The 72,089-nt window shown below is 41.1% G+C and overlaps 1 protein-coding gene across 1 annotated transcript; it reads right to left on the bottom strand.

Annotated features, from left to right (window-relative positions):
• Positions 1 to 51,408: 51,408 nt before the first annotated feature.
• LOC114296950 (eukaryotic initiation factor 4A-9) lies at positions 51,409 to 56,802 on the bottom strand. Its single transcript, XM_028241277.2, has 5 exons — positions 56,546 to 56,802; positions 54,627 to 54,696; positions 54,383 to 54,489; positions 53,583 to 54,013; positions 51,409 to 52,523 (listed from the first exon to the last, which is right to left on the bottom strand). Exons 2-5 carry the CDS (start codon positions 54,692 to 54,694, stop codon positions 51,888 to 51,890), a joined length of 1,242 nt encoding a protein of 413 aa, XP_028097078.1. The 5' UTR covers positions 54,695 to 54,696; positions 56,546 to 56,802; the 3' UTR covers positions 51,409 to 51,887.
• Between the last annotated feature and the right edge of the window lie 15,287 nt (positions 56,803 to 72,089).

Below are 72,089 nucleotides of genomic sequence, written 5' to 3'. Positions count from 1 at the left end.
ACCAACTTTTAGGGTCCTCCCATGTGTGTACATCACAAGTATGTGGTTCAAAGTTCAAGAAAGTGGGCCTAAGGTGTTCAACATTAGCCCGGAAGGAGAGGTTCAAAAGGGTCAAGCAACATTAGTGGCCGGCCACCAACTTTTAGGGTCCTCCCATGTGTGTACATCACAAGTATGTGGTTCAAAGTTCAAGAAAGTGGGCCTAAGGTGTTCAACATTAGCCCGGAAGAAGAGGTTCAAAAGGGTCAAGCAACATTAGTGGCCGGCCACCAACTTTTAGGGTCCTCCCATGTGTGTACATCACAAGTATGTGGTTCAAAGTTCAAGAAAGTGGGCCCAAGGTGTTCAACATTAGCCCGGAAGTGTGAAAAACGGGCATCGGAGGGCGTCGGGGGATATATAACTGGTTGCTGCAACAATTAATGGCCTCCCACCCTTCAGTGACCTTCCCAGTGATAAAATAGAGGTACTTGCCAAAAATGAATGAAAACCGTTGCAAAACGAATGTTCGGGGGCCAAAACGCGCAGTTCGAGGTCCCGAAAATGGGCTGTTAATCACCGAAAATGGCATTCGGCCACGAAGTGGGTTTCTCAGACCCCAATGTCCCTCAAAGGGGAGTTGAAAGGAAGTATGCCAAAAAATCAGAACAAACGGAGATGGTTAGGCGGTCCCGAACCGAGGCACACGACCTGCGATCCCGAAAACCGGGAACCGGACTCCGGAATGGGCAAAATGGCCAGCGGCCACAAAATGTAGCCCACGGCCACTGAGAGATGGTCTACTGGACCTCTCCCTCCCCTCAGAAAAAGAAACAGAGAAAACCGAGTCTGGTTCGCAAACCGAGGCAAGGCACAGAAGAGGGTTCGGAAGTCCGGAGGCAGGGCTCACGGCCGCGACTCTGAAACTTCTGAACGAGCACGATATGCAAAATCACCGAGTGCTCAACTGGTGACGTCTGAGTCTTAAGGTAGGTCAAAAATGGGGTGTCTACAGTTGCCCCTCTTTGACAGAACTCGGAAGTCACAAGTGACGGGAGTGAATGTCAAAGCCCAGAGACGACCCATTTTTGACAAGGCCGAAGACTTAGACAAACGTACAAAGTAAACAGAGATGTGCCCGCAGGTAGGCCCGCAGGCAGGGGGAAAAATGCAAAGCGATATGCAAGAAGCCCAACATAACTCAATGATCATGCAAATGCAGCAAGCTGTAATGAAGCAAGTATTCGCAAATAGATGCAACAGTTTTAAGCAAGAATGCAAAGCAACAACTACATTTCATGCAGTTAAGAATGCGGAGGATTATTCAATCCCCGCCACGTCTCACACGGAGAAGATACGATACCTGCGCGATTCGTCTGGTCGCACCAGCCTCAATTGAACCGTACATACAATATCGTGCCTGCAAAAGAGAGAAATTCAACAAGCACAATATGCTAATAACATATATTTAATGTGATTCTGAAAGTTTGACACACGCAGCGCCGGTGAGTGAATGCATCGCAATGCAAGAGTGGAACATGCGTGACAACGCATGCTCAAGCATAGAGGTATGCCAATATCAAGAAATGTGCATAAAAATGTAAGTATGCTCATGAGAATGCAAGTTATGTGCATGATAGTGCAAAACGAGCATAAATCAGGGTGCCCGTTTGTCATGAAATAACGAGCACGGAAATGCATGTTTCGGTGAAGGCAACTCGATCACGGCCTTCGATCCGCTTCCCGGAAAGGCTACAACTCATTCAAAAAGGATACACTTTGATTTTGATGAATGATGATGAGACACATGTCAGATCCTGAAGTTGATGTTCCGGCGGAGCAATTTCGCGACCGGAAGTGTACTTTTCTTAAACTTTTTCAGGTCCCGGGAACTCCGATCTTCCTCAAAATTTGCAGGGAGCTAGGTGAGCCTGTGAGGGACATGGCCGGCCAGTTTTATGGGAAGGGGGAGGTGGCCGGCTGGTTTTACAAAAAGTGGATGGCTGGCCGGCCGGTTTTCCAAAAAGGAAATGGCCGGCCGGCTGGAAAAGGTGGCCGGCCGGCTATATGACCAAATCCGAGGGTATTTCGGTCTTTTCACCTCCTTTCTTTATGCTCCTTCATCCCAAGACTTGGAGCCTATAAATGTAGCCGAGATCTTCTCTCCCCTTGCCTTCTACACCACTTTCTTCTCCAGATCTGAGTTCCATACGCGTTTTCCAACGCCCCACGCAAGTTGTTTCCGCAAAAATATTCAGTTTCAAGCACTTTGAACTGATTAAATTTTGGTTTCGGAACTTCTTTTCTCATTTCCGCCACTTGAGGTGAGTTTGTCTCAATATTTGGAAGATTTTCTCGGGAGTTGACTTTTGTTGACTTTTTCATTTCCCGAGAGTTGACTTTTGTTGACTTTTTCCAATTTTGGCTCATTTTCGCTCATTTTTGCTCCTTTTGCAGATTTTTTGAAAATGGCGGGTCATTCTCCTCATGGTGGAGGCTTTCTAGGTGCCGGAGATGATTTTGATCCTATGACTTTGCCCCCGAGGGTCCGACCTTTTATTCCCGGGAGGTACAATCTGCCAGCACATGTCCTTCCTCGTGCCGTCTTCCGTCATTTCACTGATTTTGATGAGCGAGCACCCGGGGATCTGCTTCTCCGAGAGCCAGAGCATCACCTCTCCCATGAGGCCCGAGAGGTATTTACTTCATTTTCTGTATTTTTCGTACATTTCAGCACCTTTGCCATGCTTGAACACGCAGTTTGGCTTATGACATAGTACTTTGCTTGCATCCTGAACACGTAGTTTAAACACTCGAATTTCTGAACACTTGGCTCATTAATTAATTGCGAACGCACAGTACACATTAGTTAAGAGGTGAACACATGGCTCAAACACTGATTTTTCGAACACACAGCCCGAATTCGAAAGTGAACACATAGCCCACACTTTAAATTTTCTAAACACACAGCCCAGACTAGAATAGTGAACACGCAGCCCACACTGATTGAAAGTTGAACACGCAGTCCAAACTTTAAATTTTCTGAACACGCAGCCCAGATTAGAATAGTGAACACGCAGCCCACACTAGTTGGAAGTTGAACACGCAGCCCAAACTTTAAATTTTCTAAACACGCAGCCCAGATTAGAATAGTGAACACGCAGCCCACACTTTAAATTTTCTGAACACACAGCCCAGACTAGAATAGTGAACACGCAGCCCACACTGATTGAAAGTTGAACACGCAGTCCAAACTTTAAATTTTCTAAACACGCAGCCCAGATTAGAATAGTGAACACGCAGCCCACACTAGTTGGAAGTTGAACACGCAGCCCAAACTTTAAATTTTCTGAACACGCAGCCCAGATTAGAATAGTGAACACGCAGCCCACACTTTAAATTTTCTGAACACACAGCCCAGACTAGAATAGTGAACACGCAGCCCACACTGATTGAAAGTTGAACACGCAGCCCAAACTTTAAATTTTCTGAACACGCAGCCCAGATTAGAATAGTGAACACGCAGCCCACACTAGTTGAAAGTTGAACACGCAGCCCAAACTTAAATTTTCTGAACACGCAGCCTAGATTAGAATAGTGAACACGCAGCCCACACTAGTTGAAATTTGAACACGCAGCCCAAACTTAAATTTTCTGAACACGCAGCCCAGATTAGAATAGTGAACACGCAGCCCACACTAGTTGAAATTTGAACACGCAGCCCAAGCTTCAAATTTTCTGAACACGCAGCCCAGATTAGAATAGTGAACACGCAGCCCAAGCTTTAAATTTTCTGAACACACAGCCCAGATTAGAATAGTGAACACGCAGCCCACACTAATTGAAAGTTGAACACGCAGCCCAAGCTTCAAATTTTCTGAACACGCAGCCCAGATTAGAATTTTCTGAACACGCAGCCCAGATTAGAATAGTGAACACGCAGCCCACACTGATTGAAAGTTGAACACGCAGCCCAAACTTTAAATTTTCTGAACACACAGCAAAGATTGATAGTGAACACGCAGCCCACACTGATTGAAAGTTGAACACGCAGCCCAAACTTTAAATTTTCTGAACACGCAGCCCAGATTGATTTTATTTGCATACAGCTTATTTCACTTCATCGGTACACAGCCCATTTTATTTCATCGGCACACAGCCCATTTCATTTCATCGGTACACAGCCCATTTCATTTCATCGGCACACAGCCCATATTTTCATTATTGACACATGTATTCATTCTGAATGCAGGTTGGTTCTCGTAGTGTACGGGGGTATGGTTCCACCGCCGCGCGGGACTGGTACGCTGAGCTCCCGGAGGGTGTCCGAGATTTAGTAGACTTGGCAGGGTTCGGGGCCTTCTGCGTTGGGTTGTCACGTTGTTCTGCCAGGAGGACACTGATGGCGGCATTGGTAGAGAGATGGTGGGACACCACCAACTCCTTTCATTTCTCTGCTACCGGGGACATGACTATGACCCCTCTAGACTTCGCTGTGTTGACCGGCCTGGACATAGGAGGTTGGCCCATCCCCTATGACAAGGACATGGGCGAGTGGGAGGCCGCTTGGACATATCTGTTGGGGGCTCGCCCGGCTGTTGACAGGGTTTCTAGGAGAGTCCGATATACTTGGTTCTCTTCCCACTTCCGACGGGCAGAGATGGTGCCCGAGACTCCTGAGGAGACGGAGCAGTACGCCCGTGGTTTCCTTATGTTCCTCTTCGGGACTACCCTGTTCGCCGATAGAGGGAACACGGTCAGGCTATACCTGTTGAGCGCTCTGGTTGACCTATCACAGGTCAGTCGATATGATTGGGGTGGCGCCGGCCTGGCTACCCTTTACTTTTATATGAGCGCCACCTCCCACGGGCGGGGAGACTTACTTGGCGGTTACTGGCGAGCCTGGGAGGTACTTTTCTGTCCCCTTAATTTACATTTCTACTCTTCATTACTTGTACATTGCACACACACAGCGCACTCTACGGTCTGTATTCTGTTCTCAGCACTTTGTACTTACATTCTGCACTGCTTTTCTCAGCTATGGGTCTATGTATACTTCCCAGCATTAGCCCCAGAGTTGGAGGTGGCAGGGCCTCCCATGACCCCATATTCATTAGTATTCGAGGGCCCGCACCGGCCGAGACCCCGAGAGACTCTTATTTATCTGCGACAGTATTTTGACACTGTGCGCCCATCGGAGGTACTTCAAAACTTTCAGTTCTTTTCATTTTCATCTTTGATTTGCTCTGCGTATTCCCGATTTCTGATTGGCTTATGTATTTGTTATCCGCAGATCACATGGCAGCCATGGGCACCCTTGGGCGATGGTCTCCGATTTCAGTATCCCGGAGGATCGGGCACCTCCCAGTACAGGTTCCTGCTCGAAGGACCTGTTGGTAGAGCATGGTTTCTGGGGGAACGCTTTCTGCGTCAGGTATGGGGGTATCTTTCTCAGGATCCTCCCTCAGCACCACCAGTCAGTATGCGGATTGCTGACAGGCTCTCTTTCTCGGAGGTAGTCGGCGCTATACTGGGTAACGATGCTTTATTATATCTCGAGGAGGGGGATTACGGAACTTACCGCCATACATATTTGATGCCTCCATTGACGGGAGCTCGTACCCCGATGACGAGGCCTGCTGGTATGTCATCCTCGGGCTGAAGACGCCCCTTCTACTAGTAGGGCTGGTACATCTAGAGGTAGGGGTAGATCGGTTCCTCCGACTCCTCCGACTTATCCTCATCCTGGATGGCCGGATATGCCAACTGAGTTGATGGCGTGGCAGTATGGGGCTATCTCTCCGACTCCGATCCCGCTAGAGCCTCCGATGCCCAGTGATCGATACGCCATTGATCCTGACTCACCGCTGGTATGCTCCACTATTTTTCATTCATCATTCAGACGTTTAGACACTCTTTCATTCACTGATGATTATGAGCTCATATTTGCAGCCATCGCGAGGGTACGTGGAGGAGGTGGTTGGACTGGTGGCCACACTCGAGGGCATGGTCTTGCGGAGGGAGGCACAGTTGTCTATCGCGGGCATTCAGGTACCCTTCAGTTTTCTGGCATTTATCATACTTCTGATGACATGCTGATTTCTACTGCGTCGATAGACTACTTGTGTAGAGCACATCTGACACACACCCCACTTGTACACTGTATTTACATGCACCCACTTCACATAGTCTTTGCTTGTATCTGCATCTGATGTATATATTTGGACTGATGTATTTGAATTGAACTCTTTGTTTTCAGATACCTTCATGGTCCGGTCAGCCGCAGGCCAGGCCACCTGGGCCTCCTTGGAGAGCTGGGCCATCTGGGCCATTCCAGGGGGCTGGGCCATCCCGGCCTTTCTGAGGAGCCGGGCCATCTAGGCCTTTTCGAGGAGCTCGAGGAGGGCCTGTCCGCAGACGCAGGGCTCACGTTGTAGAGGCGGAGCCTGATGAGAAGGAGGAGGAGGCTACCGTCCGTCAGTCAGAGACATCTGCTGAGGAGGGGGGCTCCGGTCTTGGTTCGGGGAACAGAGACGAGGCTGAGGGGGATCCTAAGGATGACAGCTCCGACTCAGATGATGATGATGGTGCAGAGGTTGTCCCGCAGAAGAGGATGAGGAGTGCTTCTCATTCCCGCTCCCGAGGACATTGATGCTGCTGTTTCCTGCTTTATTTTTCTTTTTGCTAGTAGTTTGTAGCACTTTGCACATTGTTAGGTAGTTTTATTTTTCGTAAAACTTGTACCTTTGTTCGTTGTAAAACATGATGGAATGAAACAACTTTTGAAAAGGTGTTTGTATTTTAAACTTTTAGCATCGTATCGCATCATTTTATTTTGCACAAAAATGAAATAGAATGGTAATGTGCATTGTGTAATCACCAAGTCAGGTAGTGAACCGACGCAACAAACTAAGCAACTCAACTTACTAAGATATAACAGAACCTTAGGAAGCTTACAACTCAATAAACAAAATGCAATAATGTTGACAACGCAAATAAACAAGACTTAAACAAAGATTGCTTAAACAGAGCGCAATGACTCAAAAACACGAAACACGTCCGCTTGACAAACAACTCGATAAGCAAAACAACAACTCGATAATCAAAACAACAACTCGATAAACAAAACTCGGCAACAACAGAGTGTACTTCGGACGATCTGGGCACCGGAACGCATCCGAAACAGAGGGAAATGAAGGCCTTTGACTCTCCCGTTGCATGGAAATGCTTGAAACTTTCCCTCGAAGGGTAAAACAGGGCCAAGGGGATACACTGCAGCATTGCCGGCCACCTTTGGGAGCCGGCCGGCCAATTTTGTGGAGAGAGGGAGCCGGCCGGCCAGTTTTGTAAAAAGTAAATGGCCGGCCAGCCAGAAAAGGTGGCCGGCCGGCCACTTATTCCTGCAGCCACCTGGTTTTTGACACGTGTCCCCGTGAATAGTGTTTTTCCCTCTATAAAAGCCTCAACTTCGGGAACATTCATTTCATCTTAGTTTTACACAAAGATGGAGGCGTTTCTCGCTGAAAATCTCACATCTTGGATCTCTTCTCTAGATGGCTCGGAAAAGCTGAACTTCCGGGGTTTTGGCTTGAATGCACTATTCACGCTGAGTCGTACCCCGCTACAGCTCCCTTTTCTCCATGCCGCGACAAGGTTCTGGAACCCAGTGACGCACGTTTTTAGCTTTGGCGGCCAAGAGATGTGTCCCACTTTCGAAGATTTTCAGGTTTTGATGGAGTCTGAATGCTCTGAAGTGATCTTGCCCCAGCTCCGTTTTGGCCATGCTCAGGCTTTAGGGCGGATGTGTGGGCTCACGGCGCATGACGCTCGATCTCTGATCTGCAGTGGGGAACTGGACATCCTCGGCTTGATCCATCGTTTTTCCAACGCCGGTGACCGCAGCAACCATTATTGGCAGGGTTTCCGGCAACACGCCCTCTGCTTGTGTTTGTTGTCTCACTTTCTGCTTTCCTCGGGCTTCGGCGGAGCTAGCATTCACCTGATTGAAGTTGCCCAAGGCTTGAGAGAAGGAAAGAGCTGTATTGCCATGACCTTGGCCGAGACACTGATGGGCTTAGATTCTGTCTACCGCCGGGAGGCGACTAGGTTTGCTGGGAGTCCATTGCTGCTGCAGGTAATGTTTCCCACCCCACCTTACATATATATTTGCTCACATCACTCGACCCTCAGGCTCGTTTTTTTTTTCTCACAAAACCCTTGTCTTACTTTTCTCTCATCGTACATCTCTCTGTTCTTTATTCTCTCATTTTCCATCCCTCCCCCAGGTATGGTTAATGGACAAGTTGCAGGTTGTGGACTCTTGCCCGGCCTATTCAGCTCGAGGCTACTTCTTTCGGCAGCGCCTAGTCAATGCTCTTGACGAAAAGTGGTGGTTTGATTGGATGTGCAATTTGTCCGCAGACGGCATTGCTTGGCGTTGTCCTTGGCTCAACCTCCTGGCAATGAGCTATAGTATCTCCCGGCTGATTGGGATCCAATTGATTGGTCTAACCCACTGCGTATTCTATTTTTCGTTCCGGTTCCTGCGTCAGTTCGGTCATGATCAGACCTGCCCACCGGAGGGGATTGAGTACCCAGCTGCTTTCCCGGTCCGGGGTGCACAGCTTGCCCGATATGCCACAGCATGGAGGACTAGAGAGCTCCTGGCCCCTGCTTCTACTCTCAGTTGCACTTTGTCCAATGAATGCTTAGATTGGCTCAACGAGGAGGCACAGGTTGGGCCTAGCTTGGCATCAGATGCTCCGTCCAGCTCTGGGAGGGGACGCAGAGAAACTTGATTCAACTATGCCCCAAATTTATTGCTTATTTAGCATTTTCAAGTTTTCTTTATGAATGTACTAAAAAGCAACCTCGATTGTAATGCAAGAGCAGGAGAACTCTGTTTTGAAATCAATGAAATTGAAGGTTATGGTACTGAAAATTTTCCGCTTTGGTCCAAAAATGGTCTTAGTCGTAAAAAGATTAATTTGAACAAAGTCGACCTTTATTAAAACTTTTCAAAACTATTTTCGATATGGATCAGAACTAGACACGCCGAAGATCTGTCACTGAGATGCACAACCCCAGATCCCTGCAACTGGAAAGTTGCCCCTAGTCTGAAGAACAATGTGGCACTTCCTGGCAACGAAAAGTTGCCCCTAGTCTGAGTAACTTTGCACCGTCGCGGCAATGGAAAGTTGCCCCTAGTCTGAACAGCACTGTACCGGAGATCGCGATAAATGCTGATGGACAAAGATGACTGAGATGATCAGAATGGACAGAGTTGATCGGGGAAACGTTTATGGCTGAACTTCAAGGTGAAGTTGCCTACGTATCCCAAGGATGGGAATCAAGCCTTACGTAGTTCAGGCCGAGGTTCACTCGAGTATTTTCACTCTCCTTTTGCGCTCTAACTTTTGCCAAGGCCGCCCTTTGCGGGTTTTCAACCTTGCGAGCTCAGTTTTTATATTTTCTAATTTTTTGTGCTCTGACTTTTGCCTAGGTCGCCCTTTCGGGTTTTCGGCCTAGCGAGCCTCTCAAGGGTAATATTTCTTCAATTTGTCCATATTGATCAGTTGTGAGAACTCCAAGCCATCTAGATCCATCAGAACCACAGCTCCACCTGACTAGATAGCTTTGATGATGTAAGGACCAGTCCAATTGGGTTTGAACTTGCCCCTTGGGTCGTGGATGGGAGCTCGGTTGTCTTTGAGCACCAAATCTCCTTCTTTCAGATTCCTGGACTTAACCTTCTTGTTGAAAGCCCGGGCAATTCTGCGTTGATAGCCTTGGATGTGGTACAGTGCTTTCAGTCTTCTTTCATCAAAGAGCATGAGTTCTTCGAATCTGCTTTGCTGCCAATCTGCTTCGGCTATTTGGCATTCAGCCAATACTCGTAATGACAGAACCTCAATCTCGATGGGTAAGACAGCCTCCATTCCATAGACCAATGAATATGGTGTCGCCCCAGTAGAAGTTCTGATTGAAGTCATGTAGCCCCACAGAGCAAATGGCAGCTTGTCTGGCCAATCCCGGTAGGTTTCCACCATCTTCTGCAGTATATGCTTGATATTCTTGTTGGCGGCCTCAACCGCTCCGTTGGTCTGCGGCCGATATGTAGATGACTTATGGAAAGCCACATTGTATTTTTCCAACAAGTCTATCACTTCTTTCTTGAAGTGGGAACCATTATCTGAAAATTATCTCGTTTGGCACCCCGTAGCGACAGATGATGTTGTTTCTGATGAACTTTGCGACGTGCGATGCCTTCAACACCGCGTATGATTGGGCCTCGACCCACTTTGTGAAATAATCTATCGCTACTAGGATAAACTCATGCCCGTTTGACCCCTTCGGGGTAACAGCTCCGATCACATCAATTCCCCAAACCGAAAAAGGCCATGGTGAAGTCATGTTGTACAGCTTTGACGGCGGGATGTTCATGCGGTTTGCATGAATTTGACACTTGTGGCATCGCCGAACAAAACTAATACAATCCTCCTCCATGGTTGACCAATAGTAGCCCTGTCTGAGGATCTTTCTGGCCAGCATTACTCCATTCATGTGTGCACCGCACTCCCCCCCATGGATGGCTTCCATCAGGCGTTTCGACTCTTCAGTTTCTACACAGAGCTTATGCATTCCCAGATGACCCCTTTTGTACAGCTTACCCCCGCAGATAATGAACTGAGCAGCCATTCTTCTGATGGCCCTCTTATCCTTGGCATTTGCCCCTAGTGGATATGTCTCCTTTTCCAAGAAGTTCCAGATGTCGTAATACCAGGGGTTGCCGTCTTGAACCTCATCTATGGCGGAAATCAACTCGTATGCTGGCGCAAACTTTTGATCAATAATGACTGGACGCATCCGGACTCCGGACGGGATGTCTATCATGGAAGATAGAGTTGCTAGTGAATCTGCAAACCTGTTGTTCTCTCTTACGAGGTGGGTGAAATTTAGCTTCTCAAACCGAGGAATTAACAAATCCAAGGTTTGGTGGTAAATTATCATCCTTTCCTCCTTGACTTTCCAATCTCCTTTTGCTTGCGACACAACAAGGTTTGAGTCCCCAATGACGTCCAATCGTCTTGCCCCTAGTTCTAGGGCTGCTTCCAGGCCAGCAATACATGCCTCATACTCTGCTTCATTGTTGGAGACCTTGAACCGGAGCTTGAATGCTAAAGGGATACGGGAATCGTCAGGCGCTATCAGCAACACCCTTATCCCATACCCATACTGGTTTGACGCTCCGTCAAAGTACATCGTCCAAGTTTCATCTTCGACGTGCAGAATGGCTTCATCTGGGAATAGGTACTCAACCGCTTCATCCCCCTCAACCGGGTGGTCGGCAAAGAACTCTGCTACCGCTCTTCCTTTTACTGACTTGCGCGTTACATACTTCAAATCAAATTCGGAGAGCAACAGCAGCCAACGAGCTAACCTACCCGTAAGTGCTGGTTTCTCGAAAAGATATTTGATGGGATCCAAACGCGAAACCAACATTACAGAGTGAGCTAACAGGTAGTGCCGCAGCTTCCTGGTAGCCCATACCAAGGCCAAACAAGCCTTCTCCAGCGGTGTATAGCGGGTCTCGTAATCCAGCATCTTTTTGCTCAGATAGTAGATGGCCCTTTCCACTTTGTCTTCTGATTCCTGTGCGAGCATGCAGCCCATGGTAGTCTCAGTTACCGAAAGGTACAATATCAACGGTCTCCCCGGCTCTGGTGGTGACAACACGGGCGGGTTCTGTAGATATTCTTTGATCTGCTCAAAAGCTGCTTGACATCGGCCGTCCCATTGGAATTTCTTTCCTTTCTTCAGGAGACCAAAAAGTGGTTCACAAGTCAAGGTTAATTTAGAAATAAACCGTCTTATGAATTGCACTTTACCCAGAAAGCCTCGCACCTCCTTTTCAGTCCTTGGTGGTGGCATTTCTAAGATGGCCTTGATTTTGGAAGGGTCGACCTCAATGCCCCTTTGTGTAATCAGAAACCCTAGCATCTTCCCTGCTGTAACACCAAACGTGCACTTCTGGGGATTCAATCACAGCCGAAACTCTCTGATCCTTTGAAAGAATTTTTGTAAGGCGGTGTAGTGGCCCTCTCTTTCTTTGGACTTGACAATCATGTCATCCACATACACCTCGACCTCTTTATGGATCATATCATGCAATATTGTAGTTGCTGCCCGTTGATACGTAGCTCCAGCATTTTTCAACCCGAATGGCATCACTCTATAACAATATGTACCCCACGGGGTAGTGAATGCAGTCTTCTCCCGGTCTTCGGGTGCCATTACTATCTGATTATAGCCTGAGAAACCATCCATAAACGAAAGCAAAGCGTGTCCTGCCGTGAAATCCACCAATTCATCAATGTGTGGCAAGGGAAAGTCGTCCTTCGGACTGGTCCTGTTCAAATCTCTGAAGTCTACACAGACCCAAATTCTGCCGTCCTTCTTTGGCACCGGAACAATGTTGGCCAACCAAGTTGGGTATTCAGATACCAGCAGGAACCCTGCGTCAATTTGCTTGGTGACTTCTTCCTTAATTTTGAGAGCCCAGTCCGGGCGGATCCTTCTGAGTTTCTGTTTGACAGGGCAGGCCTCGGGATCAAGAGGGATCCGGTGCTGTACAATCTCAGGATCGATTCCAGGCATGTCTTCGTAGGACCACGCGAAAACATCTTTGAAATCTTTTAATAAAGCGACTAAGCGCTCGCGCTCCTCCGAAGACAACGTGGACCCGATCTGGACCAGCCGCGGGTCCTTCTCAGTACCAGCATTCACAGTAGCGATTTCATCCATTAAAGGTTTAACAAATCTTTCCTGCTCTTGATCAATTAATCGTTGCAAAACTGGAGGAATTTCTTCCTCGTTGTTTTCATCAAAATTTTGAAAATCCTGATTTAAGCAATAAATCAAAGGCACGGAAAAATACTCAGAAACCACATCCACATCATTCTCATTAAATATTTCCAAGCCGTCAGATTCCTCTGTTACAACAGACTCAAAAGAAAATGAAAATGACGACCTAGACAGGACTGTGGCATCCGGGTTATCACCCCCAGGAATACCGGACTCAGACTCAGTCGAGCTGGAATCTGATTCCGACACACAAGATTCGGTGGAATCAGATTCCGGCTCACTACCTGACCCGGAGCTGCTAGATAAAAAGCCTTCTTCATATTGCCAGATGAGAGAAGGTGCGATAGATGCATCCAAGATCGGCGCTGGAAAGCCCGCAGCTATTTCATCTCCAATCATAGAAACCGAAGAGTTATCCCCCAAGCACTCTTGGTCGATCGGAGGATCTAAAAGTAGACTCGCCAGTGCTACCCCCATTTCAAGCTCTGTGCTCTCAAGATCCACTGCTCTGCACTGCTCAACCTCAGTTGGTGGGTCTGTCTACGCTTCGGCAACGTCATCCCCAGGTAATTGTAAATCGAAGAAGATTTCGAAACCAGGCACGCGCTTCTTCTCCGCGTTCAGCCATGGTTCTGGGAAGCCGCAGAATGGAAAGTCTTCCCCCTCCTAGACGAAGTGTCTGTTTAGGGTACCCTAGATGGGCCTATGCATTAACTCAAATGGCTTCCCAGCCTTCTTTGCTCTGGCCCTTCCGGCCATTTCTTCCCCTTTCCTCACCCAGTCCTCTTTGGTGGGCAGATAACCCAATCCAAAGGTGTGAGGGTTGTATGGCACTTCGGCCGATACCGCGACGCCCTTCCGGCCGCTTCTTCCTAATCCCATCCCGGGGATATGTTGTAGCTTGTTCATGAGGTAGATAGATTGGGCACTGACGTACATACCCTCATTCACAGCCATGACATTCTGCACCACTTGAGCCTCGGCCAAAGTGAACCCCGATAAAAACACATCCTCCGTGCCGTGCTCGATCTCCAAGACAGGTGTGGACACTTCCGACGGCGGATGGATTGATGAATTCCCAAAAACGATCGCTACCCCTTTCCCGTGAGGGTACTTTAGCATCTGATGTAGAGTGGAAGAGACTACTTTGACCTGGTGCAACCACGGTCGCCCCAAAAGTAGGTTAAAGGTTGCGGGAACGTCCAAGATATGAAATTCAATGCTGTGTTGTCCTGGACCAACCTTGGTTTGAATTTTAACAGTCCCCATCACTTCTCTGCTGGTATTGTCATATGCTCTGATCACTTGAGTAGTTGGGACGAAGTCCACGGGCTTCAACCCGATTGCATATGTCGTTCTGGTCGGGCAGACATTAATCGCGGACCCGGTATCAACAAGTACCACCGGTATCCACTTATCTCTACATTCCACAGAAATATAGAGAGGTTTGTTATGATTTGTGCCCTCAGGCGGTAGCTCCTTGTCCGAAAAGGTTAATGCCGGGGAACCTCCTCCCGGAAAAACCAGCCCAACCAGCTGTTCAGGCGTGGTGTCTATGGAGAGTTTGGACTTGTCCATAGCAGACAGGACAGCTTCCCTATGTACTCGTGATGCCATTAGTAGTCCCCAGATGGAGATGTCTGCTTGTATCTTTTTTAACTGTTTCAGCACAGCTTCGTCTTCAATCTGCTTCTCCTTCTGTTTCTCCGCTTCTCTATCCTTCCCGGATGCCTCGGGTTGGTCCAAGTGTGGGGGTTTGAAGTACCGCCCACTTCTCGTCATATGGCCAACCTCATCGAGGTACCAAGTGTCATCCGGTTGATTATTTCCCCAGTCTTCATCCGTGTGGGCAAGACATAAGTCATCGTCTTCCCACCACATTCCGTCGACAGCCAACAGACACCTGTCTGGCTCCGGTTTAGTTGCACTTGCAGTACTCTCTGTCCACATGCTCGCAGCATTCTCCATCTTCGTGCACACAGCACTTCCAGTCCCCTCAGGGCCTTTAGCTTTCCTAATTCTCTCAGCCTCCTCAAACTTTTCTCGTTCCAGCTGCATCAGTACAGCTGTTTGTTTAACAATTCCCATATCCATAATGCCCATGTCCCGAGCGGAATTCTTAGCACCGGCGCTCTCCGGCGATACAACTTGACTTCCGGCCATTCCGGCCACAGCTGATACCTCTGCCCCTGCCGGGCTCTGTTCTGGTTGGGCTTCCCCTACTTCATCTGGTTGATCCTCGAGCCATCCAGTGGCCTCTGCTGATCCCTCATAGTCGAACCAGTTGATTGCCGAATCCCCCGGTTCCTGGTCATCGAAAAATTGCAGGTTAGCAAAGTCCTCCTCTACGGCTGTCAGATCATCTGCCCCTAGCCTAGATCCATCCCCCCGGATCATGCATAGCTCTCCTGTCTCTGGCAATTCTATGCCTAGCCCAATTCGGCTCGTTGATAGGATGTACTCGCTTGGATCATAGGCTACCCCAGCAAAATTCTGTCCAGTCCCAGATTCAACAATCTCATTCTCTCCCAAAATCTGCCCTGCCCTATCTTCGACGGTCACCACCGTCGGTTCTGGTTGGATTTTGGAGATGTCCACCATGCACAAGAAGTCAGTGCAATCGGGGAGGAACACCTCCGGCTTGGGTAGGTGGGATGGGGTGATATAGATACTGGGATCGTAAGATGCGACCCCAGTTTGGATAAAATTGATTCTGTTGGGAGGGGGAGCTTGGTTATGTGGTGGGAGAGGGTTGGTTGTGACGTTGGGTTTATCAGGAGGCGCGATCACCTATTTGTCAATAAGATCCTGGATCTCATGACGCAATTTGTAACACCGGTCGGTGTCGTGACCGTGTTGTTGGTGATACGCGCAGTACTTTGCTGGGTCATGAGAGGGAGGGAGTGGATTCGGTAGTGGCTTTGGCTCCAGGGGTTTCAAATGATTTTTCCTGATCAATACCCCTAGAGCTTTGGATAGGGGCATATATAATGGGGTGAAGGTTCTTTGGCCTCGCGGTTGGAATCTGTTGGTTTGTGTGTTGCTTCCGGACGTGCCGGAGAAGGGTGTGGCAGCCATGGGCCTTGGAGGGGGAGGGGGAGTGGTGGTGACCATACTGACTTCCGAGGCTCTTGTATTTGCAGCGCCACTCGGGCCCGCATTGTTATTACGGTTGAAAGTCCTCCTCGGTTGTTCCCTGTCGTGGTCAAACAGACCTTGTTTCATTGCATCTTCGATTTGCACCCCCATCTCGTGTAAATCTGCGAAAGTAGGAAAGGGGACTACAATCATTCTCTGCATCAATTTTGGGTGGAGATTGCGCACAATCATCCGGATTTGATCTTTGTCAGTGGGCCTTAAAGTCATCATTGACGCCTTCGCTCTCCATCGGATTACAAAGTCCGAGAAAGTTTCCTTGGGCTCTTGCCTTGTCGTTTTGAGATCACAGGTTGTGATCTCGATCTGAGTGTTGTACGAATATTGCGCAACAAAGGCCTCAGCCATTTCATCCCAATTCCTTTTCACTTCATCTTGCAACTTTGCGTACCAGTGGGCGGCCACACCCGACAGGGTTCGGCCGAATAGTGAAAGCTTCTGTGGTCGTGTTAGGCCCATTGGCCGCAAAATGTCTGCAAACAGTCGGATATGGACCATGGGGTCGCCGGACCCGTCAAAGCGGTCGATTTGTGGCATTTTGAACCTATCGGGGAGTGTCACAGCCTCCTCGGTATATCCGTCTTCGATATCCGGCATAGCCTTGACCCCTTGGGATTTCTTGAAGAGCTTCTCAAGTTTGCTCAATTTCAGAGCTGTATGATCAACCTCGAACTCGAAGGGAGAGTCGGGGCGATTGGGTGCATGGACCTTAGACAGTTGTGGTGGAAGCGGGGGCGGAGCTGGCCCCGTTGGAAGATTCGTGTCCTCTTGTAAGTTTTGGATATTCGGCAGGGTATTCTGGGCATTTGGTGGGGCGTTCTGAACAGTAGGTGCTTGTTCAGGTAATGGAGCCCCTGTCGGAGGAGGGACTTAATGTGAATCAGATGCGGCATTCTGCTGTTGCAGTCGGGTAATTAGCTCAGCCTGCTGGGTCATAATCTCGGCCTGTTGCTTGGCGAGTTCATCTCGGCGAACGGCATCCTGCTGCATGGCCCGCATGGTTTCTTGCATTTGGCGCACCATCTCCTCAACTCCTGTTGGCGTTGCCATACTGTTTTGATCTATCTGAACTACTGGCAGATCTGTCTCAATGGGGATCTCAATCCGACTGTCCACTGATGGGGGAAACCACTGTTCTGGTGATCTCTGTTCAGATACACTGCGCTTTTTCTGCTTTCTTCTGGTAACAGGGGGTAGAGAATGGAACACTGGCTGTCCGTCGATTAGATCCTCAGATCGATTGAGTCGACGACCTCGTGTCCAAAGTGCTTGGGGGATGCCTGTTGGGTTGGAAGCAATTGTGCTAGAACTGACCCTAGCAAAAGATAAATAAAGCGAAAAGGAAATAAATAAACAGATAAACGGACAGCATAACAGCTTAAAATAAAATGTATGACACACAGCCGGGCATAACAACACACAATCAATAAGCTGAATACACACTGTCCTCAAACACTGATTATTATCACTGTATCACTGTCCCCTAAAACAGAATCTGATATCCGCAGATAACTAATTCTCAAATACTGGCTGATGCCCGCAGGCCTGATACCCATAATACTGAACTGATGCCCGCAGGCCTGATGCCCAAACTCATTTACTGAACCGATGCCCGCAGGCCTGATACTGACAATACTGAACTGATCCCGCAGGCCCGATGCCCAAACTCATATATTGATACATGCATTCCTGTAGAGACGCACTCTAAAGCACATAACAGATAAGTGAGAGCCAAAACATCCCTATGTTGGGGTAGGGTTTCCCTGTCCTATTTTGTCAGGAGCTAGGGTTTCACTACGCACAGAGCGGTTTCAAACAACCTATAAACGGGTAAGCAACCTGTCCTAATTTGGAATGGTCACTATGGATCCGAATATGCACTAGGTCGAAAAGTCAAAGAGGGTGCCCCGGTAAAACCGGGGTTTGTGTTCCCATACTGGCAGAGCCCACAACCGGTCAGCCTTATGGTCATGCCTTGACAAGACAAGCCTCCAGCAAACCGTTCAGGAATAGCAAATGGCAAACACGGTGTCCTAGGCGCACCAATGCAAATGCAATGCAAAGAAAGACACAAGTGTCGTCAAAAACAGATATCATGAGTTCGAGTCAAGTTCTCTAAATCCCCAGCAGAGTCGCCAGAAACTGTAACAAGCCCGCAAGGGACCTCGCTACAGCTCGGACTCGACTTGTGGTCACGGTTCTAAGTCTGAACCAAAGAGTCCAAATCCAGCAAATCGTTTTGAGAAAACAGATTTTTGAAAGAAGTGCCAAACATGGACTGCTTTGCCAGATACAGAGTCGCCACCTAAATATTTTATTTTGGGAAATTTAGGAAACCCTGACTCGTTGCCAAAGGCCACGTGTCCGTCATCACCAAAGTTGCCTCGGCTCGGGAACTTGGGTACGATTGGGGAAGGTCACTTCGTGAGCACCCCCGCTCGCCCGGTCATAGACCGGCCTCTACTAACTATGATATCTATTTTTGAAAACATTGTATGTTCTTATTCCGTTTATTAGCCTAGGTTACTATGTGATGCGCATAGCATACAAGTATAAACTGGATCGCCTGAATTGGAACAAAACATTTCATGTTCGCTTTTTGAAAATGGTTTGCTACCCGCAGGTAGGCTTAAAACATTTGATGATTTATTCCAATTTAAGTAACCCAACCTTCACCCACAGGCATCCAGGCAGTTATATCACATAAGCATTTAGCCTCATGGTAAGCATGCTATTCATGGCAATCACTCACACGCATGCAAGGATGCTAAAGCATAGAACTTACCGAGTACTCCAAGCCAAAATAGAAACTACATTAGAAATCATGCATGATCCTAAGTATACAGAAATGCCTAATGCAACACATGCAAAATGCAACTATAGTAGGCTCGGCTATTCTAAACATGGCATATGGAATGCTACAGCTAACATGTATTCAATTTGGAATTGAAAATACAATGCAGTTAGTATGATGCGCCGAGCCCGGTGCATGCAAAACAGATGAATGATGCAAACATGTTGTCATACTGTATGCTAATTGAGATATGCCCTAATCTAACCATCATAAGCGGGTAAATAAAAGGGAAGAAAGACGTGGGGTTGGAAGACATACATCACACACACGCACACTTATTACAGTTGTGCCCTCGCGCAGAGGGTCCGAATAAATAATACAGTCCCAAATGAAAGAATAGTACAGTCCAAATATTACAGTCCGAATATGTACAAATTCCTAATTAATTAACAAATTAACTAAGAAAATAAATAAACTGGCATGCAAGCCAGGGACTGCCTTGCTCCTGATGAATGATGCATGTCTGGGCTGCCTTCGCGGAAATCCATTGGGATGCCCCAATTAGCCTCTGTTTTGTGATTTTTCTTGGAAAGCGCACCAAACTCCGGAAGTTTGCTGATTCTTCATTTTGCTGCAACAGAGAGCAGGAAAGGGGCATAGCAATGTATTTTCACAAATATATGCATGTCTCGATTCTCGTGCCACCAATCACGCATATCGATGCATGATGGCCAAGGAGTCGAATTGCACAACTCAATATGGGATGAATGCACATGAAAATACAATAAGACCTAACTCCATCATGGATGATCCGGAGTGTCGGTGACTGGGGAATTGAGACACATTCCGTCACTCGAAGTACGAAATGCACCTCGTTTCCCGTGACCGAGCTAACTCCTATTCCGAACACGATGCAATATGCATGATATGCATGAAATGCAACTAAGATATAACCTAGTATGCACAATGCTATGAAAATGAGATGTCCCGAAATGCGTGCACGCAGGCACGCAAACTAAGGAAATGCATGAATGCGATCTAAGATACAGCCTAGCATGCACTATGCTATAAAAAGGAGATGCCTCGAAATACGTGCACGCAGGCACGCAAACTAAGGAAATGACATACACAATGCAAATAACATGGAAATATGATATGGGCTTATACCAACATGAGAGAGCCTCAGCCACACTCACATAAGAGGCCGGTGAATGAAAATGAAGTGCCTCGAAATGCGTGCACACGGGCACGCAAACCGAGACAATGGCATACGCAATGCAAATGACATGAAAATATGATATGGGCTTATACCAACATGAGAGAGCCTCAGCCACACTCACATAGGATGCCGGTGAATGAAAATGAAGTGCCTCAAAATGCGTGCACATGGGCACGCAAACCGAGGCAATGGCATATGCAATGCAATATGGCAAAAATGGCATATAGAATGCAACATGGACTTATACTAACATGAGAGAGCCTCAGCCACACTCACATAAGAGGCCGGTGGATGAAAATGAAGTGCCTCGAAATGCGGGCACGCAAACCGAGGCAATGGCATACGCAATGCAATGGCATGGAAAATGATATGCAAGCATGCTAATGGATTTTCAGCAATGAAATGTGGGGGAAAACAGCCCCGAAATGAGGCGAAAACACACCCGATGCATGGAATCTCTCCTGAAATGCAAAATTAGGCACCCGAAATGGCCTATAGCTATACCAAACATGCATAATTGGCACATGGAATGAAAAGACAGAAGTAAGGCAGCCCCGAAATAAACATTTTACTAGTACAAAACATGGCCAAACAGCAAGCAAAGATAGGGCAAAATTAGCATGCAAGAAATGGCCCTAAACATGGGATTAAGAAGCAACTCATAGCTGCTGTCCTCAAACAGGTTAGGGCCCTTCAACAAAGTTGAAGAGGGGCCCAAAATATGATGTTTTCCAGAACTGTAAAAACCCCAAAAACAAACACAGGTATGGCTGCATTCCCATGCAAGAAAAAGGGCCAAAAGGTGGCCAAAGAGGCAAGTGGTATATGCAAAGCCCAAAATGAAAAATTCCCTTCTACAACATTGAAGAGGGACCAAAACTAAGCATAATTACAGAACTGTAAAAACTCCAAAACAGTATACAAACATGCTAGAAATGCAATGCAAAATAAGGCTCAAAAGAGGCTATAACATGAGGTATGCAAAATATTCCACAAAAATACAAAGACCCTTAATAAAACATGTTAAGAAGGTCAAAATAAGGCTATTTCTAGGCCTGTAAAAAGACCAAAAACAAAAGCATGATAGGCTAACAAAACATGCAAGAATGGGGACCAAAAGAGAGATATAACATGAAGTGGCATATGGAGGTTCCAAACCATGAAAGGCCCTAAATGAAACATGAAGAACGGACCAAAATGAGACCATTTTCAGTGCTGTAAAATGGCCAAAAACAAAAGCATGATAGGCTTCCAAAGCATGCAAAAATGGGACCAAAAAGGGAGTATAAAGGCAAGTATAGCATGGAGGTCCCAAACAGTGTTGATCCCTTCTTCAATGTTTAAGAGAGACTCAAAATAAGCCTATTTACAGTTTACATTATGCTCCAAAACAGATCACACACAAGCTAAAAAAATCATGCAAGAAAACGGTATTTAAGAAGGGTATTGAAGCAAGTGCAATATGAGGGGCTCAAACAGGGTTGAGCCCTTAAGAAAAAGTGAAAATGAGCTCAAAAAAAGGCCACTTTCAGTTATGGCCGGAGCTCAAAGCAAAAAGCATATATGGTTAAGAAAAGTTGCAAAAATAAGCCCAAAAAGGGTGAAATAGCAACTCACCCTTGTAGACCAATCTTTGGTTGCTTCTTGGACCAAGTTGCAGCACCTTTAGCCTTTGAGAAGCCCTCCTTGTTGCTGGAAATGGAGTGGTGGTGGTGGTGCTTGGTGGTGATGAAGGAATGAAGTATAGAACTTGGATGTTTTTGAGGAAAATGAGAGAGATAGAGGGAGGTTTGAATGTATATGCTTGAAGGCAATTTCTCTAACCCCTAATACAAGTGTTGGCTCTTGGTTATATGGACCAAAAAGAGGGGCAAAAGGTGGGGGAAAAAGGAGGCAAGCTTTCCCCCACAAAATATCCCCCGGATATAGATATTTTCTGGGGGATAAAGCCATACAGCTGTAAAGTGAACAGTGTGAGGATCATGGCCGGCCAGGTATTTTGGTTGCAGGTGGCCGGCCGGCCACACCCCCTAGCCGGCCGGCTAGGGGTCAAAAGGGTCAAGTTGGTTTAGTGGCCAGCCACCACATAATGGTGTCCTCCCATGTGTCCTCAACACACCCTGTGGTTAAAAGTCCAAGAAAGTAGCTCAAGGGTGTTCAACATTGGCTCAGAAGGAGGGGTTCAAAAGGGTCAAGCAACATTAGTGGCCGGCCACCAACTTTTAGGGTCCTCCCATGTGTGTACATCACAAGTATGTGGTTCAAAGTTCAAGAAAGTGGGCCTAAGGTGTTCAACATTAGCCCGGAAGGAGAGGTTCAAAAGGGTCAAGCAACATTAGTGGCCGGCCACCAACTTTTAGGGTCCTCCCATGTGTGTACATCACAAGTATGTGGTTCAAAGTTCAAGAAAGTGGGCCTAAGGTGTTCAACATTAGCCCGGAATGAGAGGTTCAAAAGGGTCAAGCAACATTAGTGGCCGGCCACCAACTTTTAGGGTCCTCCCATGTGTGTACATCACAAGTATGTGGTTCAAAGTTCAAGAAAGTGGGCCCAAGGTGTTCAACATTAGCCCGGAAGTGTGAAAAACGGGCATCGGAGGGCGTCGGGGGATATATAACTGGTTGCTGCAACAATTAATGGCCTCCCACCCTTCAGTGACCTTCCCAGTGATAAAATAGAGGTACCTGCCAAAAATGAACGAAAACCGTTGCAAAACGAATGTTCGGGGGCCAAAATGCGCAGTTCGAGGTCCCGAAAATGGGCTGTTAAGCACCGAAAATGGCATTCGGCCACGAAGTGGGTTTCTCAGACCCCAGTGTCCCTCAAAAGGGAGTAGAAAGGAAGTATGCCAAAAAATCAGAACAAACGGAGATGGTTAGGCGGTCCCGAACCGAGGCACACGGCCTGCGATCCCGAAAACCGGGAACCGGACTCCGGAATGGGCAAAATGGCCTGCGGCCACAAAATGTAGCCCACGGCCACTGAGAGATGGTCTACTGGACCTCTCCCTCCCCTCAGGAAAAGAAACAGAGAAAACCGAGTCTGGTTCGCAAACCGAGGCAAGGCACAGAAGAGGGTTCGGAAGTCCGGAGGCAGGGCTCACGGCCGCGACTCTGAAACTTTTGAACGAGCACGATATGCCAAATCACCGAGTGCTCAACTAGTGACGTCTGAGTCTTAAGGTCGGTCAAAAATGGGGTGTCTACAGTAGATTTAATATATTATTCGAAAATTGAATTTATGGTTATACCCTTATTTTTATTATTTTTCCTTCTGTTTTTTTTTTTTTTCTTTTGTGATAGAAAGGTAAGATACACAATCTATGATAATCAATTTGGGATGGACTTTTGTATGAGAATCTTTTTTATTTGGAAAATATTTCAAAAGGAATACAAAAATATGAGATTTTTCAAACATTTCAAAATGAGTGCAAAAACTCGTTAGTAAGTTTTGGGCAAATGTATAATTTCAAATTGTAACATTTCAATGTAACATTCAAACGTAACACTCCAAAAAAAATCCTTATTGTATTTTTTCCGAACATAACACTTCAATATAACACTCTAAAAAATCTCCTTAGTGTAAAACCCAAGAAAACTCCTTATTTTGCCTGTCAACTGTTTCTTGTTTCTACTCCAACCATGCTCTTTATTTTAGCTATTCATCCAAATACTATTAACTTCATAGAATGTCACGTCAGCAACAAAAATAGAGGGAAATAATCCTAATGATTAAATACATTTCGCCTAGCCTTAAAGGCTAGCTACATGTAGCTAGTGAATGTGAGCTGAGTCAAAATGCCTAATCATATGCCTAGTGCATTGGAGTTGAAAAAGGTGAGTCACATTAGGCATTTTGACTAGCAAGCATCATATGCCTAGTGGGTTGGAGATGCTCTACTTTTCTCAAACGTAACACTCCAAAAAAACTCCTTAGTGTAACACTTTATTGTAACACTTAAACAACTCTTTAGTATACTCTTTCCAAACGTAATACTCCAATGTAACACTCTAAAAAAAGGATGTGGGATTCTTCAAACTATTCCAAAATGATGAGGGATTCTTCAAACTATTCCAAAAAAAGTACAAAAATTCCTTAGTAAGTTTTGGATAAATGTACAATTTCAAACTATGAGTATTATGTTTGGAAACGTACACTAAGGAGTTTTCAGTGTTTTTGTGTGGGTTACATTAGAGTATGTTACATTAGAGTGTTACGTTTGGGATTACATTGATTGGAGTGTTACGTTTGGAAAAAATACACTAATGAGTGTTTTTTATTTTTATTTTTTATGTTATTTTGGAGTGTTACGCTTGAAAAAAAGTACAATAAGGAGTTTTTTTTAGTGTTACGTTGTTACATTTGGAGAAAGTACACCAATGAGTTTTTTTAACATGGTACATTGGAGTGTTACGTTATTGGAGTATTATATTAGAGTATTACGTTTTTGTTCGTAATGTAGAATTTGTTCGATGAGGGAAAATCCAAGACTTCTACAGTGCAGTTACCTAAATGCATAATTTTACATTTTGAGAAACTTACTTTTATCTCTAAAAATTAAACTCAAACATGTACGTGAGACTTTTGTGTTCATAAAAAAATAAAAAATAAATAAATGACTAAACCATTCATAAGATCATATTTTAGAATTTATTGGTGTTTCATCCCTTTTTTTTTTTTTATACACATGAATATTTGTAAGTGTGGATATCAATATTTTGAATTTTCAAAAAAAATAAAAACTAATCATATAGAATTACATGGACCTCCCTTGTTTTTTGAAATTACACTCTCATCTCTTATTTTATTTAGACAAGAACAATGCTACGTTTCACGAAGTTTTGTTTAGAAATTTCTTCACGAGCAATCTTAGTCATAAATTGAGTTTTTGGTGTTTTATTGTGTGTAATGCACTCACAAGTGGTGGGTTATAACCTACCAATTATTTAAACACTATAAAACTAAATTAACTTTATACTATTTGCAAACTAGGACTTGAAATTTAAAACATATTTACTGAAAATTCTAAAAACTCCTAAGATATTGATTTGTGATTATTATTTGTTACCCAAAAGACAACCTAAGAGGGGGTACATTAGGTTTATACAATTAAAAATAATAATGCCCCAATAAAAATTACAATTTGTACAATAGATAATTAATTCCAAGTAGTAGATGAATATCTATTGATGACAATGTTTAATGGAGAAATTTAACAGTGAGGTATGAAATCACAGAAAATAGATATAACAATTAAGTAAAGAGATTAAGGAAGAAAAGACAAACAAATTTATAGTGGTTCAGCTTTAACAGAGCTTACATCCACTCCTCAAGCTTCACTTGAGATTTTTCACTATCTTCTAGCTTCACTAGGTGCTAGCAACCTCTTCACAAATGGAGCAATCCTCCATATATTTTACAGAGACTATACCAAGTCTAAAACTTTGCCCTCTTTAGCTGATTCTCAATCACACTCAAAGAGTCAAGAAATCTAAGTGTACTAGACTCTTACAATATTTGAATAATAAGTTTTGCTTTCACTGAAAGCTTGAAATGAAACTCTCTCAAGAAATATTACAGCTATTAAAGCTCTGAGTTTATATTAGTAAAAGCTCTCACCGGTATATATACTTAAGGCTAAAGCTCACTTAAATTTCTGAAGGAAAAATGAAACCTAGATGAAGAACACTTCAGATAATAGAAAAAGATGAGAGTGATGATTAATCAGAAAAAGTTTTTCTTTCTTGAGTTCTTGCTTTTCTAATTTGTTCGGTAGAAGCTCTGCTATTTAAGGAAAGATCATTGAACATTGATTGTTGCGTGTGTGAAGAAGATCGAGTAAGATCTATTCTACTCAAATTTGTATTCCCCATACATCATTAGATCTTCAGATGTTCAATAGTTGAAAGATGGTCTGATTGATAACAACTACTTTTGAAAAAGAGCCGTTGTTGTGTAGAGTAGTCATCCACCCGATGTCCAAAATAAAATTTTGTTCTTGAGGGATGTCCACCTGGATGCCCTCCTGGATGTCCAGTAGGGTCCTGGTCGTCAAGGATGACTTCCGCGATTGTCAAGGATACTGCTAGGTTGACAACCGGTGAGAAGCAAATTTGATCTGGAGCAAAACAAGGCCAAAAGTCGTTGGCCGATCGTCTAGCTAGATGTCTGGTCCCTGTTGGGCTGGACTATTTGAACTGCTGCTTGAACTGTTGTTGTGCTAGGTTGTTTTGGACATTGATTTGGACTCAACTATGGGCTAAAATTATCACCTGATTAAGCAAATTTATATACTCCAAAAATGTATTTAGAATAAGAAATTAGGTGAACAATAATGGAATAAAAAATTAAGTTTTCAACCTATTTTTCTCTTCCAAATAAATCAAAAACAGAATCAAATAAATCATCAAAATAAATAAGTCCAACAATGTCTCCATTTTTTATGATGGCACACCATGATGTTTTGATTTGTTTGGGAGTAAGAAAAGCTCCCCCTCAAGTCATGCTCCTCTAAATAATTGCTCATACTAGATACACAAGTTTAGCACATTAGCAATAAATATGATTTAATCAAAGGCATGATATAAGACTAAGATAGCAAACCATAGATGTTTGAACACAACAGTTTTCCAAAACAAACATCATCATTATAAAAAGAAGTTTTTCTTCATCAGTTTGAAACAAAACATTACCACAATTTCTTCCCCTGTGACATTATCAAAAAATTAGAAATCACAGCTCAAAATCGAGAGGAGAATGAAGAAAGTGATAGTGATAGATGGCATCAACGTGGGCCTCAATATGATCAACACGAGTGTTGAAGGCGCCAAATTGCTGAATCATTTGTTATTCCTAGGTGAGGCGTTGGTTGTAGCGGTCTTGTTCCATAGCTAAAAAATTCGTCCAATAAACAAGAGGCGGTTGGTGAGTTGGTGGCATGCAATTGGAGAATGATCTTAAGGAACCTCCATAGAAATGTCAGGTGCGGCCATACTTGCTAGTAGAACATCACCTCCTCCAACACGGTTGATGGTGTATTCACTGATATCGGAGGCAATAGGTAATTCTAGCTCCTTGTTAAATTTGACTTTGAAGTGTTTGAATAGCTTTGTCAACAATACGCCAAAAGCTAATGATTTGTCACACGATGTAGAAACAAGGTCCATTTCCCTCATGATGATGTAGCATAAATCAAGAGGGTACCCAATCTCAAAACAATAAAGTAGATAGGCATTAAAAGTAAGAACAACATCATAATGATCGGCTTTTGGAGTGACATTTTCCAAGAAAAAACGGTGAAGAATGCGGAGATGGGGTTTAAGGTGTTTGGCTTGAAGGTTGGACCCGATGGTTTTGCTATCACAAATGGTTGTATAAACTTCAGTGACATTACCCACAATTTGAGCCATTTATGCCTCAGTTTGGAAATAGATTTGGTGAGGACTAGTGTCAACATTGAGAATAGTGGCCAAATGTTAACATTAAACTCAATAAAATTGTCTTTCACATAGGAGTTAGTGGTGTAACCTTCCTCGTCGATAGCTGAAGATTGAAGGTGTACATAAAATAAGGCAATGAGACGAGGATATACCTTTTTCGGCAAATTTACCAAATTTTGCCAACCCATTGCTTCGAGTTTAGTCATTAAGAGAGCATTATACTGTGAGGTAAGATTAACGTGGCAGCCTATAATGATGGATCGGGGTGACATGGCGCCAAATGCTTGCTCTCGGATTAGGGTGAGGAAGTTAGTAGTTGGATATTCTCGTGCTGGATGGGAAGACGGTCCTTCCTCTCTGGCTCGAGGCTTCTTAGTGTAAGGAGCCATAACTATGTGAAAACAAAACAGAACAACCATTTGACAAGTATATGAAAAAAAAAAAAAAAAGATCAGGGCCGCCAAATGAGTTTAACAATAGTAGGCATATATAATAAGTTGAAATGTAGGGGCACTAATTATTTTTAAAAAATAGAGATAGATAAAATTATTTCAGGTTGTGTGTAATTGACAAAAAAAAAATTCTAGTTGCAAGATCTTTTAAGAGCCAAAAATAAGTAAAACAATGAGGGCTCGTGTAGAGTGTTAAACAAAAATATCAGGTTTCATGCACTGATTGATAAAAAAATACAAGTGGCAGAGTCAAAGAGTGCAGGATATGGAAGCAATTTTAGAGTTGATTTTTAGGCAAAATGAGAATTCATATGGTAAAGACAAATTATTAGTTTGATAAATATGACAAGGGCCTAATCAAAAGAGGTGCAAAAATTAGAGGCAGAATAGAGGAAAATATCAATGAGAAAAGATGAAATTATCCTAAATGTTGAGATATCAGGACAAATGTCTATATACCTAAGATATATATATATATATATATAAGTGCATACATATATTGAGTCAAGGTATACATAGCTAAACCAAAAAAAAAAAACAAACTTATACATGGCTTAAGCGAAATTTCAAGCACAGATTGAAAAGAATGAACTAAGCATCAGCAATCTATGCTATTCTAAGCAAATTATTCAAGTTGTAAACAAGGATAATGAAAAAATGACAACATTTTCAGTTTTGAACAAACCCACCATAGATCTATAACACAAGCAAAATCATGGAGTTTGAAATAAAAAAACAAATGAGGGAAAACAAGAAATGTAGGAAAACTTACTTGGATTTGTGCAAAGAGTTAATGAAAAATGTGATTTCAGAGAGGTTTAGGAGAAAGAGATATGAAGGGTGAAGAGCTAGGGCATAGAGTGACGAAGAAGAGAGGAATAAACTGGATAGAGCAGTTGGTTTGGGGAGTTTAAAAGTTGTCCAGGTGGGCACCGGTCGACCGCCAAGTCGACCGCCCGGTTGTTCGCCCGGACGACTAGTTCGGTTTTTTTTTTTTTTTTTAAGGGTTGTTGTGTTGCTAAAAGGCAAATATAGAGCTACAAAAAATGATGAGGATTTAACACAAAAAAATAAGTCAATATATATGCAAACTCATATTAATCTCAAGGTGCAGAAGAGATTAACTGGAAAAAAGAATGCTACAAAGTTGATAACGGCAAACTATTAAGCAGAAGAGATGTATGAAGGACTTGATAACATTCAACTGATATAAATGTTTCCATATCAATGTAACAGTACACATACATCATTTTAGGAAAAAATTCGAGTTTCACAGTCACTACAAAACCTTTTAAGTAGAATTCGACATTCCAAGTTCACCACGAATAAAATTTAAGTGATCCTTGCTTAGGGGTCTTGTGAAAATATCTGCCAATTGACTGTCAGTGTTTATAAATTCAAGAACAATATCCTTTTTTAACATGATCTCTTAAAAAGTGGTGTCAAATTTCAATATGTTTTGTTCGTGAGTGTTGAACCAGGATTTTGCTTAAGTTGATGGCACTAGTATTATCACATTTAATAGGGGTGTGATCATAATGCAAATCAAAGGCCTCCAATTGTTGTTTCATCCAAAGTACTTGGGCAAAACAACTTCCAGAAGCTATATATTCAGCTTCGGCCGTTGATAAAGCAACCGAATTTTGCTTTTTGCTAAACCAAGATACTAATGAGTTACCAAGGAAATGACAAGTGTCACTGGTGCTTTTTCTATCAAGTTTACACCCGACAAAGTTGGCATCCGAGTAACCTATTAAATAAAATACAACACCTCTAGGATAAAATAGTCCCAAATTTTGAGTGCCAATGAGATATCTAAAAATTCTTTTAACAGCACTAAGATGTGATTCCTTAGGATTTGATTGATATCTACCACACATACACATGCAAACACTAAACATAATATCGAGTCTACTTGCGATTAGATAGAGAAGTGAGCTGATCATACCTCAATATTTTGTTTGCTCAATGGACTTACCCTTTTCATCATTGTCTAATTTAATTGATGTGCTCATAAGTGTCTAATTTTGAATCATACATACCAAACTTTTTGAGTAGTTTCTTTGTGTACTTAGCTTGGTTGATGTAAATCCCTTCCTTACATTGTTTGATTTGAAATCCAAGGAAGTAATTTAGCTCCCTATCATGCTCATCTCAAACTCACCTTGCATACTCTTAGGAAATTCCTTACACAAGGATTCATTAGTAGCACCAAATATAATGTCATCCACATATATTTACACAATAAGTGAATCATCATTTTTGGTTTTAATGAAAAGTGTTGTGTCAATCTTTCCTCCAGTAAAACCATTTTCAATCAAGAATTTACTCAAACGTTCATATCATACATGAGGTGCTTGTTTCAACCTATACAAAGCTTTTGAGAGTTTAAATATATGATTTGAAAAAACATGATCTTCAAAACCTGGGGGTTGTTTTACATAAACTTCCTCATTTATGAAACCATTTAGAAAATCACTTTTTACATCCATTTGACAAAGTTTGAAATCTCTATAACATTCAATGCAAGCAAAATGCGAATGACTTCTAATCTAACAACCGGAGCAAAGGTTTCATCGAAATCAATACATTCTTCTTGATTGTATCCTTATGCGACTAGTCTAGCCTTGTTTCTTACAATTGTGCTGGATTCAACAAGATTATTTCTAAAGACCCATTTTGTGCCAATAATGGAATGATCTTTAGGCCTTGGCACTAGATTCCAAACTTTATTTCTCTCAAATTGATTGAGTTCTTCATGCATAGCCATCAACCAATTTTCATCAAATTCAGCTTCTTGAAAATTCTTTAGCTCAATCTGTGAAAGAAAAACTAAGTTACCACAAATGTTTCTAAATGAAAAAAGAGTGGCAACACCTTTGGTGGGATCACCTAGGATTAAATCCTTAGGGTGATTGTGAACAAGCTTCCATTCTCTTGGCAAATCGTCGTTGTTTCCTCCTTCTTCTTGAGGTGAGAGAATAAGTTGTTCAACCTCTTTGTTCAACTCACACGGTTGGTCCTCTTCTTTGTAAACACTTGAATCCTCCACATTTGGTTCCAAATCTATATCATCGCTAGTAACTTGCTTTTGAGAATAAATGTTAGTTTCATCAAATGCCACATGTATAGATTCTTCAACAACAAGAGTTCTTTTATTAAAAACACAATAAGCTTTGCTAGTTAAGGAATAGCCAAGAAAAATTGTTTCATCAGATTTTGAATCAAATTTACCTAAGTTGTCCTTACCATTATTATGCATATAACATTTACAACCAACAACATGTAAGTGACTAATGTTGAGCTTTCTATCATACCAAAGTTCATAAGGAGTCTTTTTGAGAATAAGTCTAATCAATGCACGATTTAAAATATAGTATGCGGTATGAACGGCTTCAGCTCAAAAATATTTAGGAAGATTATTTTCGCAAAGCATTGTTTTACTCATTTCTTCTAAAGTTCTATTCTTCCTTTCTACTACACCATTTTGCAGAGGGGTTCTAGGTGCTGAAAAATTATGTCCAATGCCATGCTCATCACAAAACAATTCAAAATTTTCATTTTCAAGTTCTCTACCATGGTCGATTCGAATATTAGTAATAAGAAAACCTTTTCCATTTTGAATTCTACGATAAAGTTTTGTGAAGGAAGAAAATATTTCATCTTTGTGTGCTAAAAACAGAACCCATGTAAATCTTGAATAATCATCAACAACAACAAGACAATAATGTTTACCACCAAGACTAGATGTCCTTGAGGGACCAAATAAATCCATATGCAATAATTGTGAAGGTCTAGTTGTGGAAATATAAGATTTTGATTTAAAATATATTTTGGTTTGTTTTCTTTGTTGAAAAGCACCACAAAGTCGATCTTTTTCAAATTGATTTTTGGAAGTCCAATGACCAAATCATTTATTAAAAGTTTAGCAATTAAATCCATATGAGCATGACCAAGTCTTTTATGCCATAACCAATTATTATCACTATTAGCATATAAACATTTAACATCACTAGTATAGAGATCATTGAGATGAAAAACATAAACATTATCATGGCGATTACCAACAAATAGAGCATTGTAACCAATTGTGCTTTCAATTGTGCAATGTGATTTATCAAAAATAACACAATTACCCTTATCACATAATTGACTACTACTAAGTAGATTATGCTTAAGTCCATCAACAAGTAAAAAAATTTCAATGGAAAGGTTAGCAAAGATACCGATGTTACCAGTACCAATGATTTTCCCTTTCTTGTTGTCTCCAAAAGTGACAAATCCTCCATCTTTGGATGATAGTGTAGTGAAGAAGGATTTATCTCCGATCATGTGTCTAGAACATCCACTATCAAGGTACTACTTCCCTTCTTTAGCTTTGGACTTAAGGCAGACCTACAAAATGACAATCAAATGTTAGATTTTGGTACCCATAAATCTTGGATCCTTCTTGGTTACTTTTGTTAGTTCCCTTAGCAATCCAATGTTTTTTTAATTCTCATGTTCACATTCTTTTTGAATGGACAAGAAGATATATAATGGTCTTTCTTACTACAATAATGACAAGTAATATTAGGGTGTGTCATGAAAGGTGCATTTTCAAAAATTATATTGAGATTCTTTTGTTTCTTAATAGGGTCATATTCAATGCTCGCCTTATCGAAAACACATCTTTGATTTCCAAGAAGCATGTTGAGATTATCTCTACCTTTTACAAAATTTTCAAGTGTTTTTGTCAAATCATTAACATTATTTTTCAAAGCAATTTTCTCATTAGAAATGGTGTCAAAATCATTTTTGAAAACAATTTTCTCTTTCTTTAATTCTTCTATATTACTAGATAAAGATGCAACAGATTTCTTTAATACATCATTTTAGCACAAACTCTTCTAAATTCATTTTGTAATTCATAGAATGCACTCTCAAGTTCTTCACAAAGAGTAGTTACCTCATCTTGAGTAGAGTCATCATATTCAAGAGCCATGAGACACAAGTTGGCTACTTCATTTTCAACTTCATCACTTGAGCTTTCATCTTCACTCTCTCTCCAAGCTGCTACCATGGCCTTCTTGTTCCTTTTGTAGTCTTTTCCATGATTTTTTAATTTTGGACAATTCATCTTCATATGTCCAAGATTTTTGCACTCATAGCAAATAATAGGTTCTTTCTTGTTATCTTTGTTGTACTCTTTCTTGAAAGGTCTTCTTCCTCCATGATTGTTTTTCTTGAAGTGTTTTCTGAGACTTCTACTAAACATGGCATAGCTTTCATCCTCACTGGAGTTTTCATTTTCTTCTTCATGGGATGAAGCTTTGAATGCAATACCACTTTTCTTTTTATTTTCAACATCCTCATGACCTTTCATAGTAATCTCAGGAGTCATAAGGGAACCCATGAGTTATCCAATCCAAATGTGGAGAGATTCTTGGCTTCTATAATGGCGGTGACCTTTGCTTTCCAATTCTTTGGTAAACACCTAAGAATTTTTCTTACCAACTCACTGTTAGTATAAATTTTGCCAAGAGATTTCAAAGAATTTACAATTTTAGTAAATCTAGTAAACATGCTTGAAATAGATTCATCAGAGTTCATTTTAAACAATTCATAACTATGAACAAGCATATCAATACGAGATTCCTTCACTTGGTTGGTGCCTTCATATGTTACCTCAAGTTTGTCCCAAATTTCCTTTGCCGAATCACAACTCGAAATCCTGTTATACTCCTTAGAGTCTAATCCACAAACAAGGGTGATTTTGGCTTTGGCATTAGCTTACAATAATCTGTGATCCCTCTTATCACATTCATCTTCAGTTTTAGGTACACTGGTGTTGTCTACTAATTTGGTAGGGATTTTTATATGGCATAATCAATGGCTTGAAGGTATAGGGTCATCTTATCTTTCTAATGGCTATAGTTGTTTCCATCAAATAAGTGTGGCCTATTGGTGGCTTGTCTATTAGCAGTGCTAGTGCTAGCTATGGTTGCCATAGACCGAAACTCTCAGATGGTTAAATCTAAAGTAAGAGTCTAAGCTCTTATACCAATTGTTACCCAAAAGACAACCTAAGAGGGGGGTGAATTAGGTTTATACAATTAAAAATAATAATACCCTAACAAAAATTACAATTTGTACAATAGATAATTAATTCCAAGTAGTAGATGAATATTTGTTAATGACAATGCTTAATGAAGAAATTTAACAATGAGGTATGAAATCACAGAAAACAAATATAACAGTTAAGTAAAGAGATTAAGGAAGAAAGGACAAACAGATTTATAGTGGTTCAACTTCAACAGAGCCTACATCCACTCCTCAAGCTTCACTTGAGATTTTGCACTATCTTCTAGCTTTACTAAGTGCTAGCAATCGCTTCACAAATGAAGCAATCCTCCATAGATTTTACAGAGACTATACCAAATCTAAAACTTTGCCCTCTTTAGCTGATTCTCAATTACACTCAAAGAGTCAAGAAATCTAAGTACACTACACTCTTACAATATTTGAATAATGAGTTTTCCTTTCACTGAAAGCTTGAAATGAAACTCTCTCAAGAAATATTACATATATTAAAGCACTGAGTTTATATTAGTAAAAGCTCTCACAGATATATATGCTTAAGGCTAAAGCTCACTTAAATTTAAGAAGGAAAAATGAAACCTCGATGAAGAACACTTCAGAGAATAGAAAAACATGAGAGTGATGATTGATCAGAAAAAGTTTTTCTTGCTTGAGTTCTTTCTTTTCTAATTTGTTCAGTAGAAGCTCTGCTATTTAATAGGGAAGATCGTTGAACGTCGACTGTTGCGTGTGTGGAGAAGATTGAGTAAGATCTATTATACTCAAATTTGTATTCCCCATACATGATTAGATCTTCAGATATTCAATAGTTGAAAGATGGTCTGATTGATGACAACTACTTTTAAAAAAGAGCCGTTGCTGTGCAGAGTAGTTGTCCACCCGATGTCCAAAATAAAATTTTATTCTTGAGGGACGTCCGCCCGAATGTCCTCCCGGATGTCCGGTAGGGTCCCGGTCATCAAGGATGACTTCCGCAGTTGTCAAGGATACTACTGGGTTGACACCTGGTGAGAAGCAAATTTGAACTGGAGCAAAACTGGGCCAAAAGCCATTGGCCGGTCATCTGGTCAGATGTCTACCCAGATGTCCAGTCCCTGTTGGGCTGGACTATTTGAACTGCTGCTGTGCTGGGTTGTTTTGGGCACTGACTTAGACTCAACTATGGGCTAAAATTATCACCTGATTAAGCAAATTTATATACTCCAAAAATGTATTTAGAATAAGAAATTAGGTGAACAATAATAAAAAATTAAGTTTTCAATCTATTTTTCTCTTCCAAATAAATCAAAAATAAAATCCAATAATTCATCAAAATAAATAAGTCCAACATTATTTAATTTTAAACAATTAATAGCGTTCCCAATAAAAACAATCAATAACAAATCAGCACAATGATTTAACGTGCTCCAATTGTGATAAAAAAATATCACGGGCTAAAGCTACAAAACAATCCACTAAAAAGACAAAAAAGAATTACACACGAGAATCCTCATTTACCTAACAAATCTTGCTCAAATTGAACTGATTCACCTCGGAATTGGTTTGTCCAATTTCAAATCCACAATGCAGATGTTGAATCCACGGCGATGAGTCACTCCGGAGTCCACCAAAACTTCAGGCCCAAGTTCCCCGATATCCACCGATGAACACCTTTATCTTTTTGTGAATGAAAGAACGAAACAATCCTTGATGTTTGTCAATATGTAGTTCGTTGGTCAATCGATCACCTTCTATACATCAAGGAAACTTATATATAAACACCCTCCAATATAGACCACTTTGTTTTTTTACTTCTCTTTGAGAATCTGGATGGGTTTAATCCTAAAAATAGCAAACAACACACTTTACCGCTCAAGTAGTGTGAGTAAAGGCGGTGCTCACATATAGGCTATAACGGTTCCAGTTTAGACGCGACCTATTTCTTACTTTTGAATCTGAGAATTCATACACTTAATTGTTGTTCATCTCATTTTCATCTTATTACTAGTTGAGTTTGGTTATTTGAGAGTTGTAATTGCATTTGGAACAGGTTTAGGAGTTAGTTTTTCAAAGAGTTATTGCCAAGATTTTTGCATGTTTGCTCGAGCGGTCTTTCTTGTGCTCGAGTGATCTTTTACAATCTGAGTGATCTTTTACAGTCTGCAAAACTACTGGAAATGTGGCATCTTTACTCGAGCAGTCTTTCTTGCGCTCAAGCAGTCTTTTGTAGGTTTGAACTTCAAGAAGGGGGTCATTGTGCGTTCGAGCGGTGGTTTTGGTCGCTCGAGCATTGTCACTTATTATATCTGACGCTCGAATGGTGTTTTGGTCACTTGAGCGATCTGTACGCATATTAGTCTGAGAGAGGGCCATTTTGAGACACTTTTTCATCACTCTCTCTCTAGTTCTTGCACTCTAGCTCCAAATACACCCAACCCATTGGTTTCATCACCCTAGCCCTTTGGAAAAAAGGTTAAGTACTTTGAGAGCTTTGTTCTAATCAGAGGAGTTATCATTTTTGGCTCTGCCAAGTTTCTACCTTTTGCTCTCTCTTTGAGGTAGGGATTTCTTTAACCTTTAATATGATTTTTAGCTTAGTTATTTGCTCTTCAAAAAGAGTTAGTGATTTGGGAATTTTTGGATAAACCTAGGGTTTGATTTTGAAATTAAAATAGGGGTTTTCCAATTGCGTTCTTGAAAAAAGTTGTGGGGATGTGTTTATGGTTGAGATATGTTAAAATGGTGGATATCCTTTCTTAAAATTACTTTTGTAAGAAAAAAAGGGTTTTGTTCTAAAATTTTGGATAATTGGACTTATAAAAAGGAAATGGAAAATGATGTTGATTTTTGTAAGATTGGAACAGTGTTTATGTTGATGATGATGGTGGAGTTGCATATGTAATATCGCTCCCATTGTAAAATGATGGAATTATATCTTTTGATTGGAAACTATCTGTTGTATAGAAATAATTGTTTTGGGCTATCGGTGAAGGATAACTTTGATTATTGTAGAAATTGCATGAGGATTAAGTTAAATTGAAACAAATTTCTCATACACCTTGCATCGAGCATCGTTTCATATTAAACATTGAAAATGTATTGAGTTCGTGAAAAATTGGTGAATTTGGTTAGGGGGTGTGGTTGTGGTTATGATGTTGGCATGTGTGTCCTTGGTGAAAGTCCAAAAACCCGCGCGATTACGTACCGATCCTTCTGGTTAGTATCGGTAAAATAGCTTTAGTAGTGCTTGTATAGCCTACTGACAGACACGTACCTAGAGATTCCCAATGCTTATATCTACTGCCATGTTTTCTGTTATAGAAGGATTATTTGCATGAATTGATATATAATCTAGCATTGCATTTGTTTTGAGATGGAAAATGTGAAACGTTTGACAAACGACATGCACATCATTTACTTTATGACTTTGTTAAGATTCATATATTGTGTTAAAGTATCTCCACTGGGCTTTGACTTACCCTATGTAGAAAACAACTTTCAAGTATTGATGATATGCCTCTACCAAGGACGTAGCTAGGGAGAACTTGGAGCCAAGGGCTTTATTTTGTTTATTTGATATAATTATTTTTGTTTAAGCCTCAGACTTCACTTGTATTGAGTTCAACTCCTTTTGTTGTACCCACGTATCGACTTTGAAAGATGTAGCCATTAGGACATAAATTTTTGGTTTTACTTTTACTTTAAATTCATGCATCCATGTCATATGATATAGATGCAGAATCTAGAATTTACGAATGTCTATTGCATATACCATCTTTTGTATTGATCAAAATTATAAACGAAATAGAAGATGTGATGTTGTTGATCATTTGTAAGTCATGTTATGAGATGGATTATTATTATTTATTTCGGGGCATTACAGCTTGGGATCAGAGCCATCGAGTTTGAATACTTTGAGATCGTGAGATATGATTTTTACCACAATAGATTATCTTGTTAAATAATATGACAAGTAAACTTGGTATGCTATGTGGTAACATACTTATATGACTAATTGAGTATGGGATTTAATTTCTTAGATATTGATTGGGTTTACAAGTTTCTAGAAGTCCTGTTAGAAGAGCATTTGATCACTGCTATTTTTAACTGGAACTCTGGCAATGTCGCAGGACGGTCACTATCTAGAAAGGAAATTCGTATGTGTTTATGTGATTAGGTGCTTATGTGGAGTGAATTATTTGTTGTTCACCGTGTTAGGACATGAGTGAATTAGTTTTGACACATTTATAAATGTGATAATCGGTTGTGTTACCTTTATTAGGATGTCAGGACGAAGACATGGTGGTAGTAGACGTGGCAGGCCTAGGTGGTAAGAGGTGCCATTACCAAATGATATTCCAACGCAAGAGGAGGGAGTTGGTCAAGCCAACGTGGTCAAGCCAGCAGGTCAGCAAGCCATGGGTGCTTTGGCCCGTGAAAATGGCTGGAGCTTTGCGGGAATCTATGGACATTCTCAGAGCTAAGAATCATGTCCAGGCTTATGTTGCTAAGACAGGGCCATCTTTTCTGAAGAGTGAGTTCTTTCAGTTGAATCCAAATGAGTTTTTTGGGGATCCGAAGGAGCCACTGAAGGTAGATAAGTGGCTTGAGCAAAAGCTAAAGACATTCGAGATGCTTGGCATCAAGGACAATGATTTGAGGGTGACCTTGGCATCCTTCCAATTGAAGGGAGGTGTGGGTCAATGGTGGAAGTATGCGCGATGGCGCATTGGGGTGACTTGGGAGGCCTTTGTCAACGCCTTCCAGAACAAGTTTTTGCCTCCCACTGCTAAGGAGAAGTTGAGGGATCAGTTCTTGGAGCTCAAGCAGCTAAACACACTAGTACCAGAGTTTGAGGCCGCTTTTACTAGCCTCTCTAGATTTTCACCAAAACTAATGGCGATAGAGGAATGTCATTGTATCGAGTTTGAGAAGCGATTAAGGACGAGCTCCTTTTCAAGGTGGCTGGGTGTATGATTAAGGATTACGGTTGTCTTGTGGAGGTGGCGACTCATTTAAAGACTGTAATTTAGGTGGAGAAGAAGGAAATAAGGGACTTCAGGCAGAGGAGTCAGGAGGTTCAGGAGGACACTCGAGACAACAAGAGAAGGAGGGGTTCCACCCCACAACAGTCTCAAGCAGCACAGTTCAGATCCATTTTTCTTGTACAGAGTTTCGGTTGAGGTAGAAGCAGTCAGGGTGGGATCACTTGTTCCAAGTGTGGTCAACTGGGCCACAAATCTTCATTTTGCCCACAAAGAGGAGGAGGGCAACAGTTTGCACCGTCTACGGCTCATCCTCAGAGCTAGAGTTAGAGGAGAGGGCAGCCGCCTACCTGTTATCAATATGGGCAGTCAGGGCACTTAAGGAGGTTTTCCCTTAGATTGGTGGCACATCTAGTGCGTCTGGTTTGAGACAAACACAAAGTCATCAGCCTACCCATTCAGTATAGTCCTCGAGGGCCACTTAGGGAGCCTCTTTGGCTCAATCAGTGTACCAGTCTTATGCTCTGAGAAACAAGCAGGGAAAATAAAGACCCACAAGGCATGTGTATGTTGTTACCACGCCAGATCAGTCGCCAGCACCCTCTGTTTTGAGAGATAACTTTTTGTTGTTCAATTCTATTGTCAATGTGTTGATTGATACTGGCGCATCTCATTCCTTCATTTCCTTTGTTTTCACATCAGTTTTGGAGTTAGAGATGGCTTAGTTAGCGTCTCCGCTCAGGATATAGTCACCAATTGGAGGTAAGGTTGTATTGAACCGGGGGTGTCGCAGTTGTGAAATAGAGGTTGCCGGTCGCCGACTTCTTTTTGATTTTGTATTGTTAAACATATCAGGTTTCAACGTCATTTTAGGCATAGACTGGTTGTCTTCATACTGTGTCATTATAGATTGTTACCGTCAAAGAGTTACGTTGTGCACCTCGAGTGGTGACTGTTTTTACTTTCTAGAAGACTAAGTTGATAGAGTTTTGTCGCCAGTTTATGACTCACGTGACCGGGGTGAGCTTAGTCATTTTTTGCAGCTTTCTTGGGTAGTGAGAGTGAAGTGGTCCGAGTTGAATTGTCGATGGTAGTTTGTGAATACCCGGACGTCATTCCCGAAGATCTTACTAGTTTGCCATCCCACCGAGAGATTGAGTTCTCCATTGACTTAGTGCCCACCACGGCACTGATTTCTATGGCACCGTATAGATTTGCGCCCACCGAGTTGTATGAGTTGAAGATTGAACTCCAAGAGCTGTTAAATAAGGGCTTTATTCGCCCTAGTACATCGCTTTGGGGAGCACCGGCTCTCTTCACTAAGAAGAAAGATGGCACTTTGCGACTATGCATCGATTACCGAAAGTTGAACCAGGTACATGTTAACATGTACCCATTACCTCATATAAATGATCTGTTTGACCAGTTGAAGGGGTCTTATTGCTTTTCTAAGATTGACTTAAGATTGGGTTATCACCAGTTGAGAGAAAAGGAGGAGGATATTCAGAAGACGGCATTCTGTATGCGGTATGGCCACTATGAGTACTTAGTGATGCCTTTTGGGATAACCAATGCACCGACTTTGTTTATGGATTTGATGAATCGAATCTTTCGTGAGTTCTTAGATCATTTCATGGTCGTCTTTGTTAACGACATCTTGATTTACTCACCCTCCAAGGAAGAACACTTGGAACATTTGCGAGTCGTACTTGAATTGCTTAGAGTCCACTATTTATATACTAAGTTCGGAAAGTGGGAGTTCTGGCTAAAAGAAGTTAAGTTCTTAGGGCATGTGGTATCTGGGGAGGGGGTGATTGTAAACTCTTCTAAGATAAAGGTAGTACAAGATAGGAAACAACTTAAGAATGCCTTTGAGATCCGGAGTTTCTTGGGTTTAGCTAGGTATTACCGACGTTTTGCGAAAGACTTTTCTAGACTGGCCTTACCATTGACTAGATTGACGAGGAAGAGGGTTAAATTTGTGTAGAGTGAAACTTATGAAAAGTTATTCTAAGAGTTTAAGATTAGACTCACTACTGCTCTAGTATTGATTATTCTGAAGAGGGGTTTGGGTTATTCAATTTATTGTGATGTGTGTTGTAACAACCCCGATCCATAATTAGCCATTAATCTGTAATTAAGAATGCTAATTAAGTTTTAGGAATGAGATTATGTGTTAATTATGCTTTTTGTATGTGTTTTGCATTTCTATCTATTAGCCGTTGGAATATCTATTCAGAATTCTGCTTTGTTCTGTTAATTGAAAGCCTTATTGGCATCTGAACACAAAATTGATTGCGTCAATGTGTTATTTAGAATTTTTAAAATTTTATGGTAAACTTAATTAGAATTCGATTCAGAATCAAATAATTAGAATAAATTAAATTAACTCAAACAAGATTTGATTGTAGCTAACCCCACTTAATTAGCCTAAGCTAAATGAACCTATATAAGGCTCATATACCTTCTAGAATTCACTCCTTCCTTATTCTTGAGACCAAAATGTGTGTGTGTGTGTGTGTGTGTGTGTGTGTGTGAGAGAGAGAGAGAGAGAGAGAGAGATTGAAGGAGAGTTGAATTCAAAGAGAAGAAAAGGAAGAATTGGTGGAATTTGAAGACAATTTGGAGCTTTGAATTAGACTCACACTTGAATTCAACCTTAGGTAAGAATTACACTCTTAGACTTTGTATTTAAGACATTAGATATATGAATTCAAGAGAGTTAGGTGGTTAAATACAAGAATTAAGCTATGATTGAATAATTGAAACTCAATACATACATGCATGTATATTTCATGGCATTTGAGGTTGTTTTCCACAGAATTCTTGCATGCATGTAATAATCCTAGCTTTGTTTTGAAAATTCATCATGTATCATACCATTTCATCCTAATTGTTCATGATTTAAAGAGTTTGAGCTCAAAACAATGCATGCATTTGCTATACATTAAGGAAAAGGTTTGGTTTTGAAGAATTCACTTGCTTTTGGGCATTGATTTCGTGAATTGAATTTCATTTTATGTCTTTTCTACAAACTTCCTAGTGTTTTCTAAAGTTTTGACCCAAAAGAATGGGTTTTGATGTGTTAAACTTGTGTTTTGAACCTTGAATGCAAATCTGGAAATTCCAGAATTCGCAGGGTTCGCTCGAACAATGGTTCCTTCGCTTGAGCGTACTTTGCAAGCTCTCAGTGGTTTTGTAGAGATTGATGGTTGGCTCGAGCGACCAAAAGACCACTCGAGCGACCACCCTTTATTTTCAGTCTTGGCTCAAGCGACCAAGAAGTTGGCTTGAGCGTGAAATGAGAGCTCTTAGTGCTTTTGCAGACTTTGCAGACCGCTCGAGCGAACTGCCTTATTTTCTGAAAATTTCTCAAGTGTTTCAAAGTGCATAATTGCATCCTCATTACATCTAGGCATTCTTAAGCCATAGTTTAAGCCACAATAAGCAGGATATGAATTAGTAACACACCAAATGAAGAAATATAATATGTTAAGCGCCTACGAAATGTGTATTTCAATGTGTATTCATTATATGTTTGTGTAGGTCACGTGTTACCGTATGTCTGATCCGTCTATTCTACTTCTAGAGCTATTTGTGAGTAACAATCTTGTACAGATATGTTCAATTATAATTATTTTTGCCTGATATGATAAACTCTATTTTCTGAAATGATATTTTCTATGTAGATGAATGATTGTCCTATTTTTGAAATATATCGTGGCATCCTTAGCATCATTTGTACTTGTTATTTGTTGCCTGGTTCCAGGGTTTCACGTGGGTTCCATTCATGGAACTAATTATTCATAATCAACTATCTAATCTGCAAGTGGGTTTTAATGACCATCTCATATGAATACGGGTCTTTATGACCACCTACTCTACAAGTGGGTCTTTATGACCAATCTGATCTGTTAGCACTAATGGATGTACCATATATGACTGTTTACAAATCTGAATATGTATATGAATCTGTTATGGACACCATTCATAAAACATTTACTCTGTTGTTATTCACTAAGCTTCAGCTCATTATTTATATTATGTATGTAGATGACCAGGCGCTTGAACAGGCTTGAGACTTCTAGTTCGGATTCTATTCTGTCTGCCAACCTGTGCGCCTCCCAACGAGGTTCTAGAAGTCTTTTGTGATCAAGTCCCATGGTCAACGTTTTGTGTTCTAAGTTTCAAGTTCCATTCTTTTTTGTTTTGGCTGGCCAACTTTTGTTTACTTCATATATAGGGCTAAGTCCCTTGTTGTTTATCTGTACATGTGGTGACATCATTATATATGTAAATATAAGCTTAAATTTGTTGTTCCATATAAGTCTGCACAACTTTATGGACCTTGTATTTTGATTTTTGCTTCCGCCTAGCCCCTTATTTTGCTAATCTATTTTAAAGGCCTTCGGTAATCTTAGGATTACTGGCCGGTTACGATACTAAATCTATAGGGGTAGGTTTCGGTCGTGACACTTGTCGAGAAGGTTTAGATTGTGTGTTAATGCAAGAGGGGAAAGTGATAGCATACAATTCGCGACAATTGAAAGCACATGAGAGAAATTATCCTACTCACGACCTAGAGCTAGCGGCAGTGATTTTTGCCTTAAAAATCTAAAGGCATTATTTATATGGCGAGAGATTTGAATTGTTTTCCAATCACAAGAGTTTGAAATATCTGTTTTCACATAAGGATTTTAATTTGAGGCAGAAGAGGTAGATGGAGTTTATGGACGATTATGATTTTGAGTTATACTATCATCAAGGGAAGACCAATGTATTGTCTGAAGCCTTTAGTAAGAAATCTGTAAGCAGTATAGCTAGTATTGCTATCCGGGAATAGGAGATGTTAGGTACTATTGGCGAGTTTGACTTGCATCTTGGCGAGTCCATTGAATCGGCTGTTTTTGTTCACTATAGTTACACAATCTACATTAGTGAACCGAGTTATAAAAGTACAACGGAGTGATCACGAAGTAGAGGCTATCTAAGAGAAGATTTCTAGCAGAAAGGTAGATAAGGGCTTAAACTTGTATTTTGACTCGAGTGTGAGGTACTTGGACAATCTTTTCATGCCAAATTTTTGTAGAGAGAAGGTACTCCGTAAGTTCCACCATTTACGCCTTGCAGTACATCCGGGAGGCACAAAGATGTACCACGACCTTAGCCACTAGTTTTGGTGGAAAGGGATAAAAAGAGACGTAGCCTTGTTTGTTTCGAGGTGCCTTACTTGTCAACATGTGAAGGCCGAGCACCAACGACCATTGGGTTTGTTATAACCCTTACTTATAGCCGAGTGGAAATTAGAGTATGTCACGATGGATTTTGTTGTGGGTCTTCCGAGGACTCAATGGGGTAATGATGTCGTGTAGGTGATAGTTAAGCAGCTAACTAAATCAACACACTTCTATGCGCACGAGTGACTCGGTAGATTATCTTGCTTATTTTTATATTAGGGACATATACGACTTCATCTAGTCCCTATGACTACCGTTTCGAATAGAGATTCACGTTTCACGACTCGGTTGTGGCAGAACCTATAGAATGCCTTAGGCACTAGATTGGCGTTTAGCACTGCCTATGATCCTCAGACTGACGGGCAGTCTGAGCGAATTATTCAGATCTTAGAGGACATGCTTCGGGGTTATGTTTTGGATTTTAAGGGCTCGTGGGAGAGACATTTACCTTTGGTGGAATTTGCCTATAATAACAACTTCCAGGCGAGTATTAGTATGGTACCGTTTGAGGCCTTGTATGGCCAACTGTGTAGATCTCCAATGTGTTGGGCTGAGGTGGGTGACATACCTATGTTAGGTCCTGAGTTAGTCCGGAAAAGGATGGAGAAGGTCATGCTTATTTGTAAGAGGTTAGTTTTGGCTCAGAGTCGCCAGAAGAGCTGTGTCGATCATAGGAGAAAACCTTTGTCTTTTGAGGTAGGAGATCATATATTCCTAAAAATATCACCAAGATAGAGTTTAATGAGGTTGGGGAAGAGTGAGAAGCTGTCTCCTAGATTTATTGGGCTTTTTGAGATTCTAGAGCGGATCGGAGAGGCAGCTTATCTTTTAGCCTTGTCGCCTCGACTTTTTGACGTTCATGATGTGTTTCATATTTGTATGCTGCGGAAGTATGAGCCTAATCCTTCACACGTGTTGGATTGGACCAAGTTAGAGGTAGATGAGGATACGTTGTATAAGGAGAGACTGGTATGGGTTTTAGACTCTCAAGACCAAGTCTTGCTAGGCATGACTATTCCATTGGTTAAGATGTTGTAACGACACCATGGGGTTGATGAGGCAACTTGGAAGAGTGAGGCAGAAGTCCGTGAGAAGTATCCGGACCTATTCGTTGATATTTGAGAATTGTGTTGAAAATCTTATTTATGTTGTAATATATAAACATTGTATATGTTTCGGAGAATTGAACTGTAATAGTTGATGTTGAAAAACTCTGTTTATCCTTGTTACAAATCAAGATGATATATGATTTGATTTACTTTCAGTGATTGTTGGTGGGTTTTAAATTTCGGGGACAAAATTCCTTAAGGGAGGGAGATTATAACGGTTCTGGTTTAGACCCGACCCGTTTCATGCTTTTGAATCCAAGAATCCATGTACTTAACCGTTGTTCATCTTATTTTCATCTTGTTACTAGTTGAGTTTGGTTATTTGGGAGTTGTAATTGCGTTTGGAATAAGTTTGGGAGTTAGCTTTTCAAAGAGTAGTTGTCCAAATTTTTGATTGTTTGCTCGAGCGGTCTTTCTTGCACTCAAGTAGTCTTTTACAGTCTGTAAAACTACTCGCTCAAGCGGTCTTTTGCAGGTCTGAACTTCTGGAAGGGGGTCATTGTGTGATCGAGCGGTGGTTTTGGTCGCTCGAGCAGTGCCACTTATTGTGTTTGACGCTCAAGCGTTGTTTTGGTCGCTCGAGCAGACTGTGCGTATATCAGTCCGAGAGAGGGCTATTTGAGTCATTTTTTCACCTATCTCTCTCTCTAAACATTTCAAAACCCTAAGTCTTCTCTTTCTCTCTCTAGATCTTGTGTTCTAGCCCCAAATACTCCCAACCCATGGGTTTCCTCACCCTAGCCCTTTAGGGAAAAAGGTTGAACACATCGAGGGCTTCATTCTAATAGAATGAGTCGTTTGCGGCTCCGCAAACCTATTGCTCTCTCTTGTCTTCCACTTTGAGGTAGGGATGTCTTCAACCTTTAATATGATTTTTATTTTAGTTATTTGCTCTTCGAAAAGGGTTAGTGATTTGAGAATTTTTGGGTAAACCTAAGATTTGACTTTGAAATTAAAATAGTGGTTTTTCAAATGGGTTTTTGAAAAAGGTTATGGGGATGTGTTTGTGGTTGAGATATGTTAAAATGGTGGATATCCTTTCTTAAAATTGCTTTTGTAAGTAAAAGGGGTTTTGTTCTAAAATTTTGGATAATTGAACTTGTGAAAGGAAATGGAAAATGATGTTGGGTTTTGCAGGATTGGAACAATGTTTATGTTGATGATGATGATGGAGTTAGATATGTAATATCACTCCCATTGTAAAATGATGGAATTATATCTTTTGATTGGAAACTATCTGTTGTATAGAAATAATTGTTTTAGGCTATCGATGGAGGATAACTTTGATTGTTGTAGAAATTACATGAGGATTAGGTTAAATTAAAACCAATTTCTCATGCATCTTGCATTGAGCATCGTTTTATATTAAACATGAAAATGTATTGATTTTGAGAAAAAAAATGATGAATACCTTAGTGAATCTAATTAGGGGGTGTGGTTGTGGTTATGATGTTAGCCTGTGTGTCCTTGATAAAAATCTAGAAACCCGTGCGATTAGGTGTTGACCCTTCCAGTTAATACCAATAAAATAGCTTTGGTAGTGCTTGTATAGCCTACTGGCAGACACATACCTACAGATTCCTAATGCTTTTATCCACTGCCTTGTTTTCTGTTATAAAATGATTATTTTCATGAATTGATATATAATTTGGCATTACATTGTTTGAGATGGAAAACGTGAAACGTTTGACAAACGACATGTATGTGCATTCACCTTATGACTTTGTTAAGATTCATATATTGTGTTAAAGTATCTTTACTGGGCTTTGCCTCACCTTATGTGGAAAATAACTTTCAGATACCGATGATATGTCTCTACCAAGGACGTAGCTTGGGAAAACTTGGAGCCAAGGGCTTCATTTTGTTTATTTGCCTTAGGCTTTACTAGTATTGAGTTAAACTCATTTTGTTGTATCCAAGCATCGACTTGGAAAGATGTAGCTATTAGGGCTTATAATTATTTGGTTTTACTTTTACTTTAAATTTATGCATCCATGTCATATGCTATAGATTCAAAATCTAGCATTTACGAATGTATATCGCATATGCCATCTTTTGTATTGGTCAAAATTATAAATGGAATAGAAGATGTGATGTTGTTGATCATTTGTAAGTCATATTATAAAATGGGTTATTGTTATTTATTTCGGGGCATTACATAGACCAACTCATCAAGCGCAACATCTACTAGTCCAGCGGTAAAGCACACTTCCCAAAAATTCAAAACACAAATAAAGATACTAGATGAACCATTTCACCGCTCAAGCACACGAAAGACCGCTTAAGCAGTCAAACAACTTTGGCTTCTTAACTTCGGGGGCGTTGCGAGCTAATCGGGCAGCTCGATCTCCATGCTTAATCAAAGAAGTGGCAATTAAGGAATACTCAAATCAAGATCCAGAATGTTAGCACAAACTTCTCTATACATAAACAACTCAGGTTAAATTCGCATCCAAACTCTCATAACTCACAGAAACAGTATAGCGAATAAAAAAATACAATTGAATAAAATTTTGTCTAACGAGATTGCCAATTACAAAAGCCTAACAATCTCTCAATTTGGCAATTCCGTGACAACATTACAACCGACAAAGACAACTTTCTCAAGGTCAAAATTTGCAAAACAGCTATTAGTGCCATAAGAATATATGATAACATGAAACATATAACAATATGAAAATTTTAAAAGAATATCATGCTATCAAGCAACAACATCACCTAAAAAATCTCCCCCTCAAACATACTCTTCCTTTCTGTCATGAATTATCAAAGAAAACTCAATCAACAAAAGTAAGGACAAAATCTAACCACAAAAGCGAGGACTAAGACATCATAATTAAGGGACGAGATGGTATAGAAATAAAAATAAATAAATAAATTTTAAAAAATACAAAAAAAAACAATAGCAGGTGATATATGTAACTGCTCGGGTCGACACCCGACCCTTATTCCTTTTCGTATAAAGATGTTAGAAAAAGATTTTCTGTCAAAAATTAGACTTAGGTTGAAAATTTACCGAGTGTGAAAATTGAGTTTTTCAAAACTTACGATTTTGAAAATAAATTTTAATGGTAATTGTTCCTTATATATTAAATAGTCTAATTTAATTTATAGGATTTTTCTACAAAGTATTAACCCCTTTACTTCAACATTAAACTTAGAAATTTCAGTCGAAAAATTATTTTTATACTAAAACTAAGGAAACTACTTTTAATTTACTTGGATTTTATTTATTTATTTTTTTTTTTTGTATTTTTCTTTGAATCTAAATGGGAGTATTTCCTTATTTACATTGTAAACTTAAGTAAATGCTTTCATTTAGCATTTACTTAAATGGTTACATATGAAAATAAAGTTGACGTGTTCGAACAATGAGAGTGCATCAAGTATCTTGTTTTGCAGACAAATGCTGAGAGATTGAGTTCACCGCTCAAGCAGTCTGCGCGATATCAACAACTTAAAAATTGCTTTTTGGGTTATATTTCTTTAACTTTTTCTTTTTCTCTTTCTTTTCCCTCTCCTAAACTCCAAAACCCAAGTTTTCTCTCTCTAAAAATTTCTCATTTCACTAAGAATTAAGCCTAGATCCCTTGCAAAAAGTGAAGATGAAGTGAAGATCAATATTATGTTTTTCTTAAAAATCTCTTTGGGTTTTCATCTTTTTGCCTTGATTTTGAGGTAGTAGAGGTATTTTTAGGTCTTGTTTGATAACGGATTATTTTAGTAATTTTTTAATTTCTTATGAAAAAAATATGCAAAAACATAAAATAAAATAAATAAAAAAAACGATGTGACAACTTATAATGCCTTTTTAACTTTTTGACTATCTATAATTTGAGGTATATGTGTTGTATTTTCTTAGTTATAGAAATATATAAGATGATTTTATTGTATAAAATGGGTTTGACAAACAAAAAGAGGCTTATACTTGGCCTCGTTTGGGAACAGGCTAATTTAGTAACTTTTTGGTTATTTGACTAAAATATGAGCTAAAAAAAAACTAATATGTTTGGGATGACTTTTTGACTTTTTACAAAAAAATGTGCAAAAAGTTGAAAGAAAAAGAAATCTTTGACTTTTTTATATGGGTTGTTGATTTTTTGACTTTTTTAGTAACTTTTGAACTTTTTAACTAAACCGGCCTGTTGCCCAACGATTAACATTTTTTAGAAAGATTATAAATGTTTCTTATTGATTATTATTGTTAATGATGAGTATTGGCTCTTTACATGTAAAAGAGGAGAAATCTCCATTTTTTTTTTAAATCTAAGCCTTGTTTAGTTTGCTTTTGAGAAACAAATTTTAGAGAAAATTTTACAAAATTTTACTTGATTTAGTGATTTTAGAAAAAAAATTTCAAAATCACTCTTTTTACACATCAATCAATCATTTTTTCTCTCTCCTCTCTCCTACTCAATTACTTTTTCTCTCTGACACACATCTACTTAATTACAACAAAACATCAAATCATTCCAAACTCTCATACTACAAAACTATTTCTAAAATATACAATCAAAAAAAAAATATTCTAAACTCTCCCCAAAATCTTTTTTGAAAATTTATCTCTCAAAACCAAACCAAACCAAACCAAAGACACCCCAATTTTCTAAATTTTATTCAATAATGGAGTTTAGCTCAATTGACTTTTAAACCTTAAAATTGGGTGAATGATCATTACAAATGTGTAAAACATATAAGTTTGATTCATCTTGAAAATGTGTGTTGAGATAGATGAATGTTGTTGTGGAAATGAAAAATTGAAGAAAATCTTTTTGTTTCTTGCTATTGTGAGTCAGATAATCAAAATAAATAAATAAATAAACAATCATTCAAAATAAATAAATAAAATAAAGAACAAAACATAGTAGGCCCCATAAAGAGAACATTGGCTTGCTTGAGAGACAGATACATAGTGCGTTGGTAAAAATATTTTATGATGCCCTCCCCTCCCAAAATAATGCCAGACCCAAAAGATTTATCAAAAATTTTACTAAATGTCTCGTATTTGATAAAAAATTTGATAAATATTTTGGGTTTCTAGCATTTTCCGGAGTGGAAACCTGCAATTGGCACAGGATGGGCCCGAATAGATGTATAAGAGAAGGTGAGCCAAATCACGAGGTACCTCCACAAAAGCCCAAAAGAGTTAGGCGAGCACACACCAAGAAAATGGTGGGAATGACTAAATCGACTAAGAGAAGTATCCAGTTAAATGAAAAGACAAGCAATAAAGTTGGACCATCAGATGTCTAACAAGGTCCAATGGGTGATAGGATGTCTAAACCAAGGAGGTGGTCTACTACATTATAAATAGAGGGGAAGGCAGCATACCCGATACATCACAACTAACCATCTCTTCTCTACTCTTGAACATCTTGGTCAAGTACTGAATTGACAGTCTGAATGCTCTCCCGACCAAAACCTACGACAGCCTCTTAGCAGCCTCATTTGTTTTGCAGGCCCTAGGAAAACAAAGCGCTCACCTTGCTCTCATCCAGTGTGAGGCAAATCCGCCGTCCACAAAGTCATTTCAACTCCACAATATAATTGTCATGGTGGAAAATGTTCAATCTGATTCATAGGGGATGACAAGGATGACATAATAGATTGGGAGAAGGGTTAAGAGTGGGGAAAAAAACCAAAAGGCACTCTGCCATCTGCAATATTTTTTGACCAGTTCACCACCAAAAAAATCTAAAATGCATATACTCGTTCCCACCAAACCCCCAAAGAAAGAAAAGAAGAAACATGAGGGCAATTCACTGTAGGTGCAACTATCATAATTATCTTAAAGCATCATTTAATCCCCAAGTCTGAACGAACACCATGCATCATCCCCAACAAAAAAAGAAAAAAATCAACACAAGTCATGCCAACAGACAGAATCATTAATAAATAAATAATACTCCCACTAAACAGAGCAGCCAATAAACAAAATGTATCTGTAAAAGGCAGAAACAAAGGTGAAGTAGGTTTAGTCACCAATGCAAATAAAAATCTTGAAGCAATTTTATGATGTATCCCCTTCTTAAAATTAAAAGGCCTTGGCGATAAGGAAACCAATCAAACGTGAAGTAGGTCTAGTCACCAATGCAAATAAAAATCTTGATGCAATTTTATAATGTATCCCCTTCTTAAAATTAAAAGACCTTGGCCACTAAGGAAACAAATCAAACATGAAGTAGGTCTAGTCACCAATGCAAATAAAAATCTTGATGCAATTTTATAATGTATCCCCTTCTTAAAATTAAAAGACATTAGGAAACCGATCAAATCTACAATATTCTTGATAATTAAATAAAACATGAAAGAAAAAAACAAAAAAAAACAAAACAAAAGTAAAAAATAAAAAGAGGAAAAAGGGCATACGGTACAAAACCCTACCTGCAACAAAACTTGCATAATCACATGCCCACCAGACACAAATGGGTAACTTGACACTCACCCACCCAAGCACTAATGTCAGGGCACATATCATCAGATGGTCAGATATGTTTTGCAACATTGAATTAAGACACTAGACACCAAAAAAAAACGAGCTATTACTTGCTTGACCAGAAACCCCTTACCTCACTGAACCAGGAAAAACCTCATTAGAGGAGATCAGCAACATTGGATGGCAGCTCTTCAACAAGCACATTATAGAACCTCTGAATATCAGCTAGCATTCTCTCATCTTCCTTCGTCACAAAGTTAATAGCAACGCCTTTTCTTCCAAAACGTCCACTTCGTCCAATACGGTGGAGATAATTTTCTGGCTGAGTTGGCAGGTCATAGTTTATGACAAGGGAGACTTGCTGCACATCAATACCACGAGCCAAGAGATCAGTGGTGATGAGAACACGAGACGAGCCAGAGCGAAATTCACGCATAATTATGTCCCGAGTGTTCTGATCCATGTCTCCATGAGTGGCTGAGACTGTGTGGTCACGGCTTCGCATTTTGTCAGTAAGCCAGTCAACCTTTCGCCTGGTGTTAACAAAAATGACACTCTGGGTAATGGCCAGTGTTTCATAGAGATCACAGAGTGTTTCAAGCTTCCATTCTTCCTTGTCAACGTTGACATAAAACTGCTTAATACCCTCAAGGGTGAGCTCATCACGTTTTACCAAGATCCTCACAGGCTTGTTCATGAACTTTCTTGTAATCTCAAGAGCTTCAGGTGGCATTGTGGCGGAGAATACCCCAACTTGAACTTTAGATGGCAGCAGCTGGAAAATGTCATAGATCTGACAGGACGGAAATCCATTATCAGAAAAGATAATATAAAAAATTATTCTCAAATCTCAAGAAACTCATTCTAAATATAGTTGTTTAGAACAAGACTAAGTCAATCTATTCCGAGGAAAATAGAGGCATAATTATGAAATTTATAATTCAAAGCACCAATTCCCATGCAAGTGAAGAATTTGATATACCAATAGTTCTTAACACAGAATAGAAGAGACCCAAATAAACAAGCACACTGAGAAGTCTAACAATAAGAGAAGCTAAGATTTTCCAGCAAAGCAAATTAATGTCTCATGTTGTCATCAAGTCTCATAAAATTGGAATCTACACTTCAATTGCTCATAATGTTGACAATGAGATGAACATGCATAAAGTTGCATTAACTACAGTTGATTTGTTATTGTGTTTTATTTCTGTTCCAATACCGTCTACATATAATACAATAGGAACACCTATACTATGCAAATAGTCATAAAAGTTGTCCAGTTAACGAGGACAAATTAAAAGAGTGGGGGAAAAAATTGAAGCTCCACACAATGAATATATGAAACAAATATAGAAAAAGCATACAGATAGCATTTAGTTTCTCTAAGGGCATCCTAGCAAGCTCCTACCGAAACTGAAAAGTAACAGCCTCTGCTCAATTTTAAGTATATTATTTTTTTCATAAAGCAATCTGTTACTTCATGACATTCAAGTTCATCAGTTTCAGTTTTATAAGGCCATAACAATATTACCAGCAACTCATTCAATTCCAGGATAAGATCTAATCTGGTTATTACCATTCCAAAATCAACAAAGAGTTTCTTCATGCTTTTACTTTAACAAATAAAAAAAAAAAAAATTTAAAAATTGGGGACTGATGACTTATGTTGTTAATAATTAATAACCCACCCAAGAGAAATTGTGTGCCACATATGGGCACATGATGTCACTGGTTACATGAACATGCACATATGCATGCACATTTAAACATGTATTTATGTCTATATGCATGCAATGATGCAAGAGTAGAGTCGCACACAAAATAAAAGAAAATTGGAGGGAAAAAAAAGGACCTGATCTTTAAAACCTCGTGAAAGCATTTCATCAGCCTCATCCAACACAAACATTTTAATGTAATCAGGGCGAAGTGACTGCCTTCGCAACATGTCAAACACGCGACCAGGGGTGCCAACAACAACATGAACACCACTGGAAAGAATACGTTGATCCTCACGAACACTGGTCCCACCAACACAAGCATGAACTTTCACACCAAGGTAGTCACCAAGTGCTCGCATAACCTTCTCAATCTGCTGTGCAAGTTCTCGAGTAGGTGCCAAAACCAAAGCCTGGCATTGCACTAAACCATAATCAAGTTGCTGCAGGATTCCAGAGCAGAAAGTAGCAGTTTTTCCGGTTCCAGACTGGGCCTGCTGAATAACGTCAAGTCCCTTGCAGAATGGAACAATTCCCCTTTGCTGGATTGCGGATGGCTTCTCAAAACCTTCAAAATAAATAGGAAAGGTCATATTGAAAATCTCAGTACGTGGTCCACTAGAATAACATGCTCATTATAAACACAAGTAATTATCAATCATGTAATAACTTATCCTATAATACTTATCATGTAATACTTATCAAGAAGGTGGGCAAGCTTATCATGTAATAACTAAATCTTCGACTATGAAGGTGGGCAAGCTTCTAAATTTGACAATTGGGGACAAGAATCATGCAGAACAGAAGTGGAATATAAAAAAAAATGGCGGTTCCAAATTGATTTGATCACCAATGCAATAACAAGTATATCTAGTGAATAGCGAAAACATCCACTCTCAAATTTTTTTAAGTACTAGAATAGCTTCCGAATACTTACCATAAGCATAGATGCCCCTAAGGAGGTTCTCTTGCAATCCCATAGCATCAAAGCTTTCACATACCTCATCATACGATGTGAAAAAATCTTGTCCATCAGATGACAGTCTGTGCCAATCAATTCAACAAAAAATAAGCATAAATGTAATCATCCACCAAAAGTCATATGTAGATGTTAAAATAATTTAGACAAAACATTTTAATATAGCTATAGTGAAACAGACAGCAGGTGACAAAGAACTTACAACTCAGTCATTTTGGCATCATATTGACGAGTATCAAATTGCGATCCTTCGGGTGCCAAACCTGCCATGACTGAAACCAAAAAAATCATAAATAACATTTGGCAAATTGAGATCTTTAGGACAAGAAAGGTTGACAATTTGCAACAACACTGAACCAGCCAAAACATATTTGGGTTACAAAAACAGTTCCTTATTCATAAAATCAACAGGAAAATTTAAAAAACATTGCAACTCCCTCTGCCCTATCACACACAAACACACACAGAAGTAAAAGAAAAAGGTTTCTCCAGTGCATTAATGATTGTACTACACTGGAGGAACGCTTTCTTTTACTACTCTCTCTATCTCTCTCACTCACTCTCTCATGCACGCAACGCACATATGAAGACACATGAAAAGATAATACAACAAATTTTGCCACCGACCAAGATGCAAGCACGTCCTTTTTCATATAAGATGCAAGAACCTCTATTTTGGGGTAACGCAACAGAAGAGCCAAGCTTGCAAACCATATAAGGTGACATACAAGCATTAAACTTTTTGTACTGTGGGGAGACAAACAGATTGAGATGGCCATTGGGATATCAGGAGGTTAGTCCAGTGCCTCAAGCAGCTTTCCCTCTTCCCCCAAAGTTCAGTAACAGTCAAGCTCTTGCATGCATAAAGGACATTCACAGAAAAAGCAACTAACTTCCCCCCCCCCCCCCCCCCTCCCCCTATAGATCAACAATGCAATAACTTAAAGATCAAATTTAAACCCCCCCCCCCCCCCTATAGATCAACAATGCAATAACTTAAAGATCAAATTTAAACCTTAAATCCTGAAGACAAATAAGAAAGAATTAAGAAAAACATCTCACCATTTTTTTTCCCCTTATAAAACAAAAAATAAAATTTTAAAAAAAGATGGTATTAAGTTCCAACCCCAAGTACCAACCACTTGGGGACAGATCTAGTGTAGGACACCTGCCTCTCCTCAACTTTTCAAAAAAATACAATTTTAGCTTAGGTTTTGAAAATGTTTTCAAATTTTCCCTTCTAAAATTATATAATACCCTTCAAAATTTTCTTATTTTTCTTCCAACAAATTCAACCCACCATCAATAAAAATATTGACAAAGATTGCCTTCTTATTTAATACAAATTTAAGAAGATATTTTCTTTTTAGTGTGTGTATTTAATTGATATTTTTTTATTCTATTTTATATTGTACTTCACCATTCTATAGATGTCAATTTACAATGGTTTTTATCTTAGCTATTGGAGTAATTTTGAAAAATATTGATAAAAAAAAAAACAAAAAATTTCACCCAACTAAACTTTGTGTTCCAAACCGACCGACCTCACCCAAAAATTTATCTTAACATTTGCCCCCCTCGACTAAATTCCCGGCTCTGCCAACCCCTAATGAGTTTTTAGTAAAGAGTAAAGGCCTCTCTAGCTTTATGTATTCCCAAGAGGTCTCTCAATCCCCACGCAATGGGCTTCAAAAATAAGAATTACATACAAAACTATGAACACAACGGCCATTCACATATTCTAATTGCTTCACAAGTCAAGCATGCACGCCAAACAGAATACCATGGTGTTTTTTCAATAGATAACAGCTTTTATCTATCAAAGTTAAAAGCTTCCAGGCAAAGCTATTCAGTTTAATAGCTGAATAGCTTCAAACCAAACCAAACCAAACCACAACAAACATAACAGCTTCAAACGTTCTTTGCTTTTCTTCTTTTCCGTTTCAAAAGATGGCTTAATACAACCAGAAATCGACGTATGTATATGCTAAAATACAAATAATTTACAAGCATGCGAACATGGATCGATCTATAAAAAAAAACTTTTGCGTTATCGACAACGAAGAACAGTGGAAGATACATACAGAAGGGTAGAGGAAGAAGAGAATATAGACGACGAACCTGCGATTGATGAGAGAGAGATTGGTGATGATCGGTGTGGAGAGAGAGAGAGAGAGAGAGAGAGAGTTGGAGAGCTTTGTGTTGTGCTGAAGAGCTAGGGTTTCCCAACTCCTCGGATCTGCGTCCTGGAGTTGAAGGAATGCAAGCAATAGAGAGTGAGAGGATTGGGGAAGGGGAAGAGATTTTCATTATATCAGAATTCTTTGAGTGACCAATTTGCCCTTGCTCTTTATCTTTTATTACTTTTCGATCCGTTTGGCTTACGAGATAGCGCATGACATGAAAAAGGTTACTTGTACCCTCTCCAATCTGTCAACAATTTTTTCGTCAAATTTAATTTTAAATTTAAGTAAAAAATTGATTTGATATGAATTACTTTAATTCTTTATTTAAATTTTTTTCAAAAACTTTTTAAAAATTTTTCTTTTATTCCAAATTTCTTTTTTCATCAAATTTGGTAAGAGGCGCTATTCTCGTGGGAACTTAGTTAGACACTATACGACAGAATAGATTAGGGAACTCAGTTGGAGAGTACTTTCCGACCTCACAACCAAACAGACTTTCTATTGAGATTTAAGGAACTTAGTTGGAGAGTACACGATAGAATAGATTAAACCAACACCTGCGCACAAGAGAGTAAGAAATACCACGGTGGCTCATCCACTAAGAGCATTTCAACGATCAAGTCAGTCATTTATCTCACAAAATATCGGCACAAATAAAACAACTCTCAATTAAAGCGTATCTTAAGCCCACGGGAGTGCTTTACTTTTATAGTCAATAGTGCCCTCGTCCTCTAGAAATATCCCTTTGTAGGACTCTATCATTTCGCCAGGATTACATCCATCTCAGACTCCTCTATTCAGATAAGAATGAACTCCCTAAAGAATCTCATCTCTGTCTGCACAAACAGCCTCAAACTATCACAGACTCTCGTGCTTTATTCAAATATCTCAGATTCCGGTATAATAGCACCATACATCGGCATCTCGATCCATCCATGTGGCGCATCGGCTAACAATTTCGATCACATAGACAGCCTCAAAAATATGTCTCCACAACTACTCCATAGATTCTATTAACTTGGCATTTTGAGATAATAGAACCCATATCGTCTGATCTTCCAACATGTCAGCTAAACAACATGCTAGAGATACTCCCCCGACCGAGATCATGACTCGTTGGCTTCAAAAATCAAAGACTTGCATGTGCACTAGTCAAAAATTAAGAACTAAAATGTTCTTTCTCATTCAAGTTCAATATCTCAACCGAGATTGCGCCACAAGCCAAGGTCATGACTTACTTGTTCAAGAATTTCATAAGTCCAAAACCCATGAGCTATCATGTTATAACTGCCTAAACCGTTTCGCCCACGTGTCATCACCTCACCAATCCGTACTTATCATGTTGCAAATGCGTCGCATTAACCCTGACCCACGCTACCTGACGCCAGCTGACGTCGGTGTGAGCATGTCTTCCAAGGCATTTGAAATGATTTTGTTGTCATCTTTTGCATTTCCCACAAAACTCTCTCCATTTCTCTTCGTCTCTTCACTTCTTCATTTTCCACTTTCTCTCATGTCAGTCTTTCTCTCTCTCTCTCTCTCTCTATATATATATATATATATATCTAAAACTCTCCTCTGACCTCCATTGACGCTTGTTCAAGCTTCTTGCAACCCCTTTGGTTTACCAACTCCGACAACCGTTCCAATAGTTTGCTCCGACCAAAGTAACCGTCTTATTGTGGCGATCACAATTTTGGCATTCATTTCATCATCTCCAATCTGTAAGTCCATCATTCATGCCTTTTCAACTTCATATTTTTTTTTTTTTTTTACTATTCTTTATGTTCTTGAGCATATTCTTTACAATCTACCACTATCATTTTGCACATTCTCATCACACTCTGAAATATGATATTCATGCTTTGCACCTGCTCTTGAGGTTTTGTGTCACGCCCTTTTATCATGTGCAAATTCTGAATTTGTTTCTCTTCATGCTTTTCCACTATTTTCCAGATTATTCTGTCAAATTCTTGCATATCTGCCATTGTTCTTGAACAATCTAGGATAAAAATTGGGTTTTGCCACACACTAGGAAAACAAAAACTCAAAACATCCATAACTTTTTCCAAAAACCCTAGGTCTTCAACACCTTAGACAAAACACCCAGAATTTTCCCTCGGGAAACTGTGCCAAACACTTTTGCTGAGATCATAAGTATGTATAAGTGGAGAGTAGACACCCCAATCCAAATAGAGAACTTTTGCCGAGAGTTCATGTCACAACCCAAGAACCTGCCCCTAAAGGTTCGGGTATGACCTATGCAAAAACGGACATAAAAACTGATGTACATACCGTACGGGGCCTTATCGGAAGCATAAAATATTAATCTAACAAAATACAAGTATACTCCATTGAGCTATTTCTGATATGCCAGGATCTCATGCATTACATATATCGTCAAAAGCGGATAAAGTTTAAAACTATATCCTTGGATATCGTGTACAAACATATACATTTACAGTCCTAGCCCGATAATTGGGCATAACAAAAGGAATATGGAAGTTATGTACAACATTCGTAGATGGCTCTCAAAAGTAAACCCATATCTTAGCAGCTTCACAAAAACAATTGGCCTGGTATGGTGCCTGGACATGGAAAGGTTGATAAAAGGGACAGCGTCAAGTTAGGATTGACCCCCTGACTGATAACCTACAGAAATGGACATTATAAAGAGTGAGCCGGGCTCAATGAGTAGTAATACATAATGAATGACGTCTATCTTGAAATTTAAATACATCAATACATAAAAAGATGCAACATGCACTTGGTTTATCTGATTCTGCGTTTAGTTCATACTGGCTCTAGGCCTAATCCTGTGACATGAGCATGTGGCTATAAGCCCTTGAAACATGATGGCACGAAGCCCTTGAACATATGGCACGAGGCCCTTGCAATACACTTGAAACTTGTGGCACGAGGCCCTTGAAAGACACTTGAAACTTGTGGCACAAGGCCCTTGAAAATGGCATATAGCCCTTGTAAATGCTTTTCGTTACATGCTTTAACATTAACATGTCCTAAACATGCATAAATACATTACATGCTTGAGACATTAACATAATTGCCTTACATGCCTTGAAACATTGACATGACTGCATAACATTATATACGTACTACTACTCACAGTGTTGAGGTGGCGTGTTGCTTCCTTCTGGAATGTGCCCTGCACACAATTAATACATTAGTTTCTTTTTTTTTTAAAACATTTCCTGAGTCTTACACCTTGCATGCATTTACAACCGCTTTAAAATCATCTGTAAAATATTTTAAAAATACCAGAGAGACAAGCACTCAAAACTGAGCAAACATTTAATTTTTCTTGAAAATGAGTCTCCCGCTCGAGCGCCACTTTGTCCGCTCGAGCGGACTGTAAAATGCACAAAACTGCTGAGAGGTGGTTTTTCCCGCTCGAGCGGGCTTTCCGCCGCTCGAGCGGACCGAGCAGATTCTGAAATTCTGAACCTCCATTCAAGTCCCAACCTGGTATCCACTCCATTTTTTACATGCAACCCAAGGTTAGGTTAATGCAATATTCCCACCTACCATCACTATAACATGGATTCTACCTTGAGTATGATAAATTAACCAAGATTAGAAGCTTCAACAAGCCATCTCTCTCTCTAACTCCATTCTTGGATTCAAGTTCTTCATATCCCTGAAACATAACACATGATATATGCATAATTCCATGAAGTGATGATAGAATACCGTAGATTGAAGTATAATTTCATACCACACCCAATCTAGATGCCTAAGCAATCAATTGAGAGAAATCCTCATTAATCAAGCATGAATTAGACATGAATCAAACATACACATAAATTACAAACTCCAAGTGGCCATAATAAGAAGGATTTGAGCTTACCTTGAATTCAATCCTACACCTCTAACAATTTGCCAAGCTTTCTTGTTGAATCCCTTCTCCCCCAATTTCTCTTCTTCACTTTCTCTTATTTTCTCCCCCAAAATGGTATTCACGTTTTTTTTTTTTTTTGTTTTTGACCCAAGCTCATGAAGTCTTAGAAGTATATATTCATAAATAAGGCATATAAGACAAAAATGAATTGTTTAATCATTCCAAAATTAAAATTTCGCAAACATGCTTAATATTACTTAAAAATTGTGCTGATCACAGATATATAATCAATTTCAGCTAATTAAGCTGTTAAGGCTTCCAATTTCTAATTCAAACGTGTTAATGGTGACAGATAGTTTCCTTGTGAGACAGATAGACGTTCATAGACATGGATTTCACTTCCTAAATCATAATTTTTCACGAAACTAGACAGTAAGCATTTGAAAGTACTAATCGAGGACTAAGAATATAACAGAAATCATGTGCGAGGGTCGGGTTATTACACTCTCCCCCCCTTAAATAAGTTTGGTCCTCCAAACTTGTGTTACCTTAGGGTTGGAACAGGTGTGGGTATTGATGTTGCATTTCTTCCTCTCTTTCCCATGTTGCGTCAATTCCGTAATGTTCTTGCCACTCAACTTTTACCATTGGAATCTCACGGGTTCGTAGTTGTTTTGCTTGTCGGTCCAAAATGCGAATTGGTCTTTCTTCATAAATCAACTTGTCATTCAACTCAATTTGGTGGTAGTCAATAACATGTGACGGATCCGGAAGGTACCCACGAAGCATAGAGACATGAAACACGTTATGCACTTGACTCATATGTGGTGGAAGGGCAACTCGGTAAGCTACCGGACCCACTTTTTCCAGAATTTGAAAAGGACCGACGTACCGGGGTGTCAACTTACCTTTCTTTCCGAATCTTGGGTGCCCTTTCATCGGAGTGACTTTCACGAAAACATAGCTATCCACGTCAAATTCCAAATCTCTCCGTCGGTTATCAGCATAACTTTTCTGCCTACTTTGAGCAGTTTTCAACCTTTCCCGAATAACGTGAACTTTTTCAGTGGTCAACTGAACAATTTCAGGCCCCAATAAGGATTTGTCTCCAACTTCAGCCCAGCACACGGGAGAACGGCATGGTCTTCCATACAAAGCTTCATAAGGTGCCATGTCTATGCTCGAATGGTAACTATTATTAGACGCAAATTCTATCAACTACATAGCTCGCCGTTCGTTCCGGCGATTGAGAATGCATCATTACCCTCAGGCTTCATCCAGCCTAAATTTACCACGTACGAAGGGAAGACAGATCCTTACATGCACCTAAGCCACTTCCGCTAGGTTATGGCAGTATATCGACAAAACGAGGCTTTGATGTGCATCCTCTTCCCATCAAACCTTGGTGACCTAGGCTTGACTTGGTTCGAACAACTTCCAGAAGGCAGCATAGCCTCCTGGGCGCAATTGGCGGAGGCATTCGTAACAAGGTTCAGAACAAACACCAAAACCCCGGTGGAAATTGATTAACTACTCTCCATCGACATGGGCGAAAAATAGTCATTAAAATCCTACAACAGCCGCTACTGGGAGACCTTCAACCAGATTGGGGAATGCCCACCAATCTCGCTATCGCACAATACAAAAGAGGCCTTCCAGTCGGGAACAGACTAAGGGACTCAATCACTATGACACCGCCTCTCACGATGAAGGCCTTAATGGAGAGAGTGCACCAACACATTCGGGTAGAAGAAGATGGCGCCTGTGCTAAAGCAAAGTCTAGCACGACGGCAGTACCAGATAAAAAGATCGCGACAAAGGTCAACGCGGTAGAACGTTCGAACAAAAACGGACGAGGCAGGCGGGACAACGGAGAAGACCAGGATAAAATATGGTTAAGAATCCGTACTGCCATTACCATGGTATTCAAAAAACCGATCTATCGGATTCTGAGCGAAATACGCGATGAGCCTTTCGTCAGATGGCTAGCTAAGCTAGGAGAAGCACAGAAAGACTACGACGAAGATCGCGATGCACCTTCCACAAAGAAAAGGGGCACCGCACTGAAAATTGTATGCCATTGAGACAGCATCTAGAGGAGTTGGTGGCAGCTGGTCACCTGGATAAATACATTGAAGGAGGGACGCAACCAGCCCCCCAGGACCACAATAACCCCAATGGAATGCCAATTGACACCCCACCTCAAGGTGTGATCAATGTGATACATGGAGTATTCGAACCTGAGGGTGTATGCGAGCTTAGAGGATCGATCAAGATGGCTGAGCACTTAAGAGAAGTACTAAGCGCTCAACCTACCATCAAAAAGGGGAGAACAGACCCTACGAACGTCATGTCTTTTTCAGACAAGGACTTGGAAAGAATATATTGCCCTCACAACGATGCACTGGTCATCACCCTCCGCGTCAAGGATTACGACGTCAAGCGAATTCTGATAGACCAAGGTAGCTCGTGTGAGATAATATACTACGACACCTTCAAACAACTGAAATTGGAGGACAAAGACCTGGCACCGGCTGTATCCCCCCTGATCGGTTTCAACTTAATGCCAAAATGGCCAGTCGGCAAAATTATCCTGCCAGTCAGGGTAGGAAGCGTGACAAAACAAGTGAAATTTTGGGTGTTGAAGGTCCCTTCCACTTACAACATAATCTTGGGAAGAACATGGCTCCATGCCATGAAATCAGTAGCATCATCCTACCATCAAGTAATGCGGTTCCCCAACGGAGCCGAAGTAATTGAAGAGGTCTTTGGAGACCAGATTATGTCCAAGCAATGCTTTGTCACGGTTAATGGCAGCCGCGCTGCCAAGGGATATGTTCATTCGGTGGAAGAACCTGAGAGCAATGAACTATTAGCTGATGTCGGCAAAGCAGCTGATCAAAAAGCGGTAAAAGACATGGTAGAGGTAAGAATAGATGAAAAGAACCCGGATAAGTTCTTTTTGCTCGGTTCGTCGTTGTCCAGCACTTAGAGATTAGAGGTCTTGGAATTCTTGACTTCTAACATCGAAGTGTTCGCCTGGACACCCTACGACATGTCAGGCATTGATCCAAACTTCATCTGTCACCAACTCAATGTCCACTCATCCGCCAGACCAATCATTCAACGCACTCGCAGATCGGCACTCCACCATGCCAAGATAGTGGCGGAAGAAGTGGGAAATCTGCTAGAGGCAGGAGCTATCAGAGAGGTGTATTACCCCAGATAGATTTCCAACACAGTTGTGGTGCCAAAAAAGAATGGCAAATGGCGGGTCTGCGTCGATTATAAGACAGTCAACAAAGCATGCCCAAAGGACAGCTTCTCCCTACCGCGGATAGATCAACTGGTAGACCTAACGGCGGGGCACAACCGACTTAGCTTTCTTGATGCGTACAGAGGTTACCATCAGATCGCCATGTATGAACCAGACCAGGAGGTCACGTCCTTTACAACTCCCAAAGGACTGTATTGTTACAAGGTCATGCCCTTTGGCATAAAGAACGCAGGGGCAATATTCCAAAGAATGATCACCAAGATGTTTGAGCCGCTGTTAGGCAGAACAATGGAGGCTTACATCGACGACATGGTGGTCAAGAGCAAGGATGAGAACGACCATCTAAGGGACGTAGGTGAGATGTTCCAGATTCTGAAGAGGCACAAGTTGTGCCTTAATGCATCTAAGTGCGCGTTTGGAGTAGGATCTGGCAAATTCCTGGGCTTCTTGGTGACCAACCGGGGTATAGAGGCAGACCCCTCCCAGATCAAAGCTATTCAGGATCTGGAGAGGCCTAACTCAGTAAAGGAAGTGCAGCATCTCATCGGCATGGCAGCTGCACTCAACTGATTCATTAGCCGGTCGTCAGACAGACTACGACCATTTTTTCAAGCATTAAAAGCCAAGTTCAAGTGGGACGAAGAATGCGACCGCGCACTAGAAAACTTGAAAGAATACATGTCTTCTCCACCACTGCTTGTCACCCCAATACCTGGAGAAGAACTCTTCCTGTACATGGCAGTCTCTTAGCACGCAATTAGCGTAGTGTTGGTCCGTGCGGAAGGAATCCAACATTTGCCCATCTATTATGTCAGCAAGACATTGCTGGGTGCCGAAACAAGGTATTTGCCACTAGAAAAACTGGCCTTAGCCTTAATGATGACATCAAGGAAGTTGTCGCACTACTTTCACGTCCACACCATAGTTGTCCTCACAACTTTCCCATTAAAAACTTTGTTTGAAAGGGCGAACTTTTCTGGGAGAATCTTGAAGTGGGCAGTAGAGTTGGGACAATTCGACATCAAGTTCCAACCTAGAACCACGATAAAGGCCCAAGCTTTGGCAGACTTTGTCGCAGAATTTACCCCAGGAAGTCATCATATCTGCCCAGTCGACCTGACTGACACAACCGAACTAGGAATATAAGTTGACGCCGGAATAGTGCAACCCCTGGTGCAGGATACTCTGTCAGACCCCACGGCAGACCAAAGTAAAGACAGCAAGGAAGAAGCGAACCAAGCTACACTAAGCCAAGACTCACCAACAAATAAAGACTTGGTATAATCAGATAGCGATGGGCCGATAGCAAGCATGGACCTTGAAGAAAACACCAGCAACATTCTTGACCCCGCGACATCATCTGACCCCTCCACTTGCTGGAAGTTGTTCGTTGGAGAGATGTGGAAGCTCTTTGTGGATGGAGAATCCAACTGGCATGGTGCAGGACTTGGCATAGTCCTCATCTCACCAGACGGCCTAGTCGTGGAGCAAGCAATCAACCTTGGCTTCCCAGCATCAAACAACGAAGCGGAGTATGAAGCACTTTTTGCAGGACTCAAATCAGCATTCTACATGAAGGCCACCGAACTAATGGTCTACAGCGACTAACAGCTGGTGGTAAACCAAATTTCTGGCGACTATGAAGCAAAGGATGACAGGATGGCCAAGTACCAAGAATTGGTCATAACAGAGATCAAGAAATTTGAAGTAGTAAGAATAGAACAGATTGGCAGGGAGGAAAACAGCAGAGCAGACGAACTAGCAGGCTTTGCGTCAATGGAAGATACATCCATCCCTCACCCACTACTAATTGACTACCTACCGAGACCAAGCATTGAGGACCCCAAAGTAGAAAAGGTGTGTTGCGCCGAATTAGGCCCCTCATGGATGGATCCCATCATACTGTTCTTAAAAGACGGCGTCTTACTGGAAGAAAAGAAAGAAGCCAACAAAATTAGAGCAAAGTCGCAGTGATTTTAACTCTCCCCATCTATGGCATTGTACAAAAAGTCATTCTCAGGACCTTATCTAAAGTGTGTCCACCCCAGCAAAGTAGAAGCATTATTGTTTGAAATACACGAAGGGGTGTGTGGAAGCCACCAAGGAGGAAGATCGTTAGCTTACAGAGCCATTTCACAAGGATACTGGTGGCCATACATGCAGGCAGACTTGGAGAAGTATGTGAAGAAGTGCGAGAAATGTCAGAAGTTCGCACACCAAATACATCAGCCTGCCAGAGAACTCCTACCATTGACCAGCCCATGGCCCTTTGCAATGTGGGGCTTGGACATAGTAGGACCACTTCCAACAGCACCCGAAAACAGGAAGTTCTTTCTCGCAGCAACAGACTACTTCACAAAGTGGGTGGAAGCAGAAGCATTGGCATCAATCAAGGAAAAAGATGTGAAGAAGTTCGTCTGGTAGAATATCATTACTCGATTCGGCATACCTAAAGCCCTAATATCAGACAACGGCACCCAGTTTGATGGCAGAATCTTTAGAGGCTTTTGTGATGAATACAAAATAGAGTTCTACAATTCTACACCGGCATATCCCCAAGCCAACGGCCAGGCGGAAGCGTCAAACAAGGTCATCTTGGATGGACTGAGGAAAAGGTTAGAAAGAGCAAAAGGCAAATGGCCTGACGAGCTTCCTCATGTTTTATGGGCTTACTGTACCACACCTCGACGATCAACAGGAGAAACGCCATTCTCCTTAGCCTATGGCATGGAAGCAGTAATCCCGCTGGAAGTTGGCCTCCCTACAATTAGAAGCGAAAATTTGGATCAAGACTTAAATGGAGAAGCCATAGCATTGGAGCTCGACCTCGCCGAAGAAAGAAAAGAAAAATCACTGATTCACATTGCCTCATACCAACAAGAGTTCTCCAGGAAATACAACAAAACAGTGCATCCAAGGCAATTCAAGATCGGAGATTGGGTACTGCGCAAAGTGATGGGAAACACCATGGTTCCGGGAGATGGCAAGTTAGGGCCCAATTGGGAAGGACCTTACAAAGTGGTTGGATTAGCAGGCAAGGGGGCATACCACTTAGAAGATGAGGACGGCAAAGCAATTCCCAGGCCATGGAACACTGCCAATCTCAAACTATTTTATTTTTAGCTTTTCTTCAAAATACTTGTAATTTTTCTTTTCCCCAATAAAACAAGTAGTTTTTTCAGCATAAGTATTTTATTCTATAAACTTTGTTTTAGTAAGTTAAGGGCATTGAAAACATTGTTGGCTAGAAAAACCAACACTCTTCCTAAGCCCAGGATAAAGATCCAGGCTACAGGACATTTGGTCGGAACACCCAAACACTTTACTCTAGGTTGGCTGGAAAAAACCAACTTAGAGGTTGGCTGGAAAAACCAACACCCTTCTTAAGCCTAGGATAAGGATCCAGGCTGCAGGACGTTTGGTCGGAATACCCAAACGCTTTACTCTAGATTGGCTGGAAAAAACCAACTTAGAGGTTGGCTAGATAAAACCAACTTAGAGGTTGGCTAGATTAAACCAACACCCCTCCTAAGCCCAGGATAAGGATCCAGGCTGCAGGACGTTTGGTCAGAATAACCAAACATTTTTCTAAATTGGCAAGAATAACCAATTTAGAGGTTAGCTGGATTAAACCAACTCTTAGTACTCTTCAACCGATGTAAGGATATCGGCTAAAGAGTGGTTGGCTGGATTAAACCAACTCTTAGTACTCTTCAACCGACGTAAGAATATCGGCTAAAGAGTGGTTGGCTGGATTAAACCAACTCTCAGTACTCTTCAACCGATGTAAGGATTTCTGCTAAAGAGTGGTTGGCTGGATTAAACCAACTCTTAATACTCTTCAACCGAAGTAAGGATATCGGCTAAAGAAATGGTTGGCTGGACTGAGCCAACTGTTAGTACTCTTCAACTGAGGTAAGTATCTCGACTGAAGAGTGGTTGGCAGCTATAATTAGATTGCAAGATCATGACCGAGATAAAGTATCTCGGCAAGAGAGTGCTATACCTCATGCAAGACATCAGTTAGAAAGCAATGGTATAAGCATAAAGATCAACCGAAATAAGAGTTTGAACAAAAAAGAAGCATTCATTAAAAGTTCAAAGCAAGTACAAAGGGTGGGGGCCTCAGCCCAGTTACAATTTGTTGCCCAAAAAAAAAAAAAAGAAAATACCAAGTCAGTTAAAAAGATCGTCAAGATCGGCGTCAATATCAACTCGGAGCCCGGTTTCATTCGGTAGAATGGTCTCGGTTGGAAGAACGGTTTCAGTAGGCAGCTCGTTGGTCAGGCCTTCCACCATTGGCTCTAACCGAACTGACTAATCAACAACGACCGGGGTATCATTGGGCTCGGTTTCTTCATCGTCGTCTGAACCCTGATGAAACTGTTGCTGAACTGATGCAGCGTACTCCGATAGTGAGCTCGGTATGAAGTACTGAGGAGGATTGTAGACCTCGGTTTCTGGCCCACAACTGAGCTGCACCACAGCTGCCCTCCAACCATATTTGATGAACAAATCTTTGGCTGCCTCACATTGCTATATATAGAAGGCCTCCCCCTCCTTGAAACCTTCAGCATTCGCATCAGCCGCCTTTTTCTTTAGCTCGGCGATCTCTGTGTTTTTCTTACCTTCGAGCTTGGCTAGCTCACGCAGGTATTTGTCTTTGATCACGGCTGCAGCCTTTTGTTTCTTCGCTTCAGCCGAGCTAACGAGTCCGGTCAGACGACCATTCTCGGATTTTAGCTCGACTATTTGCTTCCTGGCTTCTTCTAGCTCTGCAGCTTTTTCTGTCACTTCAGCCAGCGCTTGCTTTGTAGTCTTGCGAAGTTCAAGCACTCGCTTGTGAGAGATGTGGCTCTTCTGCATAGCCTGTAAAAAGAGGGGAAGACTTGTAATCAAACCGAGATAAAAGTTAGGCAAATTAAAAAGATTAACAGAAGAAGGTACTTACAAGCACCATGGACTTCGTGGCCGAACGGATGGTCCTTAGTTCGGTCAGGTGCTGGTGGTGCTCCATGTCTGCTGGAAGGCAGACACTCTTGGCAAGGTTAAATGCCATTAAGTGATCTTTTTCAATGACCACTGAGTCTGTGTCCTGAATATCTCGGTTTTGAAATGTAAGTTTGGGTGCCCACTTGGAGGAGCTGGCTCGGTCGGAGTGCTCCAGCTGAGGGCTCGGTGGAGGGCTCGGTGGAAGAGTGGTTTCATCTTCATCAACAAGGCGTTGCTCGGTTTGGGTAGTCCGGGCACATTTGCTGGGGCGAGATAAGGAGGGTTGTTGAGATGGAAGAGCCACCACGGTCTCTTGAGTTTGGGTGGTTGGTGGTACTTCGGTTGGGTGTGTTTCGGTTAGGAGGGCCCTCACTCTGTTCCTCTTCGCCATCTCTTGTTCAGCAGTAGTACGGACCAGGTTAATTTGTGGCAAGGTTGGATCCGGTTCAGGCAATGCCTCCAACAAAAGTCTGTCACTCTGGCTTTTCGTCGACTGCTGTATCTGTATGTCGGTTCAAAATTGAGCAGCTTGGCCCAACTTCTTTCAGGATACCGTAGCGCGACGCGAAGTGTGTTTAGGTTAGGGTAACTGTACAATGACTTGAGGTGGGATGAGTCTCCATAAAGAAGACAACTGTCAGTTCGGTTCAGGAACAGGAAACCGAAATAAAAGAGGCATGCAATAGAGCTGAGGTAATTATACCGATGGTCACTTTATTCCAGTTTATTCGGTCACCAGGAATCTGGGCTTCTTGGTCTTCGAAGTTCCCAGAAACCCAGAAGAAATCATCATCGTTCAAGTCTTTATCCGGTGTGTCCGTTATTATTTTCTCTCGACGACGGCGTATTCTTAGATAATAGACCAAGCCATCTTCTTTTGATCCTATTGAATATTGATGAAAGAGTTTGGCTAAGCCGAGGTTAATGCCAGCTCGGCGGTTTAGCTCAGCTATACCGTTTATTATGCAGTATGAGTTTGTGGAAAGCTGAGTTGGGCATATCCTAGTTTGTCTGAGGAATTCACAAAGTAAGGGCTGAACAGGGAATCTTAGGCTGGTTTCTACAATGGAAAGGAGGGTGAAGGGAACAAAACCAGGGTTTCCCCAAGGTATGATATCTTGTTCGGCCAAGGTGAGATGGACGTCGTCAGGAATGTTATACTCCCTTCGGAATTCGGCCAGGCCACCAGGTGTTTCTACTAAAAACCTATATTTACCCATTTTGTCTTAAGTTATGAATAAATTATACTTGTGATTAAGCTTGGTCGCAGAAGTGGGCTGAGTAGCTCGGTTGAGCGCTCAAAGGAGTGCTTGGGCAACCTAAAGTCTGCAAAGTGAAAAAACAGAGGTGTTAAGCACAGACCGTTGGACCGCGCTAAAGAGAAATAAAGGCAAGATGTATCAAATCTTAGCTCGGCTATGTGAAATGCTATGTGTCTTAGCCCGGTTTTGAGCAAGGGTTTGGTTATCTCGGTTTGCACTAGGGATTTAGTATCTCGGTTTATACAAGGGGTTTGTTATCTCGGTTCGTGCAAGGGTTTTGTTAGCCCGGTTGAGCCTCTAGAGGTAGCACTTGTAGTTTGGTTAGACTACGAAGACTGGTTTAGCCTCAGTCATAGCTCGGTCGTGGTCAAGGCTTTCAAACATAGTATTGCATAGACCTAGTACGGTCCAATAGATCGGCTAGTCGAATCACAAGAAGGTTTTATTTCTTGAGATTATTGTTATAACGTGAAGTGTTAGTTTGGTTGAATGGCCTGGCTAGAGTGACATCAACTACAAACGACTTTTTAGTTTGGTTATACAGTGATTTTGGATCAAAATCAGTGTTTCAGTTTATTTGTGAAAAGCCAGAGGTTCTATTACATGAAAGAAATGTATGTGTTTTGAGAAAACACACAAAATACATGTATTGTAAAAGCAAATGCGAAAACAACAAAAACAAGGCAGATTTGAGTAAACTTACCAGGTTAAGAGGAAGAAATCAGAGATGAAAGCAACGGCAATAAAGAACACGAACTCAGCAAGTTCAGGGTTGAAGAAGCTCAGGAACGAGAGAGAGAGATGAGGAAATGAATAGTGTGGTGAGTGATTCAAAAAAACAAAGAGTTTTGTTTTGATGCAAGGACCAGAGGCAGGAACTATTCAAATTTCACGGAGTACGAAGACGGCGTGACAACTGCATTGGGCCAATCAGAGGGGGCCATGTGTCATAGAAATGAGAAGCGATTCAGTTGCTGTGATTGAAGAGACGTTTTGTCCGGGCGGCTACAGCCCGGAATGAGTTTAGCTCGGCTGGAAAGGCTAAAAGAGTTTTAGCTCGGCTGGAAAAGCTTAAAAGCTTAGCTCAGTAGTAAGATTAAAGTTTTTAGCTCGGCTCGTAGAACAAGGTAATCCCTATCATGCTGCGCAGATGGAATTAAGGGGCAATTGAGTGGGAAATTTATATGAAAAGTGGGCCGAGCTGGGTAATGGGCTATTATGGACCACAATACGGAGGGTAGAGTAAAAAGGCTTTGAAGATTAGTCCGATCCCAGAGCCTTGAAGTTAGTCCGGTTCCAGATGGCCCTAAAGTTAATCCGGACCCAGAGAACCTAGTGTTATCTCGGTCCGGGAGAGTACTACGGGTAGCTCGGTCGCCAGGATGCCGCACACAGAGTTAGTCCGGTCACGGTATAGCGCAGCTAGCTCTATCGGACTTAGCTAACGGTTAGCACGGTCTAAGCAATACTAAGGTCAACACTGGGAAAACCGTGGTAGGAGCAGTGAATAGAAGAACCGAGGTAGAGTTATCTCGGTCTACTCTGCGGCTTAGCTTAGCCATGCTTACCTCGGTCATGTTGGAGTCTGGCCATGGTAAAACCATTTCACTTTGTTTAAGTAGTGAGAGGGGTGCTGAAGGATAAGCATTATCTTTCAGAAGTATGAATCCTAGGAGGACTCTACATGGAGGAGTAAGAGTCCTATTAGGATTGTGCCACGCGGAACCTATAAAAGCTCATAACATCACCTATGGAGAGGTAACACACAACTTTGATTCTCTAATGCACAGAGCTTTTTGTCTTTGTCTATTTTGCTGACTTAGGCATCGGAGAGGTATCCAGCACACACCCGCCGACTAGCTCACGTTTGTGTTTTCAGGGAGTAAAGCGACGACATACAGAGCAGCACAGACTTGATCAACAGGATTAGACGGGAAGAATATTTCGTGCCTATTAGGATAATGCTTATCCTTCAGCACCCCTCTCACTACTCCTCCAAGTAGTGAGAGGGGTGCTGAAGGATAAGCATTATCTTTTAGAAGTATGAATCCTAGGAGGACTCTACATGGAGGAGTAAGAGTCCTATTAG

The sequence above is a fragment of the Camellia sinensis genome, chromosome 4, assembly GCF_055761805.1.
Source record: "Camellia sinensis isolate YWXY chromosome 4, ASM5576180v1, whole genome shotgun sequence".
Classification (NCBI taxonomy): domain Eukaryota; kingdom Viridiplantae; phylum Streptophyta; class Magnoliopsida; order Ericales; family Theaceae; genus Camellia; species Camellia sinensis.
Note: the sequence above shows the minus strand (reverse complement) of the source record. Positions and strands in the feature narration are given on the sequence as shown.

What these genes read in the sequence shown, in the direction of transcription:
- LOC114296950 (XM_028241277.2), bottom strand. Translation starts at nt 54,694, where the DNA reads ATGGCAGGTTTGGCACCCGAAGGATCGCAATTTGATACTCGTCAATAT. An exon ending in GATGCCAAAATGACTGAGTT is followed by an intron (nt 54,490 to 54,626) that starts GTAAGTTCTTTG and finishes TGATTGGCACAG; the next exon opens with ACTGTCATCTGATGGACAAG. An exon ending in TAGGGGCATCTATGCTTATG is followed by an intron (nt 54,014 to 54,382) that starts GTAAGTATTCGG and finishes TTTATTTTGAAG; the next exon opens with GTTTTGAGAAGCCATCCGCA.